The sequence below is a fragment of the Scomber japonicus genome, chromosome 21 (genome assembly GCF_027409825.1).
Source record: "Scomber japonicus isolate fScoJap1 chromosome 21, fScoJap1.pri, whole genome shotgun sequence".
NCBI lineage: Eukaryota > Metazoa > Chordata > Actinopteri > Scombriformes > Scombridae > Scomber > Scomber japonicus.
In genome coordinates this window covers 22,472,337-22,544,425 of record NC_070598.1, presented here as the reverse complement: position 1 = coordinate 22,544,425, position 72,089 = coordinate 22,472,337, and the positions used below count along the sequence as shown (strand labels likewise).

At 38.7% G+C, this 72,089-nt stretch overlaps 1 protein-coding gene across 1 annotated transcript; it reads right to left on the bottom strand.

The window, feature by feature from the left end:
- Positions 1 to 14,022: 14,022 nt before the first annotated feature.
- LOC128382363 (collagen alpha-1(XXI) chain-like) lies at positions 14,023 to 68,863 on the bottom strand. Its single transcript, XM_053342359.1, has 31 exons — positions 68,782 to 68,863; positions 68,392 to 68,528; positions 67,966 to 68,085; positions 66,915 to 67,031; positions 66,438 to 66,624; positions 65,945 to 66,110; positions 65,588 to 65,810; positions 61,431 to 61,604; positions 60,072 to 60,149; positions 59,950 to 59,961; positions 59,787 to 59,876; positions 58,370 to 58,423; positions 58,209 to 58,262; positions 57,505 to 57,558; positions 57,358 to 57,411; positions 55,896 to 55,949; positions 55,487 to 55,540; positions 48,147 to 48,155; positions 41,254 to 41,298; positions 36,880 to 36,933; positions 33,509 to 33,553; positions 31,381 to 31,434; positions 26,457 to 26,528; positions 25,910 to 25,945; positions 24,414 to 24,458; positions 21,083 to 21,115; positions 20,135 to 20,290; positions 19,731 to 19,785; positions 17,189 to 17,383; positions 14,750 to 14,827; positions 14,023 to 14,263 (listed from the first exon to the last, which is right to left on the bottom strand). The coding sequence occupies exons 1-31, from the start codon at positions 68,861 to 68,863 to the stop codon at positions 14,076 to 14,078; spliced, it is 2,775 nt and encodes a 924-aa protein (XP_053198334.1). The 3' UTR covers positions 14,023 to 14,075.
- Between the last annotated feature and the right edge of the window lie 3,226 nt (positions 68,864 to 72,089).

The following is a 72,089-nucleotide window of genomic DNA, read 5'->3' as shown; positions in this document are numbered from 1 at the left end:
TTGGGGAAGGAAGTACCAGAAATGTGTGTTTATGTGTATGTGTGTGTTGTGGGGAGGAGCAGGCAGGCAAGGGGGGGGGGGGGGGGGGGCTGTCATAGGACAAATTTCAGATTAAAGTTCAGTTAATTGGGAATAGTGTGTCCAAATGGGACAAAAGCCATGTCCCCAAATAGCAAAATGCAGATTTTTGGGTCAGTGCTTAAGGTTACAGTTAGGGGGTTAAGTTTAGGGTTAGCATTAGACAAGTAGTGGTTATAATTTTGGTAAGGTTGAGTCTTCAATTGTCCCCAAAAGTGATGTAGGACAACGTGTGTATGTGTATGTCTTTGAGGAGAAGTGACTGGCTGACAAAGACAAGGTTGAGCCCTTTAGAGCACAGCAGAGTACTGAAAGAATACTTTCTTCTACCAGAACCTTCTGTACATATAGCATAAAAAAATCCTCGTGGATTTTTGTTTGTTTTTGTTTTTTGTCTCTCAGTACTAATGTTTTCTTTGTAATATATTATATTTGTATTATGATAAATATATACTGTACTTCCTGGTGTGTTCAGCATGAAATCTATGGCAAGGCAAGGCATTTTATATACAAGGGGCAACTCAACTTGCTTTACATAAAAGCAACATATCAAATGATTTAACACTAAGAATTGGAAACATGAAAAACATATGATTAAAATAAATAAAACCCAATTATAATGTATATATATATATAATAGAAAACAAGTACACTTGAACAGTAAAATTGGAAACATTAAAACATTAAAATGTAAAAAATGATCCAATTATAAAAATAAAACAAAATACAGAAAAATAGAGATAGAGAGAGAGAAAACAAAAAGCTTGACTAAAATAGAGCAAAATCAAACTTTTCAGCGTGAAAGAGAAGAATTTTGTTTGGAGAATTTCATCTGTGAAACACGGTGGCACTAGTATCATGGTTTGGGTCATCTTTGCTGTGTCTGGACCAGGACAGCCTGCAATCATTGATCAAGTTTTGAGTTCTGAGTTGTACCAGCATATTCTATAGGAAAATGTCATGGTATACATCCATGATCTGGAGCTCAACAGAAAGTGGGCCATGAAAAAACAACAACACATAAGTTGTTCTACCAAAAGATGGTTAGAGTTTTGGAATGGTTGAGTCAAAGTCATGACCTTAATCCTACAGAAATACTGTGGAAGGACCTGAAACAGGCAGTTCATGCCAAGAACACTTCCAACATCCCCGAGTTGAGACTGTTCTGTAAGGAGTGATGGGCTAAAATTCCTCCGAACTGATGTGCAGGGCTGATAAACAATTACCATAAATGTTTTGTTGAAGTTATTGCTGGGAAAGATGATTACACCAGTTATTAAAAGCTAGGAATTCCATAGGTCTGCCTCATGCAAAAAGGAACGATAGAAGAAGATGTAACCATTTTCCTCAGTCAATAAATGAATACATTGAACGTTTTCATCTCATTAGTTACATTGGTTCTCTTTATTTAGTTTCAGGACTTGTGTAAACATTGAATCACATTTCAGGTCATATTTATGCAGAAATAGAGACAATTGTAAAGTGTAAGGCCTATCTGACCTCCATGTAGAAAGAGCTGTGATCCCATCGACAAGTCTTAACATTTAGATTTTTTACGTTTATGAAACAATCTCTGAATTCATTGAAGTGAAAGTGTGCCCTTCTTCCTGCTGTATTTATAGGTAAAATTAAAATGGTTTTGCTTAAGTAGAATTGAAAAGTGTTGTTGATATGATGAACAACATTAATATGTTATGCAAGACTGGTACTGTGAAAAAAAAGAAGTAGTTTTGCTAATGGCAAGGTTTCACAATTACTGTTGTGTTTCTGTGGAAAATTGCATAAGCGACAGTTTTTTGTTTGTTATATATATTTAGATTCACATCAACTTTACTATCCCATCCAGGGAAATTCATTTGTTTACGTGCTCCAAACATTAAGGCACCATAGAATCCACAGTTAAAACAATAAAATACTCACTAAGACAATAATCAGAAAGACAACTTTTTGCAGGTTGCAAAACACAAGGTACACCGCACTGCCTTATCTGTAAAAGCCAACTTTTTTTTTTTTTTAAGAGCCGCTTGCTACATCTTCCTCTTTTTTTATTGTTGCTAGGAAACCGGGGATCGCCTGTCCTTAGCCTTCAAGTTATTTTGCTGTGAGGTAAACTCCCTCCAGGCCTGATTATTTTAATCCAAACCAATAACTTTCCCTAACCCACAAGACCTTAACCATAGCGGTGTCCAATCATAAAACATTATATTTTAATAGCGATTTTGTAACTGTTGGACAGTAGAATATTATAAAACACTCTTATGGGTCGCTATGAAGTGCAATCGACCCATATGGTAGATAGATAGAGGCTGGGCTCTAATAAAGGCTGGTGAATTAAATGAAATACATGCAGTATTATTATGGTGTAATGTACATTCCACCATCAGTAGCAACACCCTCATTACCAGGAAGGACTGTGAAACGCTGCTATACTTTTAACCTGAAACATTTCACACTTCCTGCTGAAAAAGTCGATGAACCAAGACTATGAGCCTTGCCTAACCTCAGAAGAGAAGTTTGGCCCTTTGCTACTTGTTTTTTTTGTTAATAAATAAAATGAAGTTGAAATGTAATTTGGTGTATTGAGTCCAATAGAAACAGAGGCATGTGACTTCAAATTTTTCTCAAGCTTCCATATGCTTCCATATGTGATATGACATACATGTCATATCACATAAAACATTTTCCAAGTGATTTTTGAGTCATTTAAAGTTTGCCTGGTGTGTCTTCTTCTTTTGCAATAGCTTAATGCCACACGACTGTAGAATTGGGAACACCAACTGTTAATCTTGACAAACCTATTCCTAATACTCACATAAATTGGTGGATGGAAACATGCATTGATCAACATAACATTTACTTTTGAACTTTTCTTGAAATTTGGTTGAAATTTGCACCACATTTGGATGGAAACTTGGCGTTTGTGTTAGTGCAGAAGTGTCCAAACTGTGGCTGCTGTTTTTATTCCAACCAAGCAGGCTTGACTCAACAAGCTAGTCTTCAGAGAGTTGATTGTGTGCTGTGGAATGGTTGGAACAAAAACCTGCAGGCACATGGCCCTTTATGTAATAGTTTGGACATGCCTGTGTTAGTCTGTCTTTCAATACTTTCCTGACTTTCGTACCCTATCTGCATCCTTCTGAGAATTAAATCTTAAGAAACAGCTGACAAATACATTTTTGTGTCATGTCCAAGTAAAACAGTGTAGCTCAGCTGGACATGGTAGTTTTTAGCAAAAGCATGTGTTTGTTAGCTGGCCGCTTCCTTGCTTTTAAAATCTGAGGATTTGCTGCATTACTCTGTTAGAAATTTGGACAGTTGGTCGGACAAAAAGAAAGGAAAGTCCACATTCAGCCACGAGAAATACAAATACCTGGAAGTATTCTTAACTTATTCATACCACTTCATGGAGGATGCTTTGGAGAGTTGATATGTGTGGATTTGGGTTAGACAAGTATCAGTGGGGGTAGTGGAAAAGCATTTACTGTTAATGTCACCAAATATTCTTCTAGGCTACAAAAAAGAATAACTTCTTGAAAAATGTCCAGCATCTAATTTCAGAAGCCCCTTTAGTTTGTTTTCAGAAATGTTGAGGATATCATTAAAAGAAAACCTTAATAAGAGACCTTAACAGTGAAATCCTCCTACCCTGTGTTCTCCAATGAGACTGATGCTCAAAGTGTCTTTTGGTCCAGTTAACATTGTTTTCACAGTTTTATATTTTTTCATATTTTAACAAGGGAAACTACAGGTGTAACGGACATCAATAATAACTGCACTCCATTTAGGTTTGTTAATGGAGCCATTGTTAATGTTGTTAGTTCCTGTGCTTTTCCTGCTTTGATAAGTTAAATCTCAATTCCTTTATTTGATTGTTCCACGATCGAGGAAGAACAGGGAGTGAAGAGGGATCCCTGAGGAGGCTAGAGTGAGAATATAAGAGGGCGGCCTTTGCGGAACTGCGGATCAGTCTGACACACCCCTTTATTGCTGTTAGTCACACCACACACACACACACTCCACGGCTGATCAGACTGCTTCAAAATTGCACCATAACCTTGCAGAAACCAAACCAAACCTACCCTAACCCTAACCCAACAGAACTAACTCCCAGCTTTTAAATTTGATTTGTTTTCTGAGAGATACACATATATATATATCACATATATCACAAATCTCACTGGATCGGTTCGCAGCCGAGTGTGAAGCGGCCGGGATGAGAATCAGCACCTCCAAATCCGAGGCCATGGTCCTCAACCGGAAAAGGGTGGAGTGCACTCTTCGGGTCGGGGATGAGATTCTGCCTCAAGTGGAGGAGTTCAAGTACCTCGGGGTCTGGTTCACGAGTGAGGGAAGGATGGAGCGGGAGATCGACAGGCGGATCGGTGCGGCGTCTGCAGTAATGCGGACTCTGCACAGATCCGTCGTGATTTACCAGTCGATCTTTGTTCCTACCCTCACCTATGGTCATGAGCTCTGGGTAGTGACCGAAAGAACAAGATCGCGGGTACAAGCGGCCGAAATGAGCTTCCTCCGTAGGGTGGCTGGGCTCTCCCTTAGAGATAGGGTGAGAAGCTCAGTTATCCGGAGGGAGCTCGGAGTAGACCCGCTGCTCCTCCGCGTCGAGAGGAGCCAGATGAGGAGGCTCGGGCATCTAATCAGGATGCCTCCCGGACGCCTCCCTGGTGAGGTGTTCAGGGCCCGTCCCACCGGTAGGAGACCCCGAGGAAGACCCAGGACACGCTGGAGAGACTATGTCTCTCGGCTGGCCTGGGAACGCCTCGGGATCCCCCGGGAAGAGCTGGACGAAGTGGCTGGGGAGAGGGAAGTCTGGGCTTCCCTGCTTAGGCTGCTGCCCCCGCGACCTGACCCCGGATAAGCGGAAGAGGATGGATGGATGGATGGATATATCACAAATAATCTAGGATAGATCACTATATTTGTAACTGAAGAAGAAATGAATGCAGCTTCTTTGGGGTATTTTTTACAGCACAGAAACACAGCTGAAGAGACTGGCATGAATAACGACGGTGCAACCAGTGCAGCTGCACCGGGGCCCAGACGCCATCAGGGGCCCATGAAGGAAGTAAAAAAAAAAGCAGCTGTCCAGCAGCTGTATTCTTTTTGTAAATGAAATAGCCTGCTGCTGTCCAGGATGAGTGTGTGGCCAGTCACCTGTAATGTTAGCCTACATAGTGACAATAGCATTTCTCTCGAGTTCTCTCTTGCGTGTGTCCAAGCGTGTTTGTGTGTGTGAGTGCGCTTGTGTTTAGGGCGGGGATGGGAGCACACAAAAAAAAAGTTGCACTAGGGCCTATCACCATGATGTTAAACTGCTGGCTGAAGGTATTTAAATTGAATAATATATAATATGATTATGGTTGAGTTTCATTTCTGTAATCTCTGCTTAGCAAGCACTGATAATAAGGTGATTAGTTTAGTTCTACCTGTTTGGGTTGGAAACCATTTCTATTATCAGAATCAGAATCATCTTTATTGTCCACTTATGTTTATGCAAGCAAGAAATTTGACTCTGGTTTAGTGGCTCTAAATCTAATATGTACACTACACAACACTACAATATTTAGAAATATACACAAACAATGGTGAAATAGTTTCTGTGACCTGTAACCAGGACACAAATGAAGAATGTACAGAGTGCTGAGATAAATATTCAATGTTTTTTGTCAAGTTTGGTGAACTCATGTAACTCCATCATATCCTCATTCAACTTCACCTGTGCAGAGGAATAATCAGTTTAAGTGGAAACACCCATGTGGGTGCACAGAGAATTTAAAATTTAAAAGAGAATGTACTGACCGAATCAGTAGACCCTGACTGGCTGAAAACATCAGCTCCTTTAATTAAATTGAGATAAACCTGTCGAATAGAGGCTTTGAAAAAACTGACTAACATGACTGAATGGACATTAGTCATTTGGGCAGCCAATCAGAAAAAGCCCAGTTGTAATACATACTCAAAAGCTAAACATTTGTAATGACAGAGCGCAATTCCCACCCACCCCGGAGTAGAAAACAATATCACTCTCCATTGACTTTTTATTGATTGAAGGTGCTTAAGTGTCACTTGTATTTGCTAGCAAACAACAGAAAAATGCATACAAGCTGCTATGTGCTATGTGGTGGGATGCACTTACCAACAGGCTAAATTAAACGAGAACTAAGTTTTGAACTAAGTTGCTGCAATGAAAAGTTGAGTTTTTAGACAAAATTGGATACAGGGCTGTCTGCATAGATACCTATACCATTAGACAAGTCAGGTAAATACCCCTCCACTTTGATAATCCAAGCAAATGCTGGGACTTACCTAAATTTACCCTTTAAAGCTCTGTGGAAAAAAAGCAATGGTTAGTTACAGTACCTATTCACATACATTAATATCTTGCCTATCTAGGGCTAACCCTATCCTTTTACTACCTTAGACTTACCTCTGCACTGAACCACATACATGGTATGATATGAATAAGAGAGTAAGGAATACTAGCGTATCCTTGACAAGGACATTGTCATGACCAACATTGAGAGATCACTTGTATTAGCCTACATTGAACATTGTATTCAAAGCAGTATATAAACAGATAACAGATTTATTTATTTTTCGTAAAGGGATTATCAGCCCACACCAGAAAAAGTCCACATCAGCCCAACATTTCACAAATCAGACTGTAGATAATCTCTGAGGTATGCATGGTATTCAGAGTTATGCATGGTATTCAGAGTTAGATTCAGATTGAGAAAATAGCTTCTGTCATCCCTGCAGAATGTGAGATAGACTTCAGCTGATAAAGTTTGGCTTTAACGGTTTTAGCAAATGGAAAAATGCCACAAGCAAATTTCAAAAGCAAGAAAAATCCCATGAAATGAAATTTAGGAGCTATATCACTGCTCACACTATTGTGTAGACACATACACGTGTATGTACAAACAACACAGATTTACTTGCTTGAAATACTAGAGTCACTACAATTTCTCACTCATCAAGGAATTGCTACTTGTGGATTCAGTAAACTTTTTCAGGTGTTGCAATTTAAGACACACGATTCTCCAGAATGTAGAACAGTGGTTAAAAAGAAAGCAGAAGTGACATGGGCATGATATTGAGAAGGAAAAGTTGCAACATTGTGCTTTGAGAAAGTTTTTCTCTTTTGTATTTGATGAAAGACTTATCTAGTCAGTGCCGGTCCTGGCTTTCCTGGGGCCGAAGGAAAATCCTGCTACTGTAAGTGGCCCTGACCCATGAGCCAGCTGCCATGTAAACCATTTCTTTCATTTGCCAGACAATCACACCTGATACATCAGTGTTCCAGCTACAATCCTCCCTCTTTTAAATAAGTAGACTCACCCAGGCCAAAGCAGGACTCTTCCCATGGCCAAAGCAGGACTCTTCCCAAGGCCAAAGCAGGACATACTACACATCTCATGAACAACAAGATTTTTGTCTTTTTCATTTTAAGTGGGCCAAATCACTTATATTAAAAGTAAACTAATGAAAATTGCTGCTGTAATTTGATTCTTTTAATAAGCCATGTAACTTGCTATGGTCCAAGGTTTTGAACAGGCGTGATACTGGTGTGTGGCCACAGTGTGCACATCTGATGTTGCTCACAGTGGTCCTCAGTGTGCTCAGGGAGCTTGGGTGTATGCCCCGACACATGAAAAATTAGAGGGAACATTGGTTACAGGTCATCCAGGCCTTTATGTCCTTAATACATGTTTGTAGTTTAGTTAATTGGTTAATTTCATTTGGCTTTATCGATAGATATAATTGAGTATCATCTGCATAACAATGAACATTTATTGATTGATTCCAGATAATGTTTCCTAAAGGAAGCATATATAAGGAGAATAGTATTGGTCCAAGCACTGAGCCTTGAGGAACACCATGTCTAACTTTTGTTTGCATGGAGGATTTATCATTAACGTTTACATTTAAACTGAAATCTATCAGATAAATATGATTTAAACCATTTAATGCCAATTAAATGTTCAAGACTCTGCAACAGGATTTGATGATCAATAGTGTCAAAGGCAGCACTAAGATCTAACAGAACAAGGACAGAGATAAGTCCATTGTCTGATGAGGTTAAAAGGTCATTTGTAACTTTTACCAGTGCAGTCTCTGTGCTATGATGAGCTCTAAATCCAGACTGAAAATTCTCAATAAACTGTTACTATGTAGAAAGTTACACAGCTGATTAGCAACTGCTTTCTCAAGGATCTTGGAGAGAAAGGGAAGGTTCGATATCGGCCTATAGTTGGCTAGAACCTCTGAATCAAGAGTAGGCTTTTTAAGAAGTGGTTTAATTACAGCTACCTTAAAGGACTGCTGTACATAACCTGTCACCAAAGGCAGATTAATCATATCTAATACGGAAGTGCTAAATGAGGAGAATACTTCCTTGAGCAGCCTAGTTGGAATCGGGTCTAAGAGACAAGTTGATGGTTTGGATGAAGTAATTATTGAAGTTAATTCTATAAGGTTGACTGTAGAAAAACAGTCTAAAGTATAAGGTTTAACAGCGATTTATAGGTATCCTGTGTTACAGGATACATCAGTGCTTATTGAGGGCAGGAGGTAATTGATTTTGTCCCTAGAATTCTGTATGATATTGGCAAAACCAACGCAGCTACCCTTACAAACATTAGAAGAGACATCCTGCTGAGATTTGATGTACCAATTTTTAACAGGACAGTGTTATAATGGTGCCACTTCTGTGTCATGTTGCTACAAAGACGTCCAAGTGAAGATTTTGTCACAAGGTTGGACGATATGATCAGATACCATACGATACCATAGACTTTGTCCAAGCTCTAACTTTGTACGTGACTCACCAAAAAGGCTCGCCTTTTTTACTTACCACAAAATTGACCACGAAGTACCTTCCTTGGACTATGTGGTGCTCATCAATTAAAAGTGTGTTTGAGAATTACTGCAGTCTACCGTAAGCATTTAATGAAACATCTAGAAATGACAGAGGGCATTAAGACTGCCTTAAAGTTTTTGAAACTACATGTACTGTAGCTTAGTAATTTCTGAGAAAATATTCTCAAAGTCAGAGAAAGTTAGCAGTCTCCTCCAGAGGCAAAACATAACTGTGGCTGAAAGAAACACTGGGATCCTGTGATCTCAGCAATGATTGAAACCATTGATTTATGATTTCACATTGAAGGGTCCAATGGAAATGTCTGTTTGGAGAAACGTGTAATAAAAGCAGTAAAAGGAGACAATTACTCCACAAAAATGGGTATATTTTTTAAAACATTACTCATCTGATGTAGATGCTAATAGACTGCAACTTCAGCTGAGCATGTTGTTGCCTGATTAACTACCCCAGAAGGACAAGGATGCCATTGATGGAATAAAGATTAAAATTGTTATTAGTGTGCTAAAAGACTTAGAAGAGGCATCTCCTATTTGCAGTGAAGTGAAAACTTTGATTAAAACCTTTTTGGACCTCACAACTCCTCCGCCTCAGCTGAAAGGAGTTTCTCAGTTTTGAGACAAATTAAAACATACCTATGTAGCGTAATGGCTCAATTAAGATTGAATAGCGCTCTGCTCCATATATAGAAAAAAGGCCAGAGTAATGCTCAGGATGCTGCAGTGAAAAGGGGGAATTGTGGAAATATGGATATTCTGGTAATATAAGAAACCCGTTTAATCTTTTTGTAAACAGTTGGGGGACTATACTATATTCTGGAACTATACTCATTGGTCAGTCATTGGTTATCCTAAGTAAGTCTATTAGTCTGATTTGGTTAGATGGTGAGCATGCACCATGCTAACCAAGCTACCAGCTAGCATTAGGGTCACCTCCACCCTCTCATCTAAATAAGGTCACTCCTGGCTCCAAAAATCAAAGATGGAGACAGTCAAAATGTAAACGCAAGGCTTCAAAACACAAGTCCAAAAATCTATGAGTGGCATAAAACCGTCTACGTCCATTATTTTTATATAGTCTATGAAATGATTCTATTATGTTTTAACCAAAAATCTTTACTGACAGAGTAATGATGACATAATTAAAAATTGCAATGAAGAACAGTGAAAAATCAAAGTTCCATAATTAAGATTTATTTTCATATAAAATAGTTTTCCATCAAAAATAATGATGCAATGTAATCACACGTATGTACAAAAATACCATTGTAAACATTGCATTTTTCCAGCATTTATGGATATTACAGATAATATAATCTTTGAAAAGGTTATGAATAGATGTTTGTCAGAATATATTACAAACACAGAGGATACTTTTCTAACCCCTGCATACTGAAGTAAATTTAATACAGAGAAAAAACTGCAAATGTTAAAGGCAACAAATCTGCACTACAGGTCTCAGTACTCAGAAATGACAGATTGTACATCGAATACTTTTCCAGAAAGGTTTTTCAAGATATCAGTGGAAATTTGTGATAAAACTGATCACAGCTACAAGTTTCAGACCCAGTCACAGCATTAAATGTGAGACTGTACCCAGCAGAAAAACAGAAGCTTACTCAGTAGCAAAAGGGGAAGTAGTGTGATGATATACTGCCATAGTCACTGACAAACAAGAACATTTTGTTATTTGGATTTGACGATTTTGTCTTAAATGTATTCTCATATGATGAATGCTTAATGAGCTTTAACTGTCAGTGTCTCCCATGTATTGTTAGGTTTAGCCTAGAAAAACACTTGGTTAAAGGGGTATTCTAGCACTTAAGTATTGCATTTCCATAAAGCTGGTGGAGATTCATAAGAGTCAGATTAAAAATGGAATGGAATGGTTGATACAAAAAAATCTGCGCTATCGAGTTTCCTGCAAACCTACTTGCCAATGCAATATAGTTGTACATGAGGGCTATTTTATAGGAGGCAGGATTACTGAATTTACATTTAGCAAGTTTCTTCTAACATCACCCCAAGTCCAAAATATGAACTTGTAAACAAAAGAATTCATCATTTAATGTTTATACTCCAATGTAATCTCTTAAGCACATTCATGGTCCAAAGAGGATGAACCCTTACACTTTTAATGACCTCTTGCCTCCATAATCTAGTGTCTAGGGCACATTTACACTACTGGAAAGTCTATAGGTATAGCAAAAAAGCAAAATCATCAATATTGTTTTGTCAAATAATGTCTTAATGTGGGATTTGATGAACTACCCAGGCCTCAGAAGATTAGTCTTGCTAAAATACATTATAAAAGAACATAATAGTTGCAAACTATGAAATTGAAAAGCTTGAAGCTCATTACATAGAGAAAAGTTGTGTAACATACTCATTCATTATATCACATTTCCCCCCAAAATTTGGAAAAACAACTGTAGTAATAAATAGTAGCTTTGTCTCTAAATTCACTACTCTTCCAGCAGCTCTTCTGTTGTCTTGATGTACACCTGAATTATTTGCACTTTTCACAGACACACATCCTGAATTCTGAAACCCAGAGAGAGGCACTAGCCTGTTTGGGGTATTTGTGGTACTCCACACAGCATTTGGAAAGGTTACAAGTCTTAGACAAATTTGTCTTATCAGCCCTCACCATACGTGGAATTTTAAGACTCTCTTCTTGAGAAAGAAAGAGCCATTGACCACAAAGCAACCAATGTTTTTTTGTGTGTGATTTTTTTTTTTAACTCAAACAGAAAAAAAGAAAGTATCTTGTCCTGCCCCTTGCAAACACAATGTTTCACTGTTTATTTCTGTAGTTAAATGCTCATTGTTTTTTGTCACCATCAGCCAATATGATGCCCATAGCAGCTCATTGTTGCTAAATCCCACCACCTGGATCTGAAATTGCTGCTATATTTGGCACCATAGACTTGTTCCCAGTGAAGCTTCATTTTTCCACATACACTGCCTTTAGTGACTGAATACCCAAGCTTATCTGAATTCCTTCTGCTGAGACCTTAGATAATTTATATTTTTAATTGTCCACCCAACTTTGGTTTGGTAGAATGTAACTTAACAAAAGCATGCATTAAAGAGTTGTGCCAACTTAGCATTTTCCATCATTTACTGTATTTGAAAAGTATTGACAGATAATGCTGAAATGGAATACACCCATTCACATTGTACGTCTACTATATAACTTTGAGGCATGGTCAAAAAGTTAGTCACAAAGTGGGTCCAACAAGCAATCAGACCGAAAGACTAGCGAGGTGTGTGAAAAATAATAATGTTTCAACAGCTTATTCCATATTGCTAGGACTAGGTATCGGTACTCAATACTTTAAAACAATACCTGCAATCGATCCTTTTTGCACCCAGAGCTAAAAATATGGACTTGCTCGCAACCAATCAATACAAACATTCTTCAAATTAATACATGTGTTGGCCCACTGCCACAGCAGCTATAACCCGTCTGTGGTGGTGAATTTGAGTTATTAATTAAATTAGTTAAAAATCGAATCATTTAGGAGGGTTAGGGTTGGGAGTGGTGGCATTTTAAGCAATTTAATGATTCTATTCACATGATGGGTAAATGAAAGAAGTATCACTTCAAGGCTACTTGGATTGATATTGGTATCATAATTTTTTAAACGATACCCAGACCTACACATTGTCAATGTTTAATAAAATGAGTGCAGAAAGAATTTCACTAATAGTAGCCAACCATGAATGAAAACAGTATTTTTGTTGGCAGAGAGAAAATTAAAGCAGTAAGTAGAAATTGAGGAAGTTTTGAAGTCGGACTAACACCACAGTAACATGAAAGCAGATTTGACAACAGAGAATTCAAATATAAGAAATACTGATAAAATAAGTTGATATGAAATAAAGGCCTGTCTTTATATTGCATCTGAGGTAAATAAAGGTCTATATGATACTGCAAAACATGACAACATTAATATAATTTGGAAAAACAGACCATGTCTGTCACAGTGATAGATTCGGATTAGCGCTTCTCCTGGTGCACCATACACAAAAGGTGATAGAATTATGTTCTTCCACCAGAAGTGAAGAAGCATGCACTAGAAGCATGTTGACGGTAAAATAATGTGGGGCGAAGACAGAGGTCTGTGGTTGGAATGGTGGATGGACATCTGTACTAACTTTCCACTCAATTTCCAAATCAGTCCAAAATGATTTCGACTATTAACTGTGAGGTTTTTATCATTAATCAAACTGCCTAAACTTGACAGTTAGCTAAACTTTCACATGGTAATCAGGCGAAAATGGTACATCTAGTTCCTTCATTGTGACATATCCAAATTCATTGTCAAGGAATGTACTGCAATTTTCACGATTCATAGCTACAATCATTTCTCTGAGGCAGAGCGGCTCCAAAGGTAGAAATAACCTCACTGGTTGATTCTTGTTCACCTCTGTTATGTGCATTTTTTAATTTGGACTCATGGTCTGGAAAACTTTTCCCACATTAGCTGAAATACAATATAAAAGAAAGCTCATGGTGTCATTTGGCTTTGTTATCACACATGCATGAAGGTCTTTTTTAAATTGTATTCACTGATATTGTATACATTTCGTTGTATAAAGATTTGTGCATGCGTATTGTGTTGAAATTTGATTGGACTGCTGGTGATGTTAGCCTGTTAGCAGGAGGTAGTTATTTTTAATGTTATCCCTCTTCTTTTTATTCTAGTTCTCTTCCTTGTTAGACAAAAAACACCATAACCAAGTTACAACCAATTTGGTGCTGTTTACCTCAGGATTGGAGCCCACTATTTAAATGTGCTATCCAAACATAAAACAAACACAAGTATATAGTAGCCATGTTAGCGTGGTAGCGTGCTAAGTCGCAGGCCTGCTGACTGTCTTTGATCATGATTTCCATAACCATGAGTCAATGCCCTGCCCAGTTTAACTCAACTAATGAGGTTATTTCTGCCTCCAGTGCAGCTGTTCTCAACATAATCTGCTCATACAGTCACACATATCTCAGTAAATCAGTGATACAGTAAATCGCTTCCTTGAAACACGTGGGTGTTTAACCAATAGCAGCCCCTCCACACTGCCACCCAATGTCATCAGACATTAGGACCTTTGCTGTAATGTTCCCTGAGGTTGTAGGTCTGATAGCACATGGAGATGTCACAAATCCCTGGAACCCCCGGGTTGCCCCGTTTACCAGGTTCACCTGGGGGCCCCGGTTTCCCAGGAATTCCCTCGTTGCCTGGATGGCCGATTCCATCGAAGCCACGACGACCCTGAACCCCTGCAGAGGTAAGGACAAAAATAAATTAATACAGATAGATAAAACACACATCTTTAGGTATTTCTGCCTCATTTATGGACCTTAAACCAGTTTTATGAACCAAAAATACCATATGCTGGAACATAAATGATATCTACTCATACTCTCTTTGATGAATGAATAGGCTATTACTTCCACAGGTAAATACTGCACTCACTGTCTATTAATTGCCCTCACCCCACCTATCAGAGCTGTCAGTAAAAGTACTCATTGAAAATGAAGTACAGACAGTCCACCCTAGCATTCGTTAAAAATGTAAGAGTACAGACAGCCTCCATGCATTTTTGTTAAAAGTGCACTCGTGCACAGATCTGAACGCTCAGGTGTCAGAACACAGTGGTTAGGTTGCTGAAATAACTGCAACTCCACAAATTGACTCAATAGGTGAAGATATTTCAGAAAACAGGATGATGACGGTGGGGTTTTTTTGTCGTTTTTTTTACATACCTGCCTGTCCAGGTGGTCCTGGAGGTCCAGTGTGACCTTCTCCTTTGCTGCCTTTGAGCCCTCTTGGTCCCATGTCACCTAAGGACATAATATGTGTGCTTTAAAGAAATGGCATAAGAGCTGCTATAAATGAGCTGTCAGATTTAGAGATGCAGGAGACTAAAGGCAGTGTTCCCTCTAACCATGTGATGTCCACTCCTATTCTGTAGAAGAGTCTGTAGGATTTCATACCAAGTAAACACTACAGCAATTTATTTCACTAAAAAAAATAATCCTTGAAGTTCTAGTAGAGAAATGTTTAATATAATTCTATGATTTTAATGCAATAACAGCGGACCACAGTGCATTTTTCAGCATGCATTGGGACAATTAGGGACAATAATTGACAACATTTGACTCTAACATTGATGCTAGCTATGGAAAGGCCTGCCAGTGTATGTACTTCTATCTAAAGCTCAGAAGTCAGAGCAGTCAGAGCCACAAAGTTCCCTCCTGGCTGACTATAGTCACTCCCTGTTCAGTGAGTACAAGCTGCCTCCATCTGGTGGCAGATATATTCTACCAAGATATAGATATAGCACCAACAAACTCATTTGTCCCTGTTACTACTTTTGGACAGTATTGTGTAATTCTTTGTCTTTCTTGTGTAATTTGTATGAGTGTAGGTTGGTGTGTGTTGGTGATTGTATTAACTGCTGGCTCTGTAACAAACTGTTCCTTGGGGATGATAAAGATTATCTTGACCAATGTTTTTAATTTTAACACCATGGAGCATTACAGCTGGATATATTCAAACCTTAATATAATAGTAATAATAAACCCATAGTGGCTTTAAATTAGGTTTCTCATCTTATGTTGTATTTTTGGAGTTTGGGATATCTTTAATGTCCACTATGGTAACATTTTACATAATACCTTTCACTTTTAGCAATTGTCTTCAGCCAAAAAGGAAGCAAACTGCAGAACTTACAAAAGAACTTGTGTAAGCAGTTGAACATAACCCCACCTCTATGATCTGAACATTTTTCCGGGCAGACAAAGAACGTGTCTCTCTGTTCTGATGACTGATCATAGACCTGACCCTTATCGTAACCCTAAACCTGAAATAGACATTATTCTTTTATGTGGTTCCTCTTAACTATATCTATCATACTCAATCGACAGGAAGACACACCATGTTCAAGTGTTACCCCACCTTCTTTTCTTCCTGTACATATGCCGCACTATAACATCATACTATTATGCAGAGTGAGTTTCAGTTTACATGTAGAGTTCATCTTGGCTCTTACTCATCACCTTCCCACTACAACACAAATGCACAGCAGTGAACCAATATATATGCAAAGGAACTAAATACGTTTAAGGGGGTCCTGTAGTGTTCTAATTTTGCATTTTCATAAAACTGATGCACCAGAGGCCGAGATATTCTGACTTTAAGTCCCTATTAGCTTTCAATTGTTGGATCCTACACTTCCCAGAATGCAGCTCGATAGCATCTCTTGTTAGATCCTCCATGATATATACATCTCTACGTCCCCAGGTTTTAAAGCAGGATCTCTGGTCAAATCTAGTGTCTATGACCAGACTTTGAATAACCCTGATGACATCATAGTGATATTTCTTGTGTTGTCATAGCTCCTCCATCAGAAGCCACAGAAAACACAATAAACCTGATTTTCACCGAGCAGAAGTTCACAAACTGATCTTGACATGTAGCGTCATCAAATTGGCAATTTTCAGTATATCAGATCAATCATTGGCCATGACATCAGATTTGTGTCTTACTCTTAAACAAGTACTCTGCCTTCATAAAATTTCCTCCAGGACATACAGTATACACAACATCATTCATCTTCTCCTTAGAGTCAGCTTTCAGTCTCTTCCTGTAGTGTTTTAAACCAAGGATGACACCTCTTAAGTTGCACTTTTCCTGAACTAACAAGTCGGAATCATATACAGCAGTAGAGTGCTACAGTCTGGCATCTTTCACAGCTGATTAGCCGCTCTCTGTTTTGAAGTGGTGATAAATCAAAGACAGCTCATTGAGTTGTTTTTTTTTTTTTTTTTTTTTTTTGCATGCAGTATTTGTTGTCTTTTGCTCTGCTGGCTTTTACTGATGTTCGCTTGTTTAATGATCTTGTTTTATGGGGTACAGTGAACATCAACACATCCAATTTGTTAGTCGCTGACACTGTTTTGATTTTAATCGTAGATGAAAACAGCAGTAAATTTTGTGCTAGCTCTTGTTCATGAAGTCGTGATGTTATTTATTGTCTTGTTTTTCATCAGGGTAAAAAGGCTGAATATTCTTGTTACAATTCAGACAGTGGAGTAGACTTAGACTGGCTTAGATGGAACATTACCTACAGGTAAATTCAACCTATCCTCAAGTGTTGAGATTAATCTTTTATACTAAATTGACCTAGTTGGCCTAATCACCTTTAAGGCCTGAGGAGCCCTGCATTCCAGGAGGTCCTGGGTAACCTTGAGCACCACTCCTGCCAGGGTAGCCTGGAATTCCCATGGAGCCTTTGGTTCCTGGTGCTCCTGGCGTACCTGGAGGCCCCTTCATGCTGTGGCAGGGTTCACATCTAGATGGGGGGGCCAAGGACTGAAGCAATGCTGGGAGTTGGTCTGCGGGGCACAGCCAGAAGGTGATGAATAATCCATAAATATTTAAAATATCATATGATGTCACATAATAATAAAAAAGCCAAGAAATGGTCAAAACATAATAAATCACGTATTACAACAGACTCTTCTCTCGTTCCTGAATTATCCTATTAGTTACCACCACATTGGAATAAGTAACTGTAGAGGCAGATATCTGTGTATCATCAGTGAAATGAGAAAAAAACCAGAAGAGGCAAAAGGTCAGTTTGAAGATGTCTGGCCTTACCATGTTGATTTCATCAACTCTGTAAGGAGTTGTTTTTCACCATGTTTAAAGTTGAAGTATGTAACTCTGACACCAAGCGTTTAGAAATGGTACTGCGGCCCACGTTCAAAACACTGGAGAGAGCTGTTACTCCTCGCCCCCTCCCTGCCAGAGTCTACTTCACGTGGGTTGCCAGTTGTTGGACGTGATCCTGCATATCCTCCTCCGTATCAGTGGGTGCAGCTGAGTGCTGTATGACGCTGTAACCATCTCCAGCCGTCTCCATGTTTCAAAGGCATCTCCTATACATACCCTTGTTTTGTTTCTCAGATTGTCACAACGTATTTGAGAGTCATAATGAGGTTTATTTTGGTTTTGTAACATCAGACTGCAGCTCAGTGGCACCTGGCAACCTGGCTGCTGAAACACAGCTAGGTGATGGGTGGCGCATCAGGCCAAAACACAGAATGACAACATAAACATTACTTGAGGGCTGCAACTGAGCTTTTCAAATGTGAATATTCTGGCTGGACTACTACTGTCAGTGATATCAGTGTTTGAAATTAACATGATTCCTTAATGTCTGGTGACATTTAGGGCAATTTTATGATTACTTGGAATATATTTGTTACATACAGCTACTTTAATATTCCCAGGAAGATCTGGTCACCATCACTTATGAATAGAATTCCAGGAAACTGAATATTAAGCTGGAACGTGCCAGGTCAAGCTGACCTGGTGCACACACTATGACGTATGACACCCACATGCCAACTATAGTATAAAGAGTCTGAAAGGGCGTGCCTCGGGTCTGTTTTGCTGTTTTGCTGTGTTATGTCTCATTGATGAGTGCAGTGTTTGAGTGTCTTCAATAAAGATCCCAGTTGGCTGTTCGACGACTTCTGTTCTCCGTCTCATACCTTAAGGTTACTGAAGTTAAGTAATTGAGAAATTATCTTACATAACCAATCAGGAGTGGGATTGCTGCTGAGGTAATGGGTGTTTCTCTGTTTAATGGGATGCTTCTCTATTCTCCATCCTGTGACCCCAAAAAGTCTGAATGCTCCAATTCCTCAAATGCATCTCAAATGAGACGAGGAACCTCATATTTTTCCCCATGCAATCTGAAGTGACAGTTGAAGGAGTGGCTGGGTTGCTGTGGAAATAACATTATTGTAATAATAAAATTATAGTATCATTACAAAGTGGGCAAACTACCACTTTTTCGTTAGGCTTTTTGTTTTCTTGAGGTTTTTTGTTTCATCGTCTGTTCTTTTATTTTATATTATCTGCACTCATTTAGGAATCCAAATATGGTCCATCCACAGCAGCACAATCACGGCTATTATTAGTCATAAAGATCTGGTCATCTGGCATCAAGAGTTCAGATGATGAGATCCAGTAAAAAAAACTACTGGTTGCTGACCTTTGACGAAACAGATCCTGAGAATCCAAAACACAGCAAATACACGGTCGCCCATAAAGTTGGAATAAAATATTTTTTATTTCTTCTCACGAAATGATTGTGACAATGTGATTTATTCTTGATAGATAAAGTGTATATATTCTCAAAATGGTATTGATCAATCTCATTGCACCAGGTCAAAGGTGATTACTGAGAAAATCAAAAGAGGAATGTGTCTGAAAACTAAATTATTCCAACTTTATGGGTGACTGTATATTAAGGGCCAGATCAACTTTAAAATGGATGTTGATGTGCACAGCAGACACGGACAGCTCAGGTGGTTTCTGTTTAATTTTTAAAAGGTTACTTTGTTATCCAATTTGAATATTATTTAACCTTCCTCTGACAGAGTGAAAGGCCATCGACAGAGGTAACTGGCAACGCCCCAGCAAAACTACGTATTTTATTCAGATTATTTATAGTTTATTGCTGTCTCATGCTTGTGGTGTTCTTTGTATTCTAAGCTGCTTAACCCTAGTGTGTTGTATAATCAACATAAATCAATCAAAGGTATTATGTGATATATGCAACTCTAAGCCCCAGACAACTGCAGTGTTTGTTATATACTGAGTAGAATTTTCAGAGCTTGGCTTTCATACTCTGGTTCTCAGCAAAGTGACATAAAAACAGATACTTACTACGCAGAACATCAGAGCAGAGCTTTAGAAGATGTTCATCTGAGGGAGGCTTGGCCTGAAACACACAATTACACTTTGATTCAGCTGAATCCTCTCTGGGACTGGGAAAACAGACTCCACCTGTGATTGAGTATGCCTGCAGATTTACAGGATCTTCTTAACTCTCTGCTCTCTGTCTTCACATAGCCCACACACACACACACACACACACACACACACACACGCACACACACACACACACACACACACACACACACACACACACACGCTGACAGCTGCGCCCCCATTATTCTCAAACATAACTCCCCCTATCCAGGCAGGAAATCACTGATTGTAACTTTGAGCCCATCTTTCTTTTTTATTTTATCTGTTTAGAAGAGGTGGTCAGGAGGACGTTCACTCACAGGCTTCCCAGGATATCCTGGTTGGCCTGGTTGGCCTGGCAATCCATCCTGGCCTGGAAATCCCCTGGGACCAACAGCACCCATATGACCCATGTGGCCCATGTCTCCTTTCTTTCCATCAGGTCCCCTGGGCCCCACATCCCCTGTCAATCCTTTCTATAGAAGCAGAGAGGACAGAAAATGTCACATTTTAGTGCAAAAAATAAAGGAAAGAATTGAAAAATGGGATTCATTTAGCAAAAATTGACCAAATCCCTGCGAGTTAACCTTTTGCTAAACCCCTCTCCTGAATAGTGATTGTCCAATCATAGCTAGTAACCAAGAGACAGTGTTTAATCAACTCTTTAACCAAATGTTCAGTTTAGCCAGTAAAAGAAAAACAGTTGCCAGCTAAGAATGAGAAGTTTGTTTGCCTCTATCTAAAACTAATGACCCACTGTTTAAGGAATTATGTTTGTCTGCCACATTTATCGTGGTAGCACATGTGTAATGAGATAACAGAAAGCTTGACACCAAATATAGCAACAATAACTATGAGGGGAGAGGGTCAGCAAATGGTCAAGAATAGCAATTATATCTGAATACATTGTTACAAAGGTTCCTATTCCTACAATAGTTTTGTGTCAGTGATCAAGAAGCATGCTTGGTCTTGTATTAAATGATATCCTACAAATGGTACAGCATTAGCACAACTGAGGGAGGCTATAGTTCACAAATTGTGATTCTGCAGACAGTACAGTGTTTGATATTTCAGATGTGTACGCCTTTAGAAAAGAGCGCTTTTGTGATGTATATTTTTGCCCGGGGGGCCAGATTTCCCCAGGCCTGGAGGTATTGGCTCTGTAAGTCTTCTATAGCAGCCCTGCAGGCTTGACAGGGCTTCTCACTGCGGTGCAGAATAAGACAGAATGGATTATATCTAATACCGCAAAGTCTAATTCGACAAACCTCTCCGTTCCTTCCCCTGGGTCCCACTTCGCCCTGACGGAAGAAAGAAAAAGGGTGGGGAGGAAAAGAAAAGAGGAAGAAATAGAGAGAGACAGTTAGAAACTTCTGCTTACATATCAAAGGCTGAGACAGTATGTCAGAGGAGCTATGCTCGCTGCTCTGCATTGCTGATGCAGAACCGCTTTCCTCTGTGTCAAAACTTACAAAGCTTACAAAGCATTCTAGATTGGTTATTGTAATGCATTCTCTACCCCTTTTTTTCTACTTGTTATAATGTGATAAAAGATCTGCGGCTGTGTTAGTCCCATGGTAACACCAATTGGTTTTTGTAGAATTAAGTAGTTGGACATATACAAGACTTCTGGGTGTGTTGGGCTTCCCTTCAAAAGCTTCTTCTTTTCCATCCATATGTTCTCTTATCTTTATTTTAGTCATGCTTTTTTTTGGAGAACTCCTTCTATAACGCTTGATCAGAGGAATCACAGTCATATGAAGAAGTATTTTTTTAAGAACATGCTTTTTAATGGTCAAAGACATAAAGATCTGCCCTGTAACATGACACAAAGATGTTGAGAAGGGTTCTTCTTTAGGCAAATGTTCTTGTGTGACAACCAGTCTCAACTCTTATTTTGATTACCCTGTGAAACTGATGCTAACAGTTGTTTTCCACTCAGCTGAACTAAATGAAAGTACTTCAAACAAACTGGAGGAAAAGCCAATTGTCCCTAAAAACACTATTTTAACAAGCTCGGGGACTTGAACATGAAAAGAGACATTTGGACATGCATCATTCGTCAGATGGACTACTGTACCTCAATGTGCGCCAGAAGAAGAAGAGGCAACACAAGAAAATTGCATTGCATCAAAAGTTGAGCTGTTTCACTTAAGTGGCTTAACTTTATCACAGGAAATCAGGTTTCAGAAGTCTTCTATCACTGTGTATGTGGTGTGTTTTTATTTCTGGCAACAGTTCTTTGTTAATGCATGTGGTGTACTATGAAGCTCGCCATGCACCACAACTTCAAATTTGTTGAACTTTGAACCTGAGTTGCGCTGACCCTTGTGAGCCCTGATACTTTTGTGAAGTGGCTGCTGCTTGTGCTTTTAGTAAAGAAATGAATAAAATGTGTTTCTGAATTTCACATTTGTAGGCTACAATAACAGAACAAAAAACAAAAAAATAACCACCAAACAGAAAAATAAATACCAGCATGGCAAATATTTGCCTTCAGATGCAGCTACGAGGTTTCACAACAATTGTCAAATTTGTAATCACTGTTATACATTTGCATTGTAGCCTATCAGTGTTCGCAGAATAAAAAAGTGCAAAGCAACTCCACATGGCTTGCTGACAGGGGACATGGTAAACAGAAAACACCCTGTGCTGAGCTACACTGCAGTGTGATATTCATCTTACCCAGTAGAAATTAGGAAGTCTTTCTAAAGACAAAAATATGTCATATTCATTTCAGCAGTGCCACACTTGTGATTCACAGCTGATGCATTTAGCCTTGAGAGCGTGTCACAAGGAGGCTAGGCCGCTCTCAACATTGTGAAATTACAGAGTGAGAAATACGATTGTTTTTATCTGTCTCAAGTGTCACAGGTCATATTGCACAACTGTCTCCACATGATACAATGTAGTTTCTGCTGTACACACACACACACACACCTAACTGGATGCACTGTTTAATCTCTATCTAGGGATGTGATCAATATTTTCGTACTTAATACTTTGAATGATTCTTAAATGCAACTCATTTGATGGTGTTCATATAGAAATATAAATTACCCACAGCAATTTATATCATCATGCCTGTTCATGACCAACTATTAATGAAGATAAAATGTATAAAGAAATTATTATGCAGTCCTGCTTCTTTCACATTATAAAACATTATGTCACTTTGTTGCCCAAAACAAATCATTCCTCACTGCCTACAGTGTGGAAATACTTCACATCCGTATAATTCTAAATCTATTCAGCATTAGCAATATTCCATCTTAACCTTTCAGATGAAACTAGTTGCACACGAGAATGTTATCAAAACTGTTCACAAGAGGATGAATAATAGTTACCCCAAAATGGCAAACTATTCAGTCCAGCCAGTTTCTCACTTCTACTTGTGATAAGGTCTGTGTTATTTTGCTGCTGTTGGGAAAATAATTGCATTAATTATATGACTGTGTGTTAAATCTATGAGGCTGGGATGAGCTTTGTGTGGAGGCCTATAAAAGGACATGTGCCCAATAGAAAAAAAATACTTGAGAAGGAGTTTCAATTCTTTGGAAAGGGCATGGACAAACACTCATCTCTGGTAGAACCAAGATAAACAAAACGTCAACATAACAAATGACTGTATATGAAACTTGTCCCTAAAGTTTTGTTTTTGCCTACGTGATTAGCTGAACATAGTCACAACTCTTACCAAATAAGTGTTGTGCAAACACATCCTTGGTATCAAATTGATGCTGTAATGTAATTTTGAGGTCACTCATTGGTATGGTGCATGAGTTTCAACATTCAGTTCAGTTCTTCCAAGAAACTGAACCATGTCACTGATTCTCACGGTTGTTCTGAGTTTGACCCTAAACACGAAAGCATGCCTTTGCCATCAGGGCCCTGAAACTCTGGAACAACTCTTGTAAAGAAATTGCATTTTATTTGAATTTATGATTTTGTACTACTATCTGGAGCTTCTGCTGCTCATTTTTATGTTTGCTCTTTCTGTTTTGTCATGTTTTCCTTTTATATTTTCTTTTTATTTGGTCATGTACTGCTATTAGCTTGTACTCTTGTCTATTTGGTCTTTTATTGCATTTTTATGTGTTTTTATATGCTGCCTGTTTTTAATCTTGTAAAGCACCTTGTAAAGTCACTTTCAGAGAGGTGCTATATTACAAGAGTTTATTTATTTTGTAATAAACTTTTTTATGGTGGCATCAATATTATGATTTTTATTTTATTTATTAAAGACATACTTTATTCAAAATTACGGATCTCAAAAGGAGTTATATATGAATTCTATCATACTGATTCTGTAATATTCAATCTGGAATTTAATTCAAAATCTCTAGTATCACCTATAGCCTAACATAATGTTATTCCTTTAATCATCCAACCCTAAACTTAACCTAATTCATATATTAACCAAAAAGTCCAATTCTAACCTCAAATTAGTTCCCTGTAACTGAGCAGTGACCAAGACATTCTTTTCCTCATCCTGCCCTTGTGGGTACACTCACATCCACACAACCACACACCCTACTGAGGCTGTGGAAACATAAGCTTCGCTGCCACCCAGTGGAAGCAGAGTGGAACTACACTTACAGGTATACCAGGAGTCCCTGATTCTCCATCTCTGCCGCGTTCTCCCTGCAAAGAGATACATCATGATTAAGTCGAAGTTTGTGCCAGTTTGTTTACATACATGCTCAGACAGCTTCATGTGTTGTGTGTGTGTGTACAAAGGTGAGATTGAATGCAGTGCAACAACGAATGCTTCAATTTAGGTATGTGTGCGTATCCGTGTGTGCTGCTCCATGTCTTGATTCAGCATGTGTGTGTGCGTGTGTGTGTGATTGGAGAAAAGGTCATGATTACCACAAGCAGCCAATAAGAGAAATCCAGAGAGAGGGAGGGGGGTAGGAATTGGCTAGCAGTGACCTTTAACAAACCTGACTTTTTTTTATCTTGTGTGTGACTTTCCGACCGCATCCTGACCGCTCTCCTTTCTCTACTTCTCTGGGCTAGCACACTGTTCTCCATTAGTGCAAGTAAAGGAAGGAAAATGAATCAAAGCATTTTTCACATGCTTTGAGCATTCAATTTGTGGCAAATGCTGCATTCACAAATGTGGAAGTAGAGCATTGTGGAATTTTGTTGCTAAAACATGGAGGGGATCAGGTGCTTAATGCATTCATGCTGCAGTGCATATTGCACAATTCTTTTGTGCAGAAGTGACCGCAATCAAAGTGAAGTAAAAATGACCTTAGATAAGATTAAATTAGATTAGCTTTCTTACATTTATTATAACATATTGAAGTCTACTTAAATGTCCCACATTGCCTAATCATCACTAAGAGGCTGATGTAAATCAGTGCAACATGATATATTTAAATTTGGCAGCCAATGAAAAAACACTACTGCTGATTCACTAGAATAGTTGCTGAACACATTTTTTACTTGCTGTAAATTTAAAGACAGACCTTTTTAAATCATATCCCTGAACAGGATGGTTAGGAAAGAGCACATGTAACACTTCTGCTTTAATAATTACATTTAAAGTCATGATTTGCTAGATAGGATGTTTACACCTGGTTCGAATCCCGGCCGGTTGACCTTTGCTGCATGTCACACCCCCCTCTCTCCCATGATTTCCTGTCTTTCTACTGCTAATAAAGGTGTCTCTGCCAGAAAAAATTCTTAAAAAAAAAAAGAAATACAGCCATATCAAAATATACAAAAATCTTTTTTTCTATGAGCCAAGTGTAATTTTATGCTTTAACCAAGGTAAATACATACAGTATTTGTTTTTGGAAACTTTTATTACCTATATCATTCGGAATTCATGCAATTATTTACTTTTAATTAATTTACGAATCATTTAGCATTGAAGAATTACAGTGGAACATTCCAGCTTTCACAGATTCTAGCCATGGACTGCTCTTTGAGGTCTCAATAAACATTATGTTTTTAGACTGGAGCTATGATTGAACTAATAGCTCCTACATGCACTGGGTCATGAAAACATCCTGTAAGTGTGTAAAAGAAAAAAAAAGAGGTGCGTGTGTTGCTCAGTAAATAATAAATAAAAAGTACAACACCTGGTTTCCTTTGGAGCCTGTCTCTCCCAGCTCCCCCTACAAATTCAACAGTGAACATTAGAGAAGACTTCCAGTTTTGATTCAGGTTTTTGTCTTGACACAGCTTGACATCTCTATAATAAAGATAGAGTTTGACAGCTGAAAAATAGCATTAATTTCTTATGGAACATACAGAAAACAAAATTCAGCATTTAAAACAGACTGTTCCTAATAAGGACTGTTTTGTACTGTATATAATGTATGTGTAATGAATGTATGTATTGTTGTATGTAATGTATGTATGTTATAAATTTAATGTATAATGAAAGAATGTACTGCTTTTGAAATGTGAAAGACAACCTTCAAAAGTGCCATTAAATGTAATCATGTCATACATGCAAAACCTGAATAATACAATATATAAATGTACAAACTCCTGACAGCCAAAGACATAACTCATTCATAAAGTGTTGCTAATGTTGCAAATTACAGACTTCATTCAATCCAAAAAAAAAGCACCACATTTTATATTGTTCATGTGTATGTTGTTATATGAACTGACTCTCACCTTATGGCCTTTGAACCCCGGAAGCCCCATGGAACCCGGAAGCCCTGGAAAACCTGGCTCTCCTGCTGATCCCTGGGAAGGTGAGAGGATGTATGGGATACACAAGATGGCATTTAAGAAAAGGGGTCATTGACGTCATTATTTATTTCACACTGGATAGAGAACCGAAGCCCGTCTTTGGTTGGAATACAACTTGGGACAATGCGCATCTTTCAGATAAAACTGAAATATTAAAAAATTTATCAAAAATCTGTGACTATCTTTTCAATCCCCATGATAACTTCCCAATGAGAAAGGAAAGGCTATTAACCAGTGTTCAAGGCTGGTTCAGTATGACTTATAAAGGTGGTAGAGCGACATGTCTTCAAGCTCCTTTATACTCAAAAAGCAGCTTGAACAAGGTTACCGGTAATTAAACAGACATAGCTCAGTTTCAAAAAACCCATAATTTATGAGTGCAACTGCTCAAAAACTTAACAAACAAATGGCATTCAAACTGAAGCTGTCATTAATCAAAAGGAGGTGGAAAACTAAATAAAAACTGTCTGGCAGGATAAGAGCAAAGAGGCAAAACATAAGGTTGGTTTGGGAAAGGTGAAAGCGGTCTACATCATCTCAGTGGGATTTGGAAATAATGTGCCATATTATTGGAAAATAAAGGCTCAATAGCATAGGGTGAAAGAAGTATTCAGATTTTATCATGTAAAAGTAGAAATGCAACAATCTGACTCCATTACATGTAAGCCCTGCATTTAATAGCTTTACGAAAAGGTCTTCCCACTTTTCACTGGGCCTTGGGTCCCAACATTACTAGTGGTTTTGTGTTAAATCACCAATTTCAACCCAATGTTCCTGTCAATGGAATTGATTGGAATGGTTTTCTGATGGTTGAGTTGATCATATGCTTAATTAGTGACAGTGACACTGACAGTAACAGGTGCACATCATTAGTTGAACTAACCAAAGAGTCACTCCACACTGTTATGTTGAGGTTGGCAAGATTAAACTGTTCTGTAGCAAAAATGACATTCTGTATAATTTGGTGCACTCGTAGCTGTGCGTGTGTGACCACAGGAAATTACAATTGTCAACGGTAACAGAGGATTTTAACATCAATGTTCTGTAGGTTTTGAAAGCTGTATTAGGGTAGCTCACCCTATGGTCACCTGAGTAGATGGTGCACTCCAGTTAGGTGAAGCTATAGGAAGGTAAAGGTTTATCGCTGGTCAATTGAGATGGAGTCGAGAAGGGAGGAGGTGGCAGCTTGGTGTGATGCTGCAGATTATATTTGTTTGTTCTTTGCTTCAGTTTAACTTATTGGATAGTAGGGGTTACACTTCTCTGGAACAGTGCACAGTAAGGAATGGCAGCAACTACTTGCTTAGCCAATGTGAGAGATGGTATTATACATATTTTCTGGCTGATCATTACTGATATGAAATGTTTTTAATGTTTTAACTTGTCAAGCAAGAGCTCATTTTAACTACTGATACATGTCAACTGATATATCCTCCATCACTCCATAAAGTCCTTTGGATTACAAAAAAGTATGATTAAAAGAACATGAGGCAATGAAAATGTGCCTAAATGTTGCATTTTTTTCCCATTAAAATTGTGTTTACACCAGTAAAAAACAATTTTACAGCTAACTACAATATCTTCAAAGTATAATTCAAAAAAGAAACGGTTACATGACCAAGAGAACACTTTAAATCACTTTGAAACAAACATGTGGAGTGGTGCATGTGATACTAAAGAACTGATAGCTGAGACTGACACAAATCTGAGTCAAACACACAGATGGGAATGAAGTCCAAGATAATAGAAAAACAGGTCTGACTCAAGCACTACAGCCCTGCTCCCTAATCTATATACTTGACACTTGATTTTGAGAGGAAAACAGAGAATGCAGGGGAGGACACACACTGCAGCACAATAAAGAAGAACAAAAAAGACAGAAACAGCATTTTCTTTCATGCTTTTGCTTTCATAAATCAAATTAAAGAAACATTTGTGAATCAATCCTTCAACAATTTTCTCAGTATTGGTCATATTACTAACTGTTACTTAGAACATAATTGCAGTTTATTTTCATTCATTGGTATGGCCTCTTTCTTTAGCTTGATTTGATGTGGTATTTATTGTTTTATCTTTGCTATTTCATACATCCACACATTTGATACTGTACATTTACAGTGATTCCACCTTTGAAGCATACAGGGAATCTGCAGTATATTTGTGCACGGAATACTAATTATGATGCATCATCATACACTGCACACAGATCATCACACAGCATTACACTGTGGTTTAGTATTGTTCAGACTCTACTGGGCTGGCTGATTGACAGGTGTCAATCACCATCATTATTTAGTACTGGATAAAAGCATATTTTGTATTGTCATGACTCTATTGATTCTGGTGATGTGCAGGAGATGCACAACTATAGTATTATTTTTCCTTGAAGCCTTCTGTTATGTTTTTGTAAATGTTGTAATATTATTTCTAATTTACCATATCATAGTTTTGTAAATTTGTTTTTGTTGTTGGTTCTGTCAGTAATCCCTCTCTCTTCGACATCCACTCCAGTTGTTTGAGTGGCAGTGTTATCATGGTGTACACCTGAGAATGCAGCCACCCGGCTTCCAGACAACCATCACCTATACTCGCTTATACTTTATAGGATTGTGGGGGGGAGTCGATCCCAGCTGACAATTTGTGAGAGGAGACCACATGGATGTATAAAGAGGGATATGGGCTTGCTGCCAATTTTTTCTCAAGGCCACTCACACTAATGCAGTGAAAAAAATCCCCTATGGTGCAAAAAAGCATTTTCCCAGTAGACCACCATTATAAAAGAAAAGTCTATAAAACCTCAAACTGCATGGGTAAATTATTATTCTCTTTATTATGATTTTTAATTCATTTTTAATTCAAGGGTTTTATATTTTTCCTTGAGCCTAGAGAGCCTAGAGTTAGGCATCAGGTGAGCAATTTCATTTGAGTGAATTGGTGTCATTGACTCATTTTGGTGATGTGAAATTCTGCCACCTATTGTACGTCAACTCCACATCTGGCTAAAGGGTTATTGTAAGAACAATGAGATCCATTTTGTTGACAGTTTTTCTCCCATCTAAATTATGCCTAAGCTTTTAAAACCAGATGGTCTCCATCCTTCCCAGGAAGGCTCACGGCTCTTATCAACCAACACTGAACTTACTTTGCACTACGGTAAGGCTTTTACCTCATGACTTGCAGTGAGTCCATCTGACTACTACTTACTGGGCTCATGCAGTATTCATTCAGTATCCCTCTACAAATGGTAATCCCATCCCTTTCACTAGCTCCCTCTTGTGGTATAATCACAGTGCTGCTATTCCCATCCCTATCCTCATCTCTCAGAGACATGGATGGTCTATTGATGAATATGCAAATAAGCAGCAGGTGTTGTTTTTAACACTCTATGAATACTGTACCCACAGTGGTTTGTGGGTCATCAGATCAGATAGTAACTGTTAAGTGTGATCGCCTTAAGATCTTTCAATAACACATCTTTTATCTGTCCTGATTGTATTTCCTCCTATAGTCTTAATTTTTTTATGTTAGTTAAAATGTAACGGCACCACCTCCTTGATGATCATCCCCAGTGGTGTAAATATTAGATTAGATTAGTAGCTTTATTGTCATTATATTTAGGGTCAGACAACAATATAACGAAATCTAGATCCCTGAGCCATAACAACACCGTCAGGGGCCCATGAAGGAAGAGAAAAAAAAGCAGTTGTTCAGCAGCTGTATTGTTTTTGTGAATGAAATAGCTCAGGGCGGTTCAGTAAGGTAGGCTAACACTGAGTGGATGGTATGACATGAGGTAGTAGTTTCTCCTTTCAGCAGGAAAAAAAGCAAGTGGATGAAAGTTGACAAGAAAAGGTAGTATCATGTTTAGCAAGCCCAAACAAAAAAGCAGCGCACAAAAGAGGAAGGAAAGGAAGAAGCAGGATGAGGGTAAAGCTAAAATGACCAAATTAGACACGTTTTTTCTCTAACCCATTAATGCTGTGTTTTTGTAAGGCATAAAATGAGCTGTGTTTTTCTTGATGGTTATGCTTATGGACATACTGTGCAAGATATCTTTGTGTAGCTTTGTTAGTGTCGGCTATATTTAAATGTTTGATAGTTTGGAGACATCATCAGGATGTGGTAGTTTGAGCCCAGGTCAGATAAGTGAGCCCAGGTTAGATAAGTGTTGATATGGAGCTTCCGCTGCTGTCCGTGGTGCAGGATGAGTGTGTGGCCAGTCACCTGTAATGTTAGCCTACATGGTGACAATAGCAGTTCTCTCAAGTGGCTGTGCATGTGTGTGTCCAAGCGTGTGTGTGTGTGTGCGTGCGTGCGCTTGTGTTTAGGGCGGGGGTCGGGGCACAAAATTTCTGTATTTACATGCTTCCACTTCGCAGATTCACAGAAGATTTCTCTTCATTGCTACACCGATGACACCCAACTTTCTGTGACTATAAAACCAGGATTCCCCAACAGTCTGACTTCTTAAAAGACTGTTAGATATCAAATGTTGGATGTCTAATAACGTCCACCAACCCAACGATTTAAAATCAGAAGGAATCTTATTTAGATCATTAGACTCCAGTTAAACTCAAACTCAATCATTATGTCAACAACAGCAATGATTTTTCTCAAGAGGAGATTATCCCTGCTCTTACCTGGAGCCAATCACAGAATATTATTAGAAGAATGAATAATCCATCTGGAAACCACCAGATAGTTAATCACAATGAAGCAAGCAAGAAAAAAAATACAGGGAATATAGAAAAACAGATAATAAAGGAAGATGCAGTGCTAGAAAGATGTGAAGACAGAAGTTAAACGAAACAATGTAATCTGGTCGATAATCCACTTCACCACTCACCTTTTGTCCTGGTGGACCAAGAGCACCAGCTCCCCCTGGATCGCCACACTTTCCCTAAATAAAACACACACACACATGCACAAACACACAGTGATCTTTCTGTTGAATAAAATTATTCCTATATCTTATATTAATCCTTAACACATGTTTTGGGCTCTATTCTAATAATCACAGAGACCAGTACAGGGGTCAGTGAGTGTACCTTCTATTTGCATTCATATAGATGCAGCACAACATGCACAAAAAGGTTGAATGAATTACAATATAAATCACAGTGTGGAGTGATTCATCATTAGCCTCCCAGCCAGTCACATTACTGGTCTCTTTCCTACTTAACAGCTGTGCTAATCACAGAATCACAGTTAAAATGACCTCAAAAATTTTACAGGAAATACAGCTTTTCAAAGTAAGAAAATTAATACAGTCGAGAGAGGATCAGAGAGTTAACATGTGAATTATGTGCATTATAAATACTGCTCTTACATTTATGGAGAGAATAAAAATGCAATGGTACGATGTTTAAAAGCATAATAAGCATTTTTAATTTTGGAACTAAATGATTCACTCAATGGCTGTTACAGTTGTATCACCACTTAATGAGTCTGAAAAACAATCATCATTTAGTACAAAGCATTGGACGAATGTGTTTTTGAAAGTGGTAGAAATATTCAGAAAGTTGTTTCAGTGTATCACACATAACATTTATGTTGAGCTGATTTTAACAATGTTTCCACTAAAATATTATTATTGTTGTATTATGCTTATACAAAAGTAGCTTTATCTATACTGATGCAACAGATTTCTAAAACTCATCATACATGTATTTTGCATGCAAAATCTTAATTCGCGAACTATCTCAAATGCATTTATTTGAGTAACATGGTACATGGTAAGTAAATTTGCACTTAAACCAATAGTAGTATACCACTTTCCACTGGTGGTTTCTGTGGCAGTTGCTTTTGTTAAATCAATAATAATCCGTGTCACATTGTCCCTAATTGTCCATAATTGAAAGTGTTAAAGTGGGATCCAGCACATTGTGCTAATTTCTGTAATGTAATTACCACTTTAGGTATTTAGAAGTGCAGAGATTATTTTTGCAGTATTCCAGTATTGGTTGTGCATGATTTAATCAAGGTAACCACAACAGATCATCATGTGTATTCATGATGTGCTTTACACGTGTTGTGTGTTCCATCTGCAATTAGAGGCTGCAGATAGTTTTAATCAGCTGCAGAGGAAGGTGTAAAACGCACATGTAAAAGCAGGTGCGGACGACCACACAGGTCTTATTATGCCATGTTAGGTTTTATAACGTGTTTATTTGTTGTATTAAATAATACCATTTACATGTATTTTGTGCTAACAGATGAAATTGCCAAATTATCAGCCGCCTTTCTGCTGAGAACACACCTGGTCCTGGTTCTCAGCAAAACTTCAAAAAGCCAATCTTCACCTAAATATGCATGAAAACTCCCATCCTCCACTCCCACCTCATCTTTGTGCCGTGCATGCTGCACTGAGTATACAAATTCCAAAGGGACAGCAATGTGCATTTCAAGGTCATGTGAATCTGAATGTACTGTGTCACTGTGCCCCTTGTGCTGGTCTTTGTGAGAGAACCCTTAAAGGAGAACAGCAGTGATTTTACTTATGATTTTTAAAGCTGACTCAAAGTGGAGATATCTCAGTCTCTGCTGATTAAATGTGGATCATTCTTGTTTTACTTTGTATTTTGAAGTCCTCCAACATCATGGAAGTGCAGTGCCAAATCACTGGAGTACTCCTTTAATATTTAAATATCACCCTAATGAAGCAAATACTGTCAAAACCAAGTTTGCATGAATGTCTGAAAGAGTCAAACTTTTGTAAAGCAACAATTAAATGACACTGGCACACTAAATGTGAACTGTCCTTGGCAGGATGGAACTCATCACATATTCAGACACACCTACAATTTGATTCCAAACAAGTTGACTCCCTCTCAGCAAAATGCAGTTTTCTCCACGGGAACATCAATAGAACAGGGAGGGAGGGTACAACATTAGAACAGACTGAGAATAGCCCAGCGGCTGGGGAGCAGCAGGCTATTAGCATAATAACTAATTATAACGTTCAACGCACAGACCTTGGGACCATCTCGGCCGATCTCTCCGGGCGGCCCTGGGGGCCCCTGGATTCCCTGGACAGAGAGAGATATTGGAGGAGAGAGGGAAGAGGAGAGGAGGGGACGAGAGAGGAAGGGAAAGAGAGAGAGAGAGAGATGAAAGAGACAGACACTGTGCTTTGGGCTGAATGTGACAGAGTGCGTGACGGCTTAGTCAGGAGGCACTGAGGGAGAAATGAGATGGCTCAGGTCCACTCATACACACACATTTATATACAAACTCATGCACATCCACAATTGCACACTGTGGCACACAAACACACACTGGGTTTGCATATTCAACAAAGCGTTCTGCTGTATCAAGAGCCCAGCTTGAAGCTGTGTGTTAGTGGTTATATCTTCCCACATGCCTTCATCAGAGAAAAGAACACACAAATAAAAATCTACTGTTCAGTAATCTGTCACACTATGAGAGAGAAACAAGTGATAAGAGGCTCTTTTCAATAAAAAAGCATTAAAGCCAAAAGCATAAAAAACAAATATTTGAATGCTTAATTCGAATGTAATAATATTAGTATATTTTAAGGTTTTACAGAGCTCCATAACTACCAATGGTTTCCAGTACAGTGGTGACAAAGATATCATAAATGAGTGTTTGCACATCAGGTGGCTTGGCACATAAGAAAAAAACAATAACAAGAAAAAGTGTGGGGCACACCCTGGTTACTGCAACCATAAGGTTCCTCATTTGACTATGACCCCTCCTTTCCTTCCTGCCTCTTCACTATTCAATGACACTAAAATGCCAACCAACACATTTCAAGAAAGAGGGAACAATGTGCTCACATTCTGATTAGATACTCCTAAAACATGTATACAGTTGTATGCAGGTTATAGTGATGAACAGTGGCAAATCTACCACTTAAATTCTTGAAACAATACATCCTTAATTTCAGAATTTTGTTTTCAAATGTAAAGTCCATTATAAATAAAATGTATCATCATTATTATTATTATTGTTGTTGTTTTTCTCATTTCTTGATTTTCCAGCTGAAATGAAAAGAGCTGAACAAAGTTTACACACTGTACTTTATGAAGAACACTTTTGCAATATCTAATGCAATCCAATACAACACATTCTACTTCAAACTGTCAGAAAGGTGATCATTCCATCACTCTCATGTATGTTAATGGGCGGACCAGCAGGCCTGAACATGAAAATACCAAAAGTGTGCTGGGTAGACTTTCGGTTCACTGTGATCTGCACCGCTGGGTTCAGGATAATAGAGACCCTAACGTCAATAAATCTCTTTTATGGGAGCATCTAAACAGTGTGTGAGCACCTTTTTCATTAATACTGTTGCCACAGTATCATGACAGAATTTCGCTGTTTAAAAGTCAAAGCTTTCATGGCTTTGATAATTCAAGTTGACATTTGCACCTGAACATTTTAAGCCCTTTTAGTTGACAGACAAATCCAACACTGAATTTAATAGTTGTGGAAACAGTGATTTTAACATCACAGGGAAATGAAATCCTTCATTTCAAGCAACATGGAGCCAAACCAGCAGCAGGCACATTTTAAATGCCAAATGTGATAGTTGCTGACCAGGTCAACTGACTATTAGTTTGATTTCCATTTATATTTACTATCACATGATTGTATGTGGTTGCCTGGATACAAGGGGTGGCTCATCCTATCCACAGGCTCAGCTCAGTCATGACTCTGTGTGTGTGTGTGTGCGTGCGTGTGGGTGTGTGTGCGTGCGTGCGTGTGTGTGTGTGTGTGTGTGTGTGTGTGTGTGTGTGTGTGTGTGTGTGCGTGCGTGCGTGTGGGTGTGTGTGCGTGCGTGCGTGCGTGTGTGTGTGTGTGTATGTGTGCTTGTGTGTGTCAGATAAGTCAGTGGCCCACTGCAGGCAAAACATCATAGCTGTATTCCACACAGACAGGAATAGAAAGAGGAAGACGATGGACACTAAAAGATGAAGCTTGTGGTTGTAGAGAGGTGACCTCTGTGCAGCTTAACACTCACATCTGTACTGAAAGTTATACCAGTTTGGAGCTGGAGACCAAATTTGAATAAAATGCTTCAAAAATCTTATAATATTAGGCAGGGATTTGTTTTTAAAAACATGCTTATCAATTATCAAATTTGGCATGTTGATTAATTTATCATCTGCTTATTAATCTTATGTTTATTATTTTCATTTTTCATATTTAAGGTGACAAGCTGTTAAATGTCTTTCGTGTCACTATTCACTCTAATCTCTATTAGGTCCTATCTATACTGTCTCACTTTGGCCACTAGAGGGAAGCAGAGCTATAAACATTCTGTCCAGTACTCACTTCAGAGGAGTGTGTATTCTCAATGCTCTGCTGTAATTGTATCTGTTTATATGTAATCTTGTTTACCAGAGGGGGGTGCCCTTACCGTGTGTCCAGCTTTAACCCCACACACACACTGAACTGACTTTGGCTCTAAATTAACATCTGCTCACCGCCTTAATGGCACCTCTAAATAAATCAAACGGACTCATGGTGCCTGGGCTAAATTAATGATCTCATTATGGGACCACTGCAGTGATGGTAATGTGGGAAGTTTTATGGGTGGAATTCTATTCATGGAGATAAGATTGCATTGATAAAAGACAGATGTAAAGGGCAACATGTGCAGGTGGACCCTGTTAAACATGATCACCTGTTGCACGGGTAGGAATACACTTAAAACATGTGGATCCACCAAGGGTTAAGTGTGGGCTACGGAGGGATGGACTGAAACTGGGTTCAGTAACATCATCCCTCATAAGGAAGCGTAGTCTAACAGAACAAGCCTTTTTCTCTGCAAGGTAAACTTTGGCCAAACGTCTTTCTTTGCTCGATTGCTAATTGAGCCAATAGTCATTAGTTTTTGATTTCCTCCTGGCAGCATCACACTGTCAAGAATTCTGTCTTTGTGGTCTCAACAGGATGAATTGCATAAATGGGGAAATGGGGCGCACAATTTCCGACCACTACACACCCGGCCAAGTGCACTGACAAGGAACATGAACACCTGCCAGCTTTCTACCTGCAAAAGTGGTCAGTTGTGTTTTCTGGAATGATATTAGGACTCAAACTGCAAGTCTGAAAGCCGAATTACATTAACTGATGGCCTGTAGTCCATTTCAATCATCAATTTCAATCATACAAAAAAGCTTTAACATTTGGATCCAACAGTAAGCTGCTGAGTCTGATTAAACCTTGTGCATGTGAGCCAAGTTTGTTGCTAACAGAGTCATGAGCATATCTTTCTGTATTACTGGAAAAGAGTATAGTCATGCAGCATGCTGGTTTGAGAAGAATCATTACAGCAAGTTGAAGCAAAGTGAAACAGCGTTCATGTTACACCAACCAGTGTTCCATTTGTTCCAGGTGGTCCTTGCAGCCCCGGCAACCCTTGCTCTCCCTAAAAAGATATTCAAGAAGACAGAACATAGTTAACTGATACTGGTGACGCTTAAACTTACCAACAAAACTCACAAGTTTCCCTCAGGTGAGATTTTACCTTTAGTCCAATTGAGCCTACTTCACCAGGAAGCCCTTGGGCACCCTATGGACAGCAGAGTGATGGATTGATAAGATTATGTACAGTAATGTCACATCAAGTTAGTCAGTTTAAATATTACATCTACATGACACAACACAGGGTATCCTTTATAATACTGTCTTTATAATCAAGTTTTCTCAGTTGATGAAGATGTCCAAATGCTCCATTATTCTGAGCACTTTAGGACTTCTCATCAATGTTGGGCTGAAATTGACAGCTCATTTAATGCTAGATGACAAAACAATCTTGCCTCAAGGTTCACTTTACGTACAGTACTTATTTTCTGAATGAGAACTTTGTGACATGGCCCAAAGCTCCACAATAAATGAGCAAATGGATCTTGAATAGAGATTATTTTGTAAACTGATGTTGCAACTACTCAAGCCTCAGCACTTTTTTAGGCATGTCACTGTGACCCTTTTATACCGCGTACATAAATGCTTCATTTAAAACCTGTTGACAAAGTACTTCACTACTGAATCATAACCCAATACAACAGGAGTCTGTTCTTCCATGATTATCTCTTTAAGTTTGGTAGATGGCAGAACACTACTCATGAAACTAAGTGTTTTCTATAATGATCTGTACAAATGTTTCTGCTGCAGATCACTCAATACTCAGCCCCTATTAGGTTCAATGAATGGTTAAAGCTGTTGTAACATACACAGTTATATCAACAATGAATCAAATGACTGTGTGTAATGTGTCAATATGGTGAATATAGTGGAACATCCAGCAGCTAAAGAGACACATATTTGTAAGGTGCTAATATGAAATGTTGTATTTAGAACTTGTCTGACTCATACTGGCTATAAAAAACAATGAATGCAGCCAATGCAGAATCTACATCCACCTCTTCCATTCTACGATATGTCTGTAGAGAATATAAACTGCTTAAAACTAAGCATTGCTTGTCATTTTTCATGCACAAACTCAAAATCCACATTGAAACAGGTGGATGGACACATTCTTTATTGTGCATCGAGTAACGTAAAAAGGTCTAAGTCTTTTTTTCTTCCTTGTATTTGGAAGGTGTCTTGTAAAGCCAGGAGGATGGTGAGGATGGTGCAGGTGTAGCTTCATTAATAGAATATGAATAGGGGTTACATTGCGCTACAGTATGTCCTGTCACGCACTACCTGTCGGATGTCAGCTTTTGATTTAGGAAAAGTTAAAGGCTTTGGAAAAGCTGCTCCCAACCTGTCATGCAAACACAAGTGGATCATAGTGGAGGATCAAAGTGCTTCGGATGTGAACCTGCACTGATGGCACGACTGCAGATCGGTTTGCCATGTGTGCATATGCGATTAAGTGTAATCCTCGGGGGGTTTAGATACTGTATATCTGTGTTTGACATGGTGGTTTTACTTCAGTAACAACATCGGGGCTGTTCCTGTGCCAACATCCCTGTTAAGACTTCTGTCGTCCTCTCCTAATCTGTCCGTCGTAATTTAATTGAAATGACTGTCAGCTTGCAGAGAGAGGAGATGTAGAATTAATTATCAGATCTCAATGTTGATTCAGTGTGATTAACGCTCAGCTGTTAACACCAATTCAAGATCTGTGGCTTCTGTGGTATCATTGAGAAGGTCTCCGGGTGAAATATGAGATGCGTCAGTTTTTCTGGTAAAAAACTCCCCCAAAAAACAGGTGGGCCGATTAGGGGCGATAACAAATATTTTACCTCGAGGAAAAATTCACAAACATATTAGAGTGAAGCGGGCCCAGCATCACTGCATTTGTCTCACTTATTCATCTCTCAGCAGTGCACCCGCAAGTCTGTGGACAGATGAGGATATATGATCTGTCATTAGCAGACACCATTACACTTTCACCCTGAGGTGAGCAGAGAGCAGAGCGGGGGAACGACAGACGAACCACAAAAAACAAGGAGTGTTTTCTGTATCATTCTCTTGTTGGTGATGTTGGCGAGAGAAACATGTCAGTATTGTTTGCCTGGTTGTGCGATTATCAAACTCCCTCTGAATTGCAAATGCAGACAGTTTTACGCAGCCTCTGTTACAAGGCAATAACAATTGGGACAGTGTAGTGTAGTAAAACGGTTAACACCAATAAAAGCTGAATTGGCAGTTTTTATTCCCCAGCGTTGCATGTAAACATCAGCTTGATTAGGAAGGGAGGGTTTGGTTTGTGGATGCAGTGGCACGAAATGCAGGCTGCTAATGTTCTCCTACAGATACAGATATCCTCGACAAAACAAGGTATGTGTGTGTGTGTGTGTGTGTGTGTGTGTGTGTGTGTGCGTGTGTGTTTGTGTGTTTTAAAATGCATACTATATATAAATGAAGCACTTAACTGTGTATTTGCTGTGTGTATTACATGTGTACATCTTTATGTATGCTTTGTTTTACACTCTGCCTGCCATAAAGTGTGAGTGTGTGGTTGTTGGGTGTGACAGCGATGAGTTTACCAGGTTGGAACGTACAGACATAGGATGTTTAAGTGTGAACATTTAGAGCATAAACATGACATTCAACTGTTGTTCAGCTATGTTCATTGGAGACTTTACATATGAAGCAAAATGGGTTTTATTTCAGTCTATAGCAAATTTACACTCAGTTAACAGTTTGATAACAGGCTCCAGGTTATATTCTGGCCAATGCGTTCCACCTCTTTTACTCCCAACACGGACTGTTTGTCTGCAGGCAACCAAAGCATGTTGGTCTAGAAATTGCAGGAATGAAAACAGAAACCAAAACACAACTTGACACATCTGGAATTAACACTTGGAAATAATAATGGACAAATCTAGAACATAATTACTGTTGTTAAAATCAGAGGTGTAGAGCACTGAAATATCCTGTTCAAGTAAAAGTACTGGTATAAAAGTAAGTACAAGTAAAAAGTAGCTCACTAATAAAGTTACTTTGTTATTTCCCATGATTACCTTACACGTGTATCTCATGCAATAAAGTGAAAAAAGAAGTAGGGTGGGTCAAATGCTATTTAGCTATTTTTCTGCCTCCTTTAGTGACAAGTGTACAAGAAATGTAATTTATTTGCCTTGTTGGAGATGAATTAGAAGCGCGGCTCCACAACATGGCGGCCTTGTTTTTTAATGACATTGTGATATGATTGGCCTGGCATTTGATTGGTGTCTGGTCCAAGATGGCATTTATTTCTAACTTGCTAATATCTATTGATCACTTTAAAGAACAAATAAATAATTTACTCAGTAGTGGATGAATGTTTAAATGTAACTAACTACTTTACTTCATTTAAACCATACTCTAGTAAAATGACTGACTTTGAAAAATACTCAAAAAAAGTGTAAGTAACAGAAAACTCAAATACAGTACAATTACTTCCAATTCTGGTTAAAATTGAGATTACTTAGCCACAACATGAATGGTACTAATCATAAATTAGGCTACCTATAGTAACTATAGCCACTTGCAGTTTGGGTCTCAGGAAAAAAAATAAAGTCAAAAACACCTAATAGAAAGCATGGATTACAACTCTATTTGACAGGTAAATAATGCCTAATGTTCCCAGTTTTCAGTTTCAGAAAGCAAAGTGTTGTGAAAAATGTACTATAGTTTGTTGTGTTTTGTATTGCTAATATATCCTCCATAAAAAGTGACTTGTGTAAGTGTACTAAATCTAAACAATTCATTTCACCAAATTCATTCATTACCTTAACAGTTTCAATCCCACCTGCTCATTGACTGTGTCCACAAAGGCTCAGAACAGTTTTGACCGTCCTGTCCTGGTGTGTGTGTCTGCATGTCTATCTGCAGTGAGATTGTGTGTTTGTGTGCGTGTGGGCAGTGAGTTTACTAGCACACAACAGCATGTAAAAACAGCAATGAATCCCAGCTCTCATGTTTATGTCCTGATTACTCTTCCCTTCGGATCTTTATGGGACCACTTAATAACTAGTTGCTTGTTCTATCCACAGAATGCTGAGTTAACAGGAATCATGTTTTTGCATGCAGTCTTTGTATTCATCAGCAGCAGCTGTCACACTGAGCACCCACTCAATTGTGCTCTAATAACTGGTAATGCACCGATTTTCGAACAGTTACTATAATTATTGCGTATAGATGACAGATGCAGAAACTGCTCAACAGGCGTCACACACATTTGCTTTGTAAAATGGCTTCATGCAGGCTTCTGTAATAATATGACATCGATATATCATCGGTATCAACTCACCGGAGCACCTTGAGCACCAGCAGCACCAGTCGGCCCAGGATCTCCCTGAGGACACAATATACAAGTCAGTCTTATGAGTCTTATGCTGTAGTGCTTTATCTGATCACTATCATGTAATCACATATTCCTGTTGACAGTGCTGAGAAAAGGGTAAGATTAGAAGAAGTCATATAAAACATGATGCTGTGAGAAGGCAGCAAAAACAGTCTTAAATGAAATATTGAATTCTGCTTGATCCATTCTGCCAAAATGTGAAAACTAACAGAAGTTACAACAGAACATTTGAAAGGCAAGAAAGCTGTCACTTGCAATCAGCACCAATAGATATAACACATACATCTGAGTGCTTTAAAAACAACACCTCATGGTCTTCATCATTTCATTGAATTTAAAAAAACATATTAAACACAATGATCTGAGCAGCTTCAGCAGTCTAGAGCAACTGTTAAACTCTGTAAGTGTTGATTTCTATTTCTATTACTCTACCTATGTCCAACTCACTAAACCTTCTATGTGCACCTTATTCACTCTAGGGGACAGGATCTATCCAAAGGGGCCAATGTGAGCCCCGGTTCAACAGAAACTGGGTCAAGGAGGGGATTATGGACAATTGAAAAAATGATGTAGGGGTGCAAGCGCTTGAAACTTTAAAAAAAAATTAAGTTATAAATGCAGATTGCAGATGCAAGTCTGTATTATGTCTGACCATTCCACAATGCCAAAAAACGTTTCAGTTAAGTTGAGTTTTGCCTCTTTGATATGTGTTGTTGTGTCTTTTAGCCCTCTGGTGCAAATTTCAATGAACACTTTAATACATTTTATGTTGGAGTCTATGTTTCTGTATCATGTTTAAGCTACACACAGTGAACACATCTTAGGTTTTTGGTGCCATTTCGAGTCTTAATGGCTATAGAGGATGGACTGCAGAGTATTGTGAGCTAATCTACTGTAGTGACGCATGGACATCAGCTTGTGTGGCGGGTCCTGCGGTCAGAGCTGTGGTAGTGAGCCGGCAGCTTGTTAAAACAAAAATGAACACAACAAACAAATACATTTCATGCCACAACACAGCAGGCAAATAAAGTTTAAACCAGCCACAAGTCACCAAAATCCACTGCTCGGCTTTCCTGTCAGACCTCTCTGTACTTTACTGTCGTTTGTTGCGTAGCTCCAGCGTGTAACTACGCAAGTGGGAGGTGAACTGGTTCCACTGTAATGATACAACGACACTGGCAATGAACATGTGAAACAAGCTGTTAAATATATTCTGGTATATTATGTGCAAGTCATCCATGTAATTTTGAAATTGAGACCATCCCTTTAAGCAGTATTCCTCACCAAATTCACCAAAAATGTCTTTCCCTGTTAAAAAGTACCAGTTCTATTTTTTAAGTTACCAATAAGAACATAACTCCAACTGAATTTTAAGGAAGACACTGTTATTTTTCAAAACCAGAATCCTCAGACAGTGACCTAGGAACCTTCAGTATGAATGACCACTGCTTCCTAATCTAATCCTTCTCCAAAAATGTGTGTGCATCACTACACAGAGAATCATTCATATAAATAAGGTGTTCTTACCTTTGCACACCTGGCCAATCAGATTGTCTAAAGCAAATCCACCACTGGTAATGTGTGAATGAAATGAGTTTCAGATGCTGTCCAATAATCTGAGTCACTTCAGATGGAGAATTTTGAGGGCCTTATATTGACAAGGGCGGACTTGAGAACAGCAAAAAGAGGCTCAAAGGGTGATATCAAATCAAAGATAAACTAAAGCCAGAGGCGTAGCCATGCAAAGCTTTAAAACCAGCGATAAACTCAGAGGCAGAGTGAAGGGCAACGAGGATTAGTGTAGTATGATGCTACATCTTGCCTGGTGGCAGCATTTCACATGAGCTGCAGACAGGAGATTTCCCTCCTACTGAGCCCAGAATAAAGGGGATTACAACAATCAGGCCTGAAGAAAATGAAAACATCAATGACCTTTTTTTAAGATCTTTTGACTTTTGACTTTACTTAACATCAGTTTTTCTCAACTGCACGTAACACAATGACACAACTTTCAATTGAGTAACGAAAAGAAAGGTTAGTGCTGATAAATCGGCCTGATTGATTGGCCATATAGGTAGATATTGTAAGTATATCAATTAAGATCAAAAATTCATGTTGTACCCCCTGTTCTTGTGCCAGTGGGTGTCACGTTTCATTCAGGACTCTGTTCCTAGTACAAAATGTAGATATGACCTGATCTTCAAGTATATGTACGTATACTGCTGCACCAACAATCAATGCTGAGTGAGGAGTATGCTGAATATGTTTCTAAGCGACTAAGCGCTTTCTTTTTTTAACTTGCTGTTCAGTATTTGCTGGCTTTATAGCACCATGCTGCCACATTATATTATTAAATTCAAAATTCAGTGTCTAAGTGCAACAGGCCATAACTTGTACTGCAGAGAGGGATGTGTGTAGAATTCAATGTTGGCCGGTCAGAACTGGTTTGTTCTTTGTAAATTCAAAATGGCAAAAAGTAGTGAGCTGTGCTGAAAGGAAAATCATGACACCAAACCATCTGAGAAGTAATGTGTGGGGAAAAAAACAGATAGAAAAATCAGTGTTCCTAAACTCTCTTTAAACACGGAAAAAACAACATTACATTATATGTTAAAGAAATAGTTTGTTGTCATTCGCATAAATGACAGGACATTTACGGAAAGAACCACATATGCTTGCACAATATTTGGTAGCAGGTGCCTAAGAGGAAGTGGTATCACTGCTGCAGAACAGTGGCCATCTTGCCAACTTGCCATCTCTGGAGTGCTACTGAAATTCCACCAATGAAAAAAAACATAGACAAATTGCTGTTGTGGCTTTTACGTAAGAGTGACTCAGACGTTTAAGATAAACGTGTCCAAAAATGACACAGCAGAGACATTGTAAATGGACAAAACCATGTCAATTCTACAACATAGATTAGGCAAATGAATAATGAATTCTTATTCATTTAAACATGATTAACAATTGATTTAATTGATTGCTTAAATGAATAAAAATCCCTAAAATCCTGTGTTGTAATTTAAGTTGCTCTTGACCTAGTTCCCACCCCTTTGGACCTGCTACCTTAAACTTAAACCAAGTCTTAACCTGAATTCATGTTTGGCCTGACTGCAGTGTTGCTTCAGTGCTCTGCAGGGCTTGTATGACACAATGAGGTATGAAGCACTTTCCTTCTGTTTGAGCTCTCTGTAGACACAGAGATTACCAGGTCTCACCAACATATACTTTTAAGCGCCGAGCTCTACATGTTGGCAGTGCGGAAACAACTGAATTAGCTCTTCACAGCGTCTGTTTTCTTTTGAAGTGTCTCCCCGCACTACGCACATAAAACCATAAGAGCAGCAGACCTCATAATTACAAAGCCGAGACGCCCACCACTGCCCAATAAATGACAAGATGACATAAATCTCTGGATGTCTAGAACAAGAGAAAATAGACAAGTGCACAGAGGCTGATCTGACACTGTCCTTTCATGTAAGTAGACTGCTACATATTGTTAGATGCTGAGCAGACTGTGACAGCTTGACATCTCAAAGCTGCACTTGGGTGAATACTAGTTGGAGATCTGAAAGGAAAGTCAATAAAAGATGGAGACAGCTAGGAGAACAATACAAGAACACACAACAGAGTCCATGTCAGACCAGATCCTTTTTTAACAGAGGATCAAACTGAACAGATTGCTTATTCTGAGTTGGGAGTGAGTTGCTGCCCCAAATGAAAGAGTTCAAGTATCTCTGGCTCATGTTCATGATTCAAGGGAAGATGATACCCTAGATCAACAAGCCTTGTGGTGCAGTGTTAGCAATAATGTGGCCTTTGTACCAGACTGTCTTGATACAGGATACAAGCAGTCAAAATGAGTTTTCTTAGCTGTGTGGCTGGACTAAAAGATAGGGTGAGGAGCTCAGACATCTAGAAGGAGCTCGGAGTTGAACCACTCCTCTTTTACCTTGAAAAGAACCACTTGAGGTAGATTGAGTATCTGATTAGGATGCTTTCTGGATGCCTCTCTTTAGAGGTTTTCCAACAGGGAGGGGACCCTGGGGTGGACCCAGAACATGCTGGAGTGATTACACATCCCATCTGGCCTGGGTACGTTTTGGGATACCCCAAGAGAAGGTGGAGGACATGGTTTGGGAGAAGAACATCTGTGCTACCGTCTGCCACAGCGACCCTGACATGGATGAGCATCCAAAATTGGATGGACATATGGGTGGATCCAGCTGAATATGCTTGTCTTTACATTTGTTCATTAGTAATCTTGTATTTTTTTGTCTTTGTTCTTAATTTAGCATTTTTGTTTTAAAATGTACCTTACCTTTCGTTGTCTAAAACAGCCAGGTATTACACTACAAGAACAGTTTGTCTCAAATGTTTTGTTGGATAATTTATCGCCAGACAGAAATGCCAATATTGGACAATTCTGCAAAATTCTGGATTTCTTTCATTTTTTTAAATTCTTAGTTTATACAATCTCTATTAATGGCAACTACTTTATGGTTGTGGTTAGGGAAACATCAGGGTTTGGGATGTAAAGTATAGAGTAAGTATGTTGAGAAGGTCAGGCAACTAAAATACTTAACATATAAAATATTGTAGTTCATGATGATATAAAGGTCTATTTTGCTTACAGGCCAGTGGACAGATGTAAACTCTGCATGAAAGTTGGACCTGCTACATATCCTTCCACCACATTGGCCCCACATCTTACTTTCCAACAATCTACAAGTGATATAATTCATTGAGGTGGCTGGTTTCATCAGAGTTGGAAGAACTGTTCTTTGACCATAAAGATTCCTTATTAGACACCTATTGAGATGCTCCACACAACATGGGGTTGTCAAGACCTGGCTGGTTAAAGGGTCAGTATACGCAAATATCTCAAAAACCGGGGCAAATTGAAAGAAAACTACATGGCTAGATGTTACCTGATGTAAGAAATCATCAAAAAATGAACTAAAACAAAAAATATATATCTGCAGACTGACACATTTTCTACCCTATACCTCTACATCTTCCCTGCTGTATAGAACATGTAGAACAAACTGCTAAAAGAAGCACATGTCCACCCTCCCGAACAAAAATAGAAGAAAAAAAAGCAGACTGTCAGAAAGTTCAGGTATGGCCGATTCATTCTAACCTCAGAAGACGTCACTTTCTTCCAGGAAGCATATCTGTGCATTCACCATTATAAATAGCATATCCTCTGTGTGTGTTTAAGTAAGGTCAGTATGTGTCGAGGGATTTGCCTCATTGGTGTCATGAGTAAAACAGCACCTCCCTAATCACACTGATTAATCACCTCATTAACTATCTTCATGCGTGATGGTGCAGCTATTAAATGCCTCCTGTATAATGTATGATTCCTGAATTATTCTATAGAGTATACATAGAGGGGCAGTTATTTTAGGCATCTAGGCCTGTTCATTTTCTCATAGGTGACTCACAATTGGACCACTTGGATAGGGCTTGGATAGGCATACAATTCTCCTGGTTAAAGGTTCATATTCACAAAAAATGTGAGGTTACAACTTTGAGCCACAAATGCCAAGGTGCATTTTGGTATAAAACATCAAGAACCCAGCCTTCAGAAAACATTACATATACAATTGTATAAATTAATCAATTGTAACACATACAGTCATGGCCAGAAGTTTAGAAATACTGAGTTCTTGGGTTGAAGTCCCTCCAAGACCACTCTCTCTAAAATTCTGGTGCAGAATTATTTAAACTGTTTTGAATCTATTTATTTTGTTGTGTAACTGTAATATGCATATCTCACCCAGAGAATGTCTGTATTTTCTTCACATAGAAAATACATTGGACAACCTCACTGCAGTGTCCTTAGTGATACCTGAAGCTTGATACACCCATAAGAATGGTGGCTGATTGCAAAGTAAGTTGAAATAATTGTAATTGTATAAAATTGTTACATTAACCAGGAGACTGATAAGTCTGTGGAACATTGAGGGTTTCATTACAGGAAATCTTTGAAATGGGAAAAAATGTCTCACAATCTCATCTAAAGCCTCTATGTGTAGAGGTTGTATTTGGTTATAGTATCTCCCCAACTATTCTGATGGTGTAAGTTCGTCTTTGTAGAACAATCAGGGTAAATCAGGGTCTGAATCTTTGTTGCTTCCAGCACCCCACTATCTCAATGTCTTTGGTTTGGATCAATGGGGAGTGTGGTTTTGCCAATGTCTTTTTTGATGCTCACTCTAGTGTGCCAAAACAAAAGAAAGACTCATTTTGTAGACATAGGTATTGATATGATCACATAATTAGTCCCTATGCTCAATTTTGAATTTATTTGAATTTTTCATTAGTAAATAACTCATCAGTTAGTGATAAGTCCTTCATTACTGAAGTTTTACAGTATTGATGGAACATTCACAATCACACTATATTATGGTCCTTTGTTACCTAAAATAGAGCATATTGATATATTGGTGCATGGAAATGTAAAAAAAAACACAAAAAAAACATTGAAATATTTCTGGTTTTGAATATTGTGAGACACTTCAGGGAACAGTATAATATTCCAGGCTAAAAGAATGGTGCTTATGGTGTGTTAATGCTCTCAAACTAAATGTTTTTCTATTTACTCTTTTCTAATCTAAAGTGAGAGTTCAGTGTAATAATCCGTGAGCAAGCTCTCACGTAATTATTTATTTTTTCACCACGTGACCCCTGGGGGCTGCGTACATCTGTACTTGTGGCGAACAACTGGGAGTTTAAAGGTCTAACAGAAGTTAGAGTGTAGTTAGGAGGTCTGTGAACTTGCTACTAAATTACAAGCACAGGGGTTAAAAATATTCCCCATTTAAACCCACAGTGGCTCCCTTTTGATTTGTAGATGGGCACTATTGTCATGTGTTTGCTGATTTAAGCAACATAATTGAAAGCATCCAATAATTTCTTTAGACTTGAAAGCACACTTCCGCTTGTGTATTTAATTCTGTCTTGGTTTTTTAAAAGAATACATGAAAGGAGAAAAAAATTCCCATTCTGATCATTAAATCTTCCTAAGTGCCATGTCGCAGGCCACCATGTTGTACAATTGGTAATTACAGGGAAGAAATAGGTGATATACAAAATGGGATGCTCTTTATCTCTGTGTGGCATCAAAACCTCACACAGTTGCATATGAAAATCCATAATTTGGGTGTAGAAAACTCAGTCCCTGATAATAACAGACCTACAGCCATAAAGTTAATCATTTTCAACTTGCTTCACCTAAGTGTGAAGCATCAAATTCCACAGTGTTTGGAAGTTGTGTGTCACTGAAAGAAAGCAGTTTCGTGATGTGTGTGATTAAAGACCATGCTGACAGTTTGAAGCCTAACACAGTATATCTAAGTTTAGGCCTCATTAACATTCAATGGCACTGTTACGGATGGGTGGACAGAAATTCTTTACAGTTGATGGGTGATGTTTCCTCAGGCGGTGACCACACTGGAAGCTAATTTGGATCACATCTGGGCATCAGTGGGTGTTCTCTTGCTAGCAGTTGTATGGGAACTGTTGTAACGGTGGCCTGCGGCAACGTATTGCTGCCACTATGGCAAAATTAAATTGCTCAAAATGAATATGTAATATAATGAGAAACTTTTCTCATTTTAATACAGTTATTTTCATATTATATTTTCTCATTATTACTAGATACTCAATTTTTCACATTTCTGTCCAGGATACAATATCATCTCTCCGGGTACTGAGTGAATCTATTTCTTGATATCGACAACTTATGCTCTTGTTAGAACAATTTACCAGCATGTTATAACAAGAACAGTTTGTCTTAATAATATACATTGAATTTTGATTGATTTTGTAAAATGATAACATTTTGCGATATCACAAGACAGACAGACAGATTTCTTTATCTATTGTAGCATTAACAGGACTACAAATCTACTGTCATACTGTATTTAAGCCACAGACACTGTATATTCCTGAGAAAATACATACACACACAGCTGCAATACACAGGTAGTAGTTCAGTTTATACTCATTTCTGGAGTCCACTTGAAAAGACGCTTCCATACATGTACATTACATCAGCATCTATAAGAAGACAACATTGTGACCATGTGGACCAGTTTAGATAAGATGCTGCAGTCACAACAAATTGGATGTGCACGGATGTCTTCATAGAGCAGTAAACCCTCTGATGATGAAATTCAAGTGGACCCTAGCGTACCCTTGCATAGTCACAAATCCAGGGAGTATGATAAAGTTTCGTTGGAAAGAAATGTGCAATGGCAATAAAGCATCTATAATTTCAGTTTAAGGCACAACGGTGCTTTAACCTAAATGTTAATGTCAACGTGCTAACATGCTGATGTTGAGCAGGTATAATGTTCAACATACAGACAATTCAAGTTTAGTGTTAGGCCAACACTGCCATCACACAGCCATACTGTTAGCTTGGTTAAAAATACCTATAACAGCAGTATCCTGTAATCAGGATTTGTGACATGTGACCAAACTCTGCTAGTGAACCCCACTCCCTTTACAAATGTCCAACAAGACAACAAAAAAAACTTTTACATTAAATTAATTTACATAACTGTCCAGTTAAATTTACTGTAAATGGATGTAAACTCCTCCTTAAGTCATTAAAATCTCGAAATTCCAAATTTGAGGCCCAATTCTTTTCATGATATTGTTCCCAGAGATAAAGAACGAACTTACTGAAGTACAATTACTACTGACAGACAACAGGATAACCTGACAAATACTTCTACTTCCTTTGATGAGGTCATGTGTGACAGGTCATTACCTCTGAAATCAGCCTTAAGAACACCAGATCAACGTCACTGGCTTGAGAAAGGCATAACAGCTTTGCTGAATTGAAACCTGTTTTTAAAACTTTTTGACACTTTCAGCTCACCTGACTTCTCCAAAATACATATCCTTATAAGACGTCAACAAATATGAGAGAAAATCTAACGTGCAGCCAAAATATGTCAAATAAGCACAGACAAAATTCCAGCCAGTTTCTTCAAAGCAAGGGGAAAATCTGATTTAAGACAAACACATGAAATTTCATGCTGTGGGATTTGCAGTGTCATAACAGGAAAAGCGTGTGCTTGTTTAATAGATTTAAGAAGTCTCATCCGGAATACTATGAGCTGCCAGAAACTACATTTACCTAAAAAAAGAAACTGCAGCAATTAGTTATTTTATCTAACAAATCCAAGCCTTTAGTCTTTAGACAATCTTGGCAGAATTATTTAAACCCTTTCACACAATGTTACATTCACTAAGCTCAACAATTAGTCATTCTCACAGCACACCTCGCTGCATCCTGTTAAAGCGGACCTGTTAACCATTAGGGCGTTCAATGTTCCCTGACATTGTTGCAGGAAAAAATGTTGTCTGTTTGTTGGTCTTGCAGCATCTGTGAGGCAATGCAGGTCAGATCAACACCGCCTTGTTACGGGAAGTAAAGATACATTAAGCATCTGGCAGTGTAGTGAGTGCACTTTTGTTTTATGGTGTATAGATGCAGCTAGTGGCAATTCAGTAGTTGGAAGCAACCAAGAATAGAATAATATAGAATAATATACAAAATGCAGGTGTTTTATCCCTGATATTTTGCTACTTAAATCTGCAATGGTTGATTTATTTGTCCACTTGGGGGCAGTAAAAACGAGGTGTGAACACAACATTGACATATAACCTTCTTAAGTTGATGCTGAACTTGTTAGCAAACAGTTGCTTATTTCCACATCCAGCAGTTATGTTGATGTTATGCAACATTATCATTCATTTGAAGTCATGTCCACCTGCTAAATGTAGGTTCAATATTCAGTCTCTTTTAGCTCTGTTTTTACTGTCTACCAACTCCTGAGGGAAATATCTGGCTATTTAGCTGCTAAATGTTTCACTATGTTCACCAGCTAGTCTACAGCTACATTATCTGTGTCTGTTTACTGTTGATGCTGAACAGGTGAGGTACAGTGGCTTTTTAGAGCTTTTTCTCTGAAAACGACTGCCTGCTGCTATTGAAAAAACATCAGAAAACACTAAGAGAGCGCTGAGAGCGAAGCAAAACAAAGTTGCAGCCAGACAGCAAACCACTGAGCTGAAATTCCCTATGAAGCTCCCTGAAACTGAGGGGAGCTGCAGAGCTGCTGATAATTGTCATTAAAGGCTGTGTAAAGTGAATTCAGACTTTTTCTTCTAATCACATCGGTCATAAATATATTTCTAAAAAAGATGTAAAAAGCATTTCAACCATTTAGATTTGAATGTGGAGCTAGGCTTCACAAACTGTGTTTCAAGATTTCTGTGTTCAGGATTTAGTGGGCGGGTCTGAAACGTGGCGGTGATTAGCATAAACCCACCCCTGCTGCTGTAGAGGTATAAATACATTCAGCACACACTACCATTCAGCCTAGTTACCAGCCCAGTTAGCTGCAGGAGAAAGCTCTTAGTTTAACACAACTTTGAAGCCTAATTTCATATATTTAGCGATTTTTTTTAATCATTCAAATTTGGCAGGGTGGTTAACAACACACTTTTCTGTGGTATGTCAAACTCAGAACACATATTTAACTTTAAGTTCGTCACTAAGAGAGTTTGATACATTGTTACTGTACAGTAACTGTACAAGTTACTGTACTCGTATCAACAAAATGTAGTTCTGTGGCAAAAGGTTGATATTAGGCCAATTTCAATGCCCAAAAAAAAACCCAAACAATGAACTTAAATAAAGTAATTCCACCACTGACTGGTCCTGTGAACATGTCATGTCAAGGAAGAAAAGGAAAAAACAAGGTAATGATTCTACCCATGGCAATTAATAGCCTCTTCAATACCAATTATATTCCCAATAAGGGAAATTAAGATAGCATGGTTTATTTAAAGCCCCCAGATCACTAAATCAGCCCCTGCCTCCTGACCTTTTGGACCCATGGGTATATGCCCATTCGGTTATCCATCCAGGTTTATAAAACCAATGAGACTCTAATGCAAACAGTTGGACAACCCAATTAACAGTACATCGAGTGGCAAGTACAAATGACAGACGTAGTGTGATATAAAGTGTAGGGAAGAGTAAGGTATGAGGGACATGCAAACGAAAAAGTGCGGTTTTGTGTTATATCTTATCCTTGAAGTGAACGTTGACTTTGACTGAACTCTAAGTAGGGAAACATTGAAGCACCTTCAGCAGGAGACTTAATGAGCTCTGCCGTGACATGGAACGCTACAGGAGGTCATTCCCGCCAGCTGCCATCACTCTGCATAACAAGTCTTTTCTGGCAGGTTCCTCATTTAACAAGGACAGACTGCTCACCTGGTTATTACAATTATTCATCAAACCTATTATATGACTGATTCCTCATCTGTTATAAATACTTCCAGTCTTGCACTCTCTGCTCTTCTGCACTTTTTACATTGATCACCATCTATACATGCACAGCTACGGTAATCAGATCAGTACATAGGGGAGTTGCTAAGTTATTCAGTCCTAATTGGCATGTGCACATTATGAGAATATATGGGTATATGGGCTGTCGTCACAGTCAGGTTGTGAGTGGGTACTGGGTGGGTGGATAAGACATCAGACATAGTTGCAACACGTCAATCCACCTACAACTGCAAATTATCATTTCGATTGCTAGCTGCTGACTCTATAGCTCCAGACTTAAGGGAAATCCCACCAATTTTACACATCAAAGTCTGTTTAAAGGTCTAGAGGAGTACTACTTTATGTTTAAAAAGTTGTATAAAGCCTTTTTGTGGCTCCAGAGAAAGCTGTGTGAAATCTGATAAATAGCCTCAAGTGGCTGAAGACTAGGAGTTTGAAAATGAAACAAATCTAGGTTAGCAGACATCTGTATCTTGCTCACAACATACAAATCTGTTAGGTGGACTGTAATTAATGTAGGCACCAGGTTTTGAAAGTCTACTAGAACTGCAGTGTTTGGGCGATTGACTATTTTTTATATTTGGATAATCGTTTTAGTGATTTTTCACATATAAATGCCAACAGTGTGCTATTTTGTGATGATTTACTGCTTTTCTTTGTCACACGATATTAAACTGAGTATCTTTGGGTTTTGGGCCATTGGTCGGACAAAACAAGGCATCTGAAGACTTCAGAAGACAGCTTTCACTCTAAGAGATTGTAATTTGTAATTGAATTGGTGTTTTCTGACATTTTATAGACTGAATGATTAAAAACACTTTACTTGTAATCATATCACTTTTTCTAAGATCTATTGGGTAAATGTAATATAATTGCATATGATATGAACACAAAAATTAGGAAGGAACAAGGAATTGGTTGGATTGGTAAACCTTAATGCGAGCTGGTGAGCAGGTGGTTTCACTAGAATGCATTTCAAAAGCAGCTCAGTAGTTTGCTTTTTACCATCTCTCCTTAACACATACACCCATACAAACTCATGCTTCTACAGAATGGAACATCCACACATGGACACCAACTGTACTGTTTCAGCTCCCTGTGCACCACCACCCTCCACTTGGTGTAGAACACTTCCAGATTCTCGGGGGAAAGCAGTTTATTATGATAACAGGAAGAGTCCAAAAATTACTGAGCAGGGCTGCTGCGAGTCAAACTGCTAGAACACTCGAAGGAGTTCAGAGAAGACCGAAAATAGCATCACACACTTGTAGCTGGTGGGGGTGCTGACATGCTTTGCAGATGTGTGCGTGTGCCCTTTCATTTAACCACTTGTTCTTTTCAAAGAACCACAGGCAGAGATTCTTTACACTGTGTGCGGCTGGTGCTAATTTCATTCATCAACTGACAGAAGTGGAGAGTGTTTTAAGATTTACTGCATGACTTTGCACTTATGCATGTTTGTCTGTCTTCATGCTACTTTTCTGTTAAACATGGGAAAGATGGCTGAGAGATTGTTTTCACACAGGAGGCTGCTCACTTCCCCTTTTTCTTACCAATGTAAAAACAAACAAATTAAACACAGTATATGATGGACATCTTCATGACTCAGTGAGCTACAGTCTGACAGACACTTTATATTATACAATGAAGTACAGCTTATTTATTTGTGGCTTTTTATTATTCTTCTATTAGATTCTTGCAGACACGTCTCTTGCCAAAATGTCATGAAATTAGCCCATTTAGGTGCCAGTTTTTGCATCTTATGGCCCATTTACTGCAAATCACATATGGGTTTTTATCTGCTGAACATTCTGCAATGCACTGTTAGTAAGGTTTTTAAACTTGGACCATTATGTAGTTTTTTACTGTACTAACTCATAATAAAATAAAAATAACTATAAATAAATAAATATATTATCAGAGATTATAGAATAAGTAAGGAAAAGTTGAAATATTGGCTTCTACCAGTATGTTCTCCTTTGACATTTCCACTCCGGTGCAGAATGTCTGTTTTTGTTTTGGCCTGTGTGATTCCCACTGCTCATTCAACCAGATCGTAGTGCTGACATGTCATTTTAACACATTACGTGCCAGCGAGGTCATTTCACCCTTTTCTCTTCGATCAGGTTGATTTCCATTTCGACACGCCAGTTTGCCAGATATGAAACAATGGTATGCAAATACAGCATGCTGCACACATGGAAGCAAACAAACTGGATCAACTGAGATAGATTCCACCAAACCTAAAAACTCCTGAGCAGTACCAATTTTAAACACTTGGTGTCAGTGTTCGATATTTCTATAAGTCATGATATGAATCACCATATTTGCTCAAAGTTATGAGCAAGTTTCCTCTCTGTTTATTCTTTTTGGTTGTTTGAATTATCCATTTTCTATGTGACGGGGGGCTGGATCAAATCTCACATTGGGCAAGAGCCAATGGGTCACCGGTCCATCACAGCATATCATAATACATAACATATACTATGCAGAATACACAATCATTCACACTCAGACCTACTGGCAGTTTAGAGTCACCAGTTAACATAACCTGCATGTTTTTGGTCCATGGGAGGAAGCTGGAGAACCTGGAGAGAACTCCCCACAGAAGGGTCTCAGCAACTTTAAGCAGACATACAACACACAAGCAAAAGTATGTGGATACAATCTTCAGCATACTTTTTGTCTGAGGCTGTTTTAATGCTTTATGGGCCCTATCCATTCTTTCCATCCGTTTTCTATACCATTCATACTCTATAGGCTGTGTCTCCCACCTGATCCCCGTACACTGACCTTTCTTCCTGGTGTCCCAGCCAGTCCTCTGATGCCCGGTAGTCCTGGCTCCCCCTGGGTGGACAATAATCACAGTCTGAGAGGAACTGTGGAGCAGCAGCAGCAGCCAAATCCAACACCATTACAGTAATTATCTGTCTTTGCCCCTCACTTCAAGCACTGCGCAGCTGAGAGCACTGACGCAGCGTGGCAGGAGGAAATCACATGCACGCACATGCATGGAGCCAAAACTTGGAGCCAAACCTCCAGAATTGGACAGCTGTTCTCTTCACTGCTCTTTAAAGTAGAATTATGTAATTATAAATAATTTAATGTGTAGGCTGCTGGAATAATGTTTTATTTCCATGAGTTGACACATATTATATCCTGACAGTTAAGCTGGTTTAGTGTGAACTAAACTTGATCTCACCAATGATCCAGCTTCTCCTGGAGGTCCTGGCTCGCCCCCCTCACCAGGAAGGCCCTGATTACAAAAAATGAAAATGATTTACTATAAAAGCTGCTTCATCATTGGTTCAATATGATCACTGTGAGTGCTTTGCATGTTGGTGGTAAAGCTGGGAAGAGAGAGAGAGGGAGAGAGAGAGAGAGATGAGCTGTGTGTGTGTGTGTGTGTGTGTGTGTGTGTGTGTGAGAGAGAGAGAGAGAGAGAGAGAGAGAGGAAGAGAGAGAGAGATGAACTATCTGTGTGTGTGTGTGTGTGTGTGTGTGTGTGTGTGTGTGTGTGTGTGTGTGTGTGTGTGTGTGTGTGTGTGTGTGTGTGTGTGAGAGAGAAAGAGAGATAGAGAGAGAGAGAGAGAGAGAGACTGTGTGTAAACAGGTGAGTGAATGTAACTAGTTCTTAACTGATATAACTAACAGCAGATTTTTGGAGCATGCAGTACAGTATTTCATTGTTCTGGATTGTTTCAATAATAATAAACATACATTTGCAAAAAGCAAGCATATGTGTCCACTCCCATGTTTATAAGAGTATAAAACTTGAAATATATTACTAAAATATTACTGTACATTTAGAAAAAAATTAAAAAGTGTTAATAGATAGATAGATAGATAGATAGATAGATAGATAGATGAGACATAACCATTAGATCAAATGGAGATATACAACTGGCAGCAATCAGGTCATCCTGGTGATTGGCTGGCTGTGCAAGAGGAACTACAAGGTGTAGTCATGTTTTATGTTGGATTAAGAGACTTCAGCTATGGCTATGGTATGGCCCACAGTAATTGCAGTGTGCCTCACCAACCACATACTGTAATATGTACTTGTATTACTTGCATTTCCACTGCAACCTAACAGAAGAGGGTAACCGCACTGACCTACAGTACATGATTATCAGTGTTAACTGGAATTATCTCTCTCTCTCTCTATATATATATATATATATATATATATATATATATATCAAAAGCCAGAGGAAGTAGATAAACAAACAATAATAAATACACTGATACATGCAGTTTGTGGAGGCTTAAAAGGGGTGTCAAACATGTGCCACCAGGACCGGCCCGCAGAGGAGTCCAATCCGGTCCATGAGATGAGTTTGACCCCCCTGGCTTACAACTTGACTCACCCCTGTTGAAAAATGTTTAAATTCATACAAGAACTGCCACTCTGCTTTGTACATTTGGAACTATTTCAGCCTAACCTGGAATTTGATGCAATACTCTATCAAAGAAAACAAAGCAATTACAGTGTACTGTGTCACTGTATTAGTCTAGTCAGCACTGACTGTGCTTTACAAAGCGCTGTAGCTAGTAGTGTAGTAAGTCTCTGTTTGGTGTGCAGTATTCACTCACTCTCTTGTTTAACCAGGATAAATTTAGCCTTAGCTACCAGAAACCACTGCTGAATTTCTGTATCTCACCTTGGGTCCTGGGGGTCCTGGTTCTCCCAGCAAACCTGGCTCCCCTCTTTCTCCCTGGGCAGTATTAATAGAATCAGGCATTGTCAGTACTGGCAACAGTTTATAAAAGACACAGCATTGATAAAAACTGCTTCTTCAAGGTCTTACCTTATCTCCTTTAAGACCAGGCTCCCCTTTTGGTCCTGCTAGGCCATTTTCACCCTGCCCAGCAAGGGAAAACAGTAATTAAAAAAAAACACACAAGAAGAAATTCAGTGTCAATTTATCTGGAGGAAATACTGGACAAGACATTGACGACATCCAAAAATGTATCTCTGTAAGACTTTACATCAAGAAGTCAGATTTTGCAAATACATAAAGCTGTATAATGTTGGCATTGCAAGGCATTGCCTTAAAGGGAGCATGTAAAAGGAAAATAAGACACGTCCAGATATTGTTAAAGAGTAGGAGCCCAATCAGAAACTTTGCCTGCAATACATATAAAAATATGCATAAGATAAATAAGAAAACCACTCAAGCGAAAAACCATTCACAAGATATTTTAACCTATTTCCTCAGGCTATTGAATAAAATACTGTGATCACTGGTATCAAGGCACTGATTAAATCCAGAGGAACTCTGTTTTCCTCTATGTATTTCAAACAATAACTTTTTGTAGACATTCAAAATGAAAAGGAACGTGTGGTGTATGGATGCATGGATGTATTATAAGAACTGGGTTGGGCTTCCCAATGTTCACTTGCAGTATTGCAGTGAAAAATCCCCCTGCAGCCCAAAAAGCATTTTCCCAATAGACCCCCATTCTTAAAGAGACGTCTAGTCAAAGGTTATTATAATGCACACATTTTTACCTTCTCGCCTGGTAATCCAGGAGGGCCAGATTCACCAGATTTCCCATTTTTACCCTGGGGACAGAAAAAACATAAATTGATTCCATCATGTGCAGAATCTGTTGACAACAGACTGAAATAGTGAAAATAAAGGAAGTATTGAAGAACTGGTTAATACTTACAGGCTTACCATCAGGTCCTGGTGGTCCTTCCCTCCCTTTTTCCCCTCGGAAACCCTGTAGCATTAGAACACACAGTATAAATCACATTACATAGAAATAACATACTTACTGAAATTAACATACCACAGCAGTTTACTTGTTGGTGAACAACATTTTTATTTTAAAATAATAAAAATATAATTTTTGCAGAGTTTCACTCAATATAGTATCAGTAGCAGTCAAACGTTTGGACACACTTTCCCATTCACATCAATGAGAAAGTGTGTCCGAACTTTTGACTGGTACTGTATATCATAGCTCACCAGAACAAATCATGTAGCCTACAGAGATGTAAGGATGGAAGACAATCTAGAGGTTGGTTTCTTTTAAAGCAAGACTATTTGGTTGAGCAGCAGCCACTATTACCACAAGTGGCAAGAGCTGAACAACAGTAAATGCTGACACTAATGTAACAGAAGCTCAAGTAGAGTCATCACCTAGACGAAGAGTCATTAAGTCAGTGCACTGACTCAGTAATGTCATTTCTGTTAGCTAGCATTAGCCATTAAACAAATTGTCTCTTGTTGCCTCAAATCGGGGGTTATCTTGAAATAACTGACCGCTCACACTACTGGCTATATAACAAACCAACTACAGCCACTAAGTGACATTTACTCATCCACGTGAATGTGGATGTTTAGTGACGTAGTAACTACTTGCAGCTACAGTAGTTTACTTGTCAGTGAACGAACTTGCTAGCTGGCATGGCTAGGCTAACACTAGCCAGTGACAATCGATTCCAGAGCTTCTTTCTATTTTTTCTCCCCTGTTTTTTACATTCTCTGGTGTTTTTCTCACCACTGAACACCATTTTCAATTCACCAATTCAACAAAAAGTTGTTGTAGAAAAAATGAGGGTAGTGACATGGGGGAATGACATAGATAGACTACTGGCCAAAAGTGAACAGTGTGAAATTGGGTCATGGTTAGAACCATGGAGTACTGTGTGAGGATTCGGTATGTTTAAGCAGCTCTCCAAAAATGGCAGAGTTTCCAAAACATCCCTGCATAAATACATATTACTGTCAGTCATTAAAAGTGAGTTATTATAACTTTTAGTCATTAAGGGTCATTGGTAGAAAAGTTTCTACTTTTGGTATTCTGTACCAATTCCACATCAAATACTCAGTTGCAACTACATATTTCCCTCTTTCGTCTCTCTTTCCTTTTCTAGTCTTCAATTTGTGCATTGTGGTTGTTCCTCTCTTTCCATATAGCATATAGGCTATAGTAAGAGACACATCAGAGCATTGTCCAGTCCGTACATAACAGCAGAGCAATGGGTGGCTCTGCACTGATTATAGATTGCAGTTTAAAGGCTGTACCAAGACGGACAAGAGACAATTCATATACCAAATGTCCTGTATGTGTGTGTTACCATGCGTCCTGGCAGGCCACGCTGCCCTGGTGGTCCAACTGCACAGTTGCAGTCTTCCTCTTCCTCTGAGACTGTTCGATTCAGAGAACACTGAGAAAACACAAACATTTTGAATCAATGTCAGATTAAAACAATTTAAGAAATACATTAAACCTATACTTACCCTTTCATCATCCTAAGAGAAAGAAGACAGGAAATGAGGTCAGTTATTATCGGTGTACATACATACATGCAATCTTATACAGAATTTGAAAAATGCAGAAGAGAACAGGTTATAGATCTCACCACAGAGTAGATCTCACAAGCTGTCTCTCTCTCACTCTGATGAGGATCACAGTACAGACGCAGCTTCTGAATGTCCACCTGAATCCAAAGAGCATGAAAAACGTGATGACTTTTAACACGAATGGCATTAAATTGTGGAAAACAGACACTTGGCATGGAATGTCCATCATTTGTATCTTTTGCCAAAATATGTTGAAACTGAGGGTTGTGAGTTCAGAACCAGAACCTTTTTAGCCATAAACTGCAGGGACAAGGCATCATTTTTTTATAAAAAGACTCTATTTAGTGACTTGAAAAAGTGTTATTGTACACTAAACAACCTAGGTTACACACTGTGATATAACTTCCTAAACCTCCTCCTGTACATTATTTATTAATCTTTAAATCACATTTTTTGTAACTTTTTGGTAACTTTTGTAACTAACCGCATTTAAACAAAATAATTAACATTGAGGAATAAAGGAATAAAGCGAAAACAAATTTAGAGAAAGTAAAATAAACAAGACTGTTATTGGGAATAAATAGGAATGTCACCATTTGTCAAAGTTTCTCAGAGATGATGATCTGGTTTATAGTGTTTCATATAAATGTTGTAATATTTATGTGAGTAGAAATACAAAAAGTACATAATATATTAATTAATGCATTGGTGTTTGTATTTACACATCAGGAATGGTGATGGTGGTGTTGATATGAGATATCTGGTAATTAACTAAAAATCAGAACCAAGAATGAAAGGTCTTTTTTAATATAAGATTTTTTTTTTGCTATAATAAATTTTACAGATGTATTATTTATACATCTATTTTTATACATTTATTTTTATTAATGTACAACATAGAGCTGTGAGGAGAAGGAGATGACCAAGGCCAAGAATCTCCTCCAATAGTGAGACTATTTATATTTAACTCTCATTTATGTTGTTTGTAATAGTTTTCGGATACATGTTTATTACAAAAACAAGAGGTTTCAACCTATAAATGGCATCCTGTGTGACTGGGCTTTCAGTATAGTCACAATTATAGTACAGTAAATATTAGTTCAACCCACTTGATTTGTCCCCCAGCAGCCAGAACTGCAGGTTGGTACTGAAAAACATCCCCTCTGCCTACAGTTAAATGGTGCAATAAATCTCTTTTTCTACAGGATATATCACATTATTTCAAATAAACATTCATTGGATGGATTAGACATGAAACTTAGGAAAGACATTTATGGTCTGTAATGAAGCCTACTGATTTTGGTGAACCCCAGGCCTTTCATTTAGCATGTAGTATGGGTGCAGACTTTAAGTATTGTTCATGGTGTACTTGGATCTGTCATTCAGCAGTATGATTAACAGGTATGATTTGTACTCACAGGCACTGTGATGTCTGTTCCTCGCCTCTTAGCCACCTGTGTCTCCCCATTGATATAAATGGGCTCCACTGGCTCCAACATTACTTCCTGGATCATTTGATCATCAAGAAAACTGGTGACCTGGTGAGGCCTCACTATGAGTTTGAGCTGATGCCATTTTCCATCAAACAGACTCTGAGAGAAGGCACAAAGATGAGGTTCATGAATATGAATATAAATAGAATTTACTGAAGAGTTTGCTCACTTATGAGACTGAAACACATCGTTGTTCAAGCTCAGCGTCGTGAGCAAAGTTGGATATGAAAACGATTATTAACTTGTCAAATATTCTTTTGCTCAGCCTTCCACTTCTGTCGGCGGTCTTATGTGTGCGTGTGTGTGATCTTATTTTGTTAGTAAGGCTTGAAATGTATGCTCCCTAAATGCTCCATAAATAGTTGTGACCAGCAAGGTATTATGACCAAGAAGCCCTTAATTTTTCCATCACAATCTGTATTTAAAAGCTCAAATCATACATAGGGAGAGAGAAACAGAGCAGCTATTGTCTCTTTGGGACTGAGCCACAGCCGTCATTTCTAAAGGACAAATCACAGGCTTTTACCTTGTGCCACATCAAACCAAATCAAATCAAACATGTGCAAACAGAAAGTGAACATAATTACAACTCTGTTCAACACTCGAAAGTCTAAAGTCTAGGTGTGTGTTAGGATGGAGGCTGGTGGGTGCCTTTGGAAAAACAACCTAGCATGTCCAACAGGACGTATTATTACCTTGTGCTGCCATGAACACAGAGACATGTGCTCCAAGTGCTACACATCCACCAGCTAGTTTCCACTGAGGAAACACAGTGGTTTAGAGTAGGAAACTTTTTCTTTGAGCCCTCTCCTGGCTTCCATCGCATTAGATCTTCACCAGCTCAAGTGTATATTAAACTGAACAGGGGATGATGTTTAAGTAACTGCTAGTTTGGCTCTCTGCGAGTCATCTTAGTCAGACTCGTTCATAGCAAGCAACATGAAGGGAAGCTCGGGATTGGAAGAGACAGAGAAGACTAATGACACAGTATGTTCTTTCAGTGGCACTGCAGGAGAATAACAAATGGTAACATAGCTTGGAGTGTAATGGTCCATCAGTCTGAATCAGGGTATCAATTCAATGATTGATGACACAATATCAATATCATTGATTCAAAGTGAAAACATCGATCCATATCATCATTTTTAAGATATGCCTTTATTTCGAGTTTCCCATGGCACATCTGTGTCACCATTTCCATTCAAATGCACATCCTTTCAAAGCAGTCAAACAGTGCTGGCACTAGGCAGATAATGGCAAGCAGCCAAGAAAAAGACAGTGAGGATATTTACTCCTCTCTCGGAATAAATCAGCAGTGTGGAAATATTTTGGATTTTGGGGAAGGGATGAGTCAACAGAGCACATTTCATATGAAAACAATATCATTACAAGATAAAATACTCAGGAAACATGACGAATCTGTCCGGACAGCAAAAACATGGCATTGACCTGCATGCTAGCGTTGACATGTGAAATGACTACTAACCAGCTTTGACTAGCTTTTCCACAAAAAAGGGAACTACAACTCTAAAAGAGCGATGAGCTGTTGCTTGAAGTAACCTTTTGAGATCAAACATAACCTAATGCCAACCCTTTAACATGTGATAAAAGGGTTGGCATTATAAGCTGCAACTTCTGTCTACACCTTTCTTTCGGACTGCAGAGAGAAAAACTTTAAGTTGGCTTATTATGCTGTTTTGAGCTGCTCTATTTAAGTTTCTTTTTTCCTGTGTTTCTTTATGTATAAAAATGAATATGTATATGCAGACCGGAAAAAGAAAAAGAAAAATTAAACTTTCCTGTGCCTCATACGTGAGGTTACAGCGCTCTGGGAGCAGAAAGTAAGATCAGATTTTTTTTACATTCATAGTAATGTTTTAGAAATGCAGACAGTATTTATGAATAATACATTCATTACTTATTTTAGTGTTGAAATGCTTTCCATACTAGTGTGTGTTTGTGTGTATGTGTGTCTGTGTGTGTGTTTATTTTCATTTTAATCATCTACAGCCGACATTGGCAACTGGTGGCCCGTGGGCTGCATACAGTCCCTGTTCTCTGTCACTGAGAGTCAATTTCCAAATATCAATAAATTGTTGTTAAAATGGCGTTGGAAGCAAGCAGGCCATTACCACATCTGAACCAGATCCCAATGATACTGATCACTAACAGAGGGTGCTTAGAAAGCCAGGGCAAGCTTCGCAGCAGCCTCTACTACAGCCCGTGAGGAAGACTGACAAGAGTGTGAAGAAAAGAGACATGAGTGGCCTAAACAGAAAATTTAAACAAAGGGAACCATCGCTTTCAGTCAAGATGGGAAACAGATTATATTTTTAGGGAATTCAGAAACAAACCTAAACAAAGCACAAAAAGTAAGGAAATTTGTGTTTGGTAGATTATTTCTTTGTTGTTACAATGCTTCTTGGCATAAAAATCTTATACCATTGTAAAGCCTGTTTATTACCTTTTTAAATGGTGCCACATTTGTAAGGAACATGAATTTGTGGGATGAGCAGCAGAGCTGAGTGCGCCCATGACAAGATTGGAAAATCTCTGCCAATGCCGAACAGCCTATTCTGCTATTGACTCTTGTTTGGTGCTGTTTGGTGGATTAGATAACTGAAGTCTGAAGAAACAAGACATATTGGCAATTTAACAATTTATTAATTTAACAAACAGGATCCTCTGTAGTGTGTGGAAGAACCATACACAGACACAACAGCCTGTCACCTCCTCCTCATGCTGGCCACCTGACTGTTCACACACTGCTGTGGGATGACATCACATTCTTCAACCAGCACTTGTCGCAAGTCAGCCAACGTGATTGTGTTGGTCACTCTGGCACAAACAGCACACCCAAGCTGATCCCACAAGTGTTCAATGGGGTTGAGGTCAGGACTGATGGCAGGTCATTCTATTCTCTTCACTCCCAAATTCTGGAGGTAGTCTCTGATAAACCCCACTCTGTGGGGGCAAGTATTATCATCTTGGAGGATAGAGATTGGTCCCAGACTGTGAAGATATGGGATTGCCACTGGTTGCAGGATCTCATCTCGATATCTGTCTGCATTGAGTTTACCTCCAATGATGACAAGCCTCGTTTTTCCAGTGATAGAGATGCCACCCCACACCATCACACTGCCTCCACCACTAAAGAAGGCAGAGAAGATTTGCCAAATTTTTCATGGGCGCAACCCACATACTCAGCTGTGCTGCTCATCACAAGCCACACAGGCTTTCCAACGGTAAAAGATTTATTGCCAATAAGCATTGTTACAACAAAGAAATACTCTACCAAACACAAATTTCCTTTTTCCTTTTTTTATATGTTTAGTGTACCTGGAAACAAAATCATCTATGAAAGATTTCAACTTGAGTCACCATTACAACACTATGCACAAAGACAAATACAACAAGTGCACCGGAGCCACTGTTGTTGCTGACCTCAAGGGTAAAATAAGGTGACATCAGAAGCTTTTTACCAGAGCCACAACTATGCAGGAGGACTCCTGTATCACACCTGTTTGATTTTCACAGAAAATCTGGCCTACAAATTAGACTGAACAAGTGATGTTTCTCTGCAGGTTTGTCACTACCAGTCACCCCTTTGACATATACAGTACCAGTCAAAAGTCTGGACACAGCTTCACATTCACAAGAAAGTGTATCCAAACAAAGTGAATGTGCCTTGCTATGTGGTCAGTATATGGCTAATATACTAGCAAATACCCAACTTTGCTAACACATCCAGCAGAAACAAAGCAACACTGATCTTATTTGCAAAATTGTTTTTTCAAAAAGAAACAATCAGCCTGCTACTTTTGAATGTCTGTGTGTGAAAAAAGTGTTTTAAGAGCAAAACTAGGCTAACCAACACACAAAACTTGCAAAAATGTGATGCAACTTTTAATCTTACATTTCGTGGCTGTGTCTTGCTTTGAAAAGTAGTGTTTCTTGAGCACAGCCATCGAAATGTAAGACATTTTAACACATAAGATAGTATTTTCCAGCACTTTGAAATCAAACCTTAACCAAAGGCAAAGTAGCCAAATAAACATCAATCATTCTGTCTTAACACCAACCTCAAGGTTGCTTTTAAAGATGACTTTCTGGTTGGTGTTTGTTATACTAGTGGTTGTGAAAGTGACACTTTTGTCTTTTTCACCCAGTGTCACTGCAGCTTGGATCTCCTTATCCTTAGACAGCACCCTCCAGAGGTCAAAGGTCAATTTGCTAGAAGACCGCTTTAGACGTAGGGTGGCAACGAATACATAGGATGGAGGAAGGCCTTCTGGGAAAATGTCCCTAGTTGGAAGATAGAACAAAATACAGAAGCTAGACATGACTTTCATTTTTAAATAGTTGTTAACTGGGATAGAGTGACATTCATTAAAAACAGAAATGTGGAAGGCTATGATACACTTTCAACAGTATGCTACCTGGTATTCTCAGTAATGTCTGTGGAGGCAGTAAGGGAGAAGGCTGCCTCAGACACCAGGGAGCCAGTTATCTTCTTGGCCTTCTTCTGAATGTTCATGCCCACCATCAGCTCAAAGCCTTTCTCATCCCGAGATGCCACCGGGATTCGCGTTGGACACACAGACTCTGGAGAGAAAAGTGTAATTCATTCAGGCAGTTAACTTCTCAATAGATACTGTATGCAAGAATGTTTGACTCACAACTCAACAACAGCATACATCACCTTTGCTTACACTGTTAGGAATCTAACCTTTTTTTAATGGGTTAGTATTTAACTGGAACTCAAGTATGTGACAGGAAACTGGCACCAATACCATTTGTTACTTATTAGCAACAATGTCACCATTATCAGCTCAGTCAATCGCAGTGTAGAAAAGGTTTAGGTTTTTTTGCGTTGGAGATTCAAGAAGACAGCTGATGAACAAGACAAGTAGATAGAGAAAATATTCTGACCTTCACAGAGTTTCTGCTCCATAGAGTCCCTGATACGGTCAATGTTGGTGTAATCTTGAGCATACAGGACATAGGTGGAGGATGGTCTGTTGGCGATGGATACCAGCTCCGAGGTGGTGATCTCACTGCCAACTCCAACAGCAAATAATGTAATGCCCTCAGCTCGTGCCTCCACACTGGCATCCACCTAAGGAAACAGGTTGCCAGTGGTAAAAATCAGCCTCTCATGGTTAAGAAAGATGGACTTGTTTGAACTTCAGTCCCTTGTACCCTTGTTGTTCCTATGATGACTTGATGAAGACAATGAAAATGATGCCCCCAGGCCAGTAGTGCCTCCTTGTGCCTGCTTAAAGCACTATGTATTGGTGAGTTCCTACCATTTTTTGTGTACCATGGTTTGAAACTCTTTGAGACTGATGCTGTGATTTTGGATCCCATAAAAATAGTTCTCACTCAAAAAGTGAACACAATATTTACCACGTCATCCTGAGATTTGCCATCAGTGACCACCACAGCAATGCGGTTCTTAACTTGGCTGACTCGCTGGGAAGAGGGAAAGACATGGTCCACAGCAAACTTGATGGCTCTGCCCGTCTGCAAAACAAACAATTTCAATTTTATTGACAATATCTGTGCTTGCGGTGTTGCTGTGCATGCACCTGTGACGAGTAAACTTTTGCATTCCTGGACACAGCTAAGTGTAGTCTGCCTCTCTAGCCTCGGGCTTCTCCACTTTATGAGTTTATGAGTTTTTTTGTTTTTGAATGGAATACTGCAAGTTGTGAAAGATTTATATGATATTTAATAGTATGTTTTAAGTTTTAAGAGTAAAGTCTTTTTTTTCCTTCTCCCGTCCTGCCCTAAGCAGATGCCCAAGTAAACAAGAAGGAGTTGCTGATGCAGTGACAAGATCGTGAACCCTCACTGGCTTCCCACCAGCTGTACTTCAATGGATAACCAAATCAGAGGTGGGTGAGCCAATTGTATAAATGTACATATCTACCACCATCTGTAAAACCCCAGCAGATGCTTAGTTTAACCACTTCACTATTTAATTGAATTGATTGATGTTGTATTATGTCACTCAGCAATTGTATCATGCTTTGTCTTAAGTCTTAACTTAAGTTTCTTATTATCGCATAGTTGAATGAAATTCCTTACCATAGTTGATCAGTCAGTTATTTACTTTATTCTTCTTCTTTCTGAGGTGGGGGCTGATAACCTCACACTCCCAGATTTTTTTTTATTTTCAAACTTGTAGTCTTCAGCCCCAACCAACACTGTCTCAGGTGACATCACATGGGGCAATGTATCAGATTTTACACAGCTTCCTTTGGAGCCACAAAAAGTCTTTAGGCTATATAACTTTTTTTCACATATATAGTACAGTAGTTCTCCCCCCGGACCTTTAAACAGACTTGTACAGTGATTCAGTTTGAAGATATAATAAAACATATGCAGTATATTCTTGTAATATACACATATCAATTAGGACTGACAGTTTTCATAGCAAACATGCAGTTCCTGCCTGTGTGTTTCCTCCCAGATAGGTGATGCTTCGTAATGCCTGGATGAGGTCTGATTCACCCTGTTTCTTCCCCAGAGGAAACTCCAGACGAGGAGTGTCACTGTACTGGATCACAGCCACCTACAGCAGCAGACACAACAAGCCAAAAACTAATATTGGTATAGATTTACTGATGCTCTATGGCACTTGGAATTGGCACACATGCTGGAATAATATTCTGATTGAAACTAGCCATTAATACAGACACAGATACTGCAGCATACATCATTAATTTGATGGAAGAAAATAAAACGGTGTCAGTAATGAGTCCAGAAATTACAATCTCAGTTGGAAGGGCTAAATTTTGATGTACTGTAACACTTGTGCATTTGGTAGGTATGTTGGAATTCCTGCTTAGTGCATTAAGTATAATGTAGTTTATATTACCTGTGTGTAGTGGGGACTGATATCAAACTGGCTGGTGATGTTGATAAGCCACTGCTTGGCTATCTCGAAGTCATGGACGCCAACACTCCATGAGCCATCAACAATGTAGACTAGGTCATTTACTGCTGTGCTGCAGCCTAACACACACACATGCAAAAAGAAAAAACAAAGAGATACAAAACCTAAAATCTGTTTTCTGTTTTATTTCATATTTAGAGGTCAGTATTTAATGCTGCTGAAATCAAAATTATGTTGACAATTAATTCCAAATTAATTAACTCAGACTGTATCCAAAAGGTCTTAATAGTTTGTAATATGTTTTTACTTGCTTGTCTATTCTGAATTCACAATGTGTTGGGCTCTCTCATGGTATAACTGTGTCATATCTACCTGCTCGGACATCATCCGCCTCCTCTGCAGCATACAGCGGGGTCAGTAGCAATATCGTAGTCCATACAGACCACAGCAACATGGCTCTCTAGGAGGGCGGTTCACCTTGTTCGAGTCCAACTTGGCTAAACCAGCATCGAAGACAGCAATTTGAATACAACACACGGGTTTAACACTCTTACTACTGACAAGCTTGGTGTGGTGTCACTTAAGAACTGCTTTGCCATTTGTAGAGGCTGTTTTGATGAAGTGATTTAATAATGTAAGGACATTCTTGGCAGGAGTGTGAATGGCTGTGACCAAAATCACTCCATATATAATAGATACTCAATAGTTTACTCTACAAAATCCTTACTAGTAATATTTCAGCATGTATGAATCATCATTATTTGGCATCACTGTTCTAGTTTTAAAAATATGAAGCATGGTATTGTAGGAATGTTGTGCACATGCCATAGACACTAGTTATTTGTATAAATGTATACACTTAGAATTTGGACACTCAAATAAAATAGCAATGGGTAAATATTGTGCACTATACAGTAAATGGGGAATGATTTGGGATATTAGGTTTGTTATTGAGCTACAAGAAAACAAGGGGATGTATATTCTGCCTTGTTTCTGGAGCAGCACCTCATGATGGTAATGTCAGTTATTCATCCAATCCAGGCAAATCTATCTTGGCAGCTACTGGCCAGATTGCAAATACATTATGTGTCAGAAGATGACTCCAATTGATTAAGGTAACTCCTTAATGTTTTCTTCCACCCACCCCCAGCTTTCATCCAGGCCCACCTTAATCCACTGATGGTACAACCACTTTCACAGAAAAAATATCACAATCTAATCTGCAGATCATTGTGCTATTTGTAAACATTCATGCTCCCCACATGATGGACTCATTCTACTTTGCTAACCCTTAGGCCACAACTTCCACATTGTCATGGAAGATATTGGTTGAGAACATTCATGTTTGCCATTGTATAAACTCTTCTGACTCTGCGGACCCATTGCACCACCCTCCAGACAAAAAATTACACCTTGTCATAGTCATGACTACTTTGTTGTTCTTTCCTAAACTTTGGTGTTCCTGGGCGTAATATACACCACATCCTCTGGATGGCACTGGTTTCCACTGCAGGAACCTTTCCAGGAACCCAGGAACCATTTTAGATATTTTGCAGTGCTGAACATTCCTTACTGGACAAACACGAACTTTGCAGCTGCTACAGATTGTATACAGCTTGACTCATTCAAATACCAGTTGCTGCCACCAGAATCAACCTCAGTCCACAAGAGGTGGACATTTCTTTACATTTTACTAATGTTAAAAACAAAACACATCATCTGACTCCCCCACAAGTCTAAAACGAGCAAAATAATGAGAAAGAGAAATTGCACAAACATGAAAATGAATGTTATAGAGAGAGTAAGTGAGTTACTGGGAGAAACAACTGGATTCATTATTTGATTCACTGAGTACTGAAGTAGAAATAAATAATCATAAAACAGCTGAGCATTGATACTGTGGAGACAAGAGCTCTGTTGTTCTGCACGGCTCCTTTGCAACATCCATTCAGACATCAGAAGGGCACAGCAATTGATGCAAAGAGCAAAACATGACTGTTATTTCCTCTAAAAAATGATGGATTTGCAAAAATTATGGTTTGCATCTCAAACAGTCTTATTTGCCTGGTGTTCATGCTTTTTTAGATGAAGTAGGTCTGGTCAATGTAATACTAATTGCAGCATGTTTTCTGTACTTATGTGTGTTTAAACTATATCATTCTCATACAATTATATGCCTGAGCTCAAGCATGTTTTCCAGGAAAAATGTTTGAGGTCTTTAGACTATGTATTCTGTATAATGCATATTTATTTTTGTCTGTGCACACATTAGCAAGATTCAGTCCAACAGTCCATAAAAAGCTCACTTAACAGACAGTGTTACAATGTTGAGCTGGGATAAAGATACAGTATATGGCTTGAAAATGAGACACGCCATCTCTTTTCCACTCTGCCATCCCCCTTGTAAAATGCTTATGTGTGTTTTCATGTTGTGCCATGCAACATATGGTCTTGTAGTGTATTTTCTATGGAGCTCTCCCCCGTGTTCATCTCACAGCGCAAACATGGTTCAACCAACCACAAGGCTGGGCCGGAGAAAATAACAACGTGAGCACTATGCCGGGATGGGAAAACAGAAATATAAACATGGCAGAAGAGGGCTGCAGTGTGCTGGCATAGGCTTTAAAGACAGGGGAGGATCAGTCAGCTGAAGAGAGCACAGAGATACCACAACCTTTCTTTAAAGTCTCCTCCCAGCTCCTGTTTCCCTCTTTCTCTCTCTGAGTTTGACTGACACAATTTGCTATCATACAATACAAAACATACATTTGCCCCAAATCAGTTGGATGGGGGTATAAATAAAAATTCTAATTTGCAAAATGAATCTGTTTGGTATAGTTCCTGCATATAGAAAGTCCATATAATACCATTTGGATTCATTTGGGCTACATTGGGTAAGTGTGTCATGAGCTTGAAATGGGCAACATGTTTTCACCCTGCAAGGGCTAAATGTGGACTAAGGGCTCAGGGTGGAACTGGATGCACAGTTTAAGACCCATGTGTGTTCAGTAACACCCACTCCCACATGGCAAGCCCATGTAGGAATCATGCCCACTGGGTTTCATGTGGGGAAAGTGATTTTTTTTCGTCTAAAGGTCCCTTTAGATAGCCACTGTTAGAACTTAGGCCTATAAATAATAATAAATGAAGGCATATACTGTAATATAGGTAACTGGAATAGAGACTTAGCAGCTTCTGTGTAGTAATGTCGTCAGCTTGAAGCAACGAATATGACCATTGACAGTGTCTTTGTACTGACAGGCATCTTGATTTCCCTTTAAATAGATGGTGGTGGGCTACTATGAGTTAAAGTTTAGTTTGTTAAACATCTGCTGACTGCTGGTTACAATAATATAATTACTTTGTTGCCTTTATTTCATGTTCTCTGACATTTGTTACTCATTACCATGTGTCCTTTTTTTCTTATTTCTGCAACATGTCAATCTAATTAGTCCAAGTTTTTTTCAGCTCTGCCATGTCAACACCTAAACAGCTGTCTGGAATTTTATATTTAATCTGACAATGAGCTGTTTTTTAACTGTAGAAAAAAGCACAGGTGTTACCATTATCATTAACAATGGCTTTGTTCTATTCAGGTGTCCAAGTAAGTCATGACAGTGTAACAGGGGGCCAGCATTCACAATACCAGCACCATGAAACTGAAGCAGCTAAAAGGAATT

Bases quoted from the DNA above. Each gene is read 5' to 3' on its own strand.
- LOC128382363 (XM_053342359.1), bottom strand. From the start codon at position 68,863: ATGTTGCTGTGGTCTGTATGGACTACGATATTGCTACTGACCCCGCTG. The intron at 36,934-41,253 runs GTGAGTTGATAC...ATATCTTTTTAG, and splicing joins CTGGTGCTCAAGGTGCTCCG to GGAGAGCAAGGGTTGCCGGG. The intron at 26,529-31,380 runs GTGAGTGGTGAA...TCACCTTCCCAG, and splicing joins TTGGTCCACCAGGACAAAAG to GGATCAGCAGGAGAGCCAGG.